The sequence below is a fragment of the Cornus florida genome, unplaced genomic scaffold (genome assembly GCF_030987335.1).
Source record: "Cornus florida cultivar Cherokee Brave unplaced genomic scaffold, ASM3098733v1 CherokeeBrave_3.0.0_Hap2_Chr04, whole genome shotgun sequence".
Lineage (NCBI taxonomy): Eukaryota > Viridiplantae > Streptophyta > Magnoliopsida > Cornales > Cornaceae > Cornus > Cornus florida.
The window spans coordinates 14,047,812-14,100,311 of NW_026775574.1; the positions used below are offsets into that span (position 1 = coordinate 14,047,812).

The following is a 52,500-nucleotide window of genomic DNA, read 5'->3' on the forward strand; positions in this document are numbered from 1 at the left end:
ATTTAATCTATAAACTAATTAAATTCCCTAGGTTTCAAATCTCAATCAAATGGCCTCCTAATCAATGCATATTATACAATATAGCATAGTATATACATATATTCACTAAAATCTCAATTAGGCCAATGGCACAATAAGGTAGAATTTAATTATATCATAATAATTAAACTTCTAAATTTTAAAGTAATTTCAAATGGTCCCAATTTAATATATACTAGTACACAAGTCCTAGTCATCATGATTATCAAGTAAAAAATTTAATTGGGGTAAGGGAACCATTAAATAGATTTTAATTAATCATTTAATTTAAAATCTCTAGATTTTCATACTTGTTCAAATACTCTCAAATTAAAGTATGTTAATAAACATGCTAAAACTTAATTTAAAAGCATACTACAAGTTCATTTCATGAAAAGTATGGCCATGGGATTTAATCTTTCACTAAAGATAAATATTAAATAAAAAGTGCAATTCTTATTCAATTAATCCCAATTTAATATATGTTAACAAATATATTAAAACATGATTTTCTAGCATGCCACAATTGCATTCTAAGTTATACACATCCTTATGAATTAAATTTCATACAAAGAAATAATTAATACAAATTTTCTAGAATTGATACAAGACATGAAATTAAGTTCTATAATCATGTTAAACGCTCAATACAACACACACAAAGGCCTAAAACATTCCCTACCTCAATTTGAGATGAAAATCTTAAAAACCATCAAAATGGAACGGCTCCGAATCCGACGAAACTACTAGGTTTTGTCGGGGACAACGCCGTGAACATAACCCCCATGAAAGCCCCATCAAAATAATAACTTGACCTCAAAACCAAACTCAAGAAATGGTCAAAACTGAATTCTAGTAAGGGGGAAAGGTAGAGCACGGCGAGGGGAACAACAAACGTTAAGGCCGAAAACTTTCCATCAAGGAAAAGTGAACCAAAAGAGGAGAGAGAAGATGGCAGCACCCCTTAGGCTGCCATGGGAGCTCCAAGTCATGCATGAAGAGGGGAGAAGATGAAAAATGAAATATCTCACCCCCCTTTTATAGAAATCTCAAAAAGTGCCCTGAACGGGCCCCGCCGGGTCTGAAAAAGTAAAATTTGAGCAGACGTGCTCAAATGGCAAAACTTTGTGAACAAAAAAGATTTAAAATGATAAAATATGAACAATGGAAGAAACGGTGTCGAAAATCGAGTCCCGAGCAGAAAGTTATGCCTAAAACAAGTTTGGCCCAAACCAAGGCCAGAAACCCTGAAACTGGAAAATATCGACCACGAGGAAATTCCAAGAGTACAAAACTCGACGAAATGTGAAAATGAATCCCGTACGAGGATCCAGACTCAAAACAAGACATTTTGCAATAACTTTCATTAATTGCACAATGGCCCCTCCAAAAAGTGAAAACTGTACTTTATGGCCCATAATGAAAATATCTTCCAAAAATATTTTCTTAAAAATCCCTGAAATAAAATATCTTCAAAAGATATTTACGAAAAACACCCCAAGAAAAGAAAATAATTTCAAAGAACTTTGCATCTATGCCCCTATGGACACCGGGAGCAACAAGAGTACTTTCTTGCAAAAGTAAAGATACGTATTTCGTGGAAACTACTCAAGATGGAGATACATGAAGTCAAAAACCAACTCCGAACACAAGAAGTGTGGTTACGCCAACAAAGTGTCAAACGGGGAAAAGACAAAATAGGGAAAAGGCCAAAATAGGGAAAATGATGAAAAGTGAATAGTGTCGAAAAACGAAAAATGTGAAAACGACTCAGTTCTCAAAGGAAGTTGTTAATCCACAAAAAAGAGTCTCGGAAATCACTCCAGAGCACTCGAGACGACATTAAGCGAAGAGGAACTGAACTCAAAAAGGAAAGATAACGGAAAAAAATATCCGTGAAAATCCGGGTCATTACAGACAAGTTGGAGCAGCTGCCCCACTGAACTTTTAATTTATTTAATTTTATATGAAAATATTTTTATATTTGTATAATTGCCCCCACTAAAATTTGACATTGTACATATATATAACCAAATGACCATTCATGGTATTACACTAAAAAAAAAAGAAAAAAAAAAGAATATAATCTTTCTAAAAAATATGATAAAATTTGACATTGCACACACACACACACACACACACATAACCAATTGACCATTCATGGTATTACCAAAAAAAAAAAAAAAAAAAAAAAAAAAAAGGAGGAAGAAGAAGGAATATAATCTTTCCAAAAAATATGATATTTTTTTTCCACTTTATCAAAATATTATATTCTTTTTCACTTTTTCCAAAAATACAAGATATTCTTTAACACTTTTGACTTTATCACAAATAAATGCTTTGTTTCCATCACATTTTCAGTTTTCAACATTTCTTTTTCGGCGAGTTTTTAACATTTCAAAAATTCACAAAATTCAAACAAATACTGCAGTGCAGATACAGGTAATCTGATATATATATTTTTATCATCTAAATTTACGATTACTATGCCGTGAATATTTTGAAAACTCGATTGCGCAATCGAATGGAAGACCAATGGATGAATGATTTGATGGTTGTGTATATTGAGAGAGACATTTTTAATATTATTGACAATTATGTTATTATTCAATGTTTTCAGAATATGAAAAATATTCTAAAATATTTAGTACTGTTTAATTTTTAAATATATTATTTTGGTTCAAATTATATATATATATATAAATATATATACACACACACACATATATATTATTGTTGTTAAAAATTACCCTCACTGAAGGAAATTCTTGACTATGCCATTGTAAGTGTCAACGAATTTAAATCTCCGATATTTTAGAATTGAATTCTAAAATGCTTCCAAAATATTTCTAAGACATTTCCATACAGTACTAGATTACTTTAGAGAGTTCTAACTTATACCGTACAAATCTATTCTAACACTTTCACAAAACAAAACGTGACATATATAGAATACTTCGTCTTAAACTTAGGTTAGAAGCAGTGCTGAACTGGCCGAAGTCCAAACCCATTCTACGACTACCATTACTACCCATTCCCAGCCGCCAAATGAATTTGGTATTTTTTTCAATTGTTTTTGTAGTTAAAAAATAATAATAATAATAATAATAATAATAATAATAAATTTGAAAATTCAAATGTTCACCAAAACAAAACAAGTTAGTGTTTCCATTATTATTATTTTTTTTAATGATGAAAAAAAAATCAATTTATTTATAAGAATATATATCTATATATATAGTGCATGAATGTCTGACTTATGAGTATAGTTCACTCTATCATTTGGTTCATAATTTTTTTTCAAGGGTCCGATATCGTTACATTTCTCCATGAATCGTTTGATTCGGTCGATTTATATCAATATTCATCCAAATCCGTTACACTACAATCGCAACCGATACTGCGACTCCAAACCATGAGATTCCATTCCTTTCACAAATTTGCATAAAATGTCCTCACCTTTCTGTTGAGCAGTTCATTTGACCCCCACAACTTTGATTCAATGATAACTCAACAAACGTTATTTTTTTAAAAAAATAAATAAATAAATAAAAATTAATGGATTGATTACCCTGCATTTACCTTCTTAAAATAACAATAATAATTTATCAACTTCGTGTGCATATGATATGATGCTCATTTGTACCAGAAAAAATATAATCAAGGTACCACAACACTTAAAAATGCTTAGCAGTTATTAAGGGAAACTATTTTCTTAGAATAAACCCATCATCATTATTATTAATTACTAATTTCATACAATACAATACCTTGCTTTTCTGCCATTTTCCCAAACACGCCCTTAAAAAATGTGTCCAGTTGTCCACTCATGGCCCAGAACACTCTCTTCGGATTTTAAGCCGAGCTGGAACAAGGACTTCAAATTATATGTCGTATCTAGGCCCATCATATAATAATACTTTTCTATTGGGCCTAGCTTGAAAAAATGAAAATATGGCCCGGTCACAATTGAAGTCCACTTCCTAGTATTGTGAGGGTTTACATGTTAGAAACATGCTGCATCTACTTCTGCAGACGTAAAATATTTTTTAGAAAATATTTTTTTTTTTATTTTTGGTGTTTGATTGTCGTAAAATATTTACGAACAAAAAAAATATTAAAATTTAACAAAAATAATTTATCCATAAATTTTCGGTAAGTTAATTTACATACCCCCGGATGGATTCGACCTCAACTTTGACGTAGACGTTTACCAAACTCTGACAAAGTAAAAACAGAAAAAGAAAAATAAATTTTTAAAAAGAATATTTTACATCTAAACAAACGGAGTAATCAAGTTTTTTTTGCCCTTTAAAATTACTTTAATAATGGTATCCATTTTGTTGCAAAGATGTTGATAAGATTTTTAATAGGTTGCAAAGTTTATATCAATTTTTATTTAGTTGATTGAATCTGATTGGTAATTCAGGATTTTGATTTTGACTTTTTAATTTCTTACAACTTGTGGAAGGATAGAAAAGGAAGGAAAAAAATTGGAAGGAAAGAAAAGGAAAATGGATTCAAGACTTTTCCTTTGTTTTGGTAGATTGAATATAGTGAGGCAAAGTAGGGAGAAAAAACACGCTTTTCCTCCTAGCTCAATATCTCTTCTTTTGAGTACAATAAGAAAACATACTGGATCTTACCATACAAATTGTTATTTCTGTTTCAATAAAACACATTTGCATATCTTCACATAAATTAGCACATCTATATACAAATTTAGTGTAAATAAATTTTGTATATGAGCATAATTTAGTGTGTGAATTTTTTATTTACCGTAAATAATTTGGGAAGAACCAAAACCAGATGATTTATTGAGGTTGGATTACAAAATTTAAAAGACATATTTTTTTTTATTTATTGAAGTTGGATTCCAAAATTAAGAAACAAATATATCACTACGTATTATTTTGATTACAATTAATTCATGTAAACATAAATTTCTAAATTTTATGGAAGAATCGACGGGTGAAAATTTTGGTTGATTTAATGCGGCTCAGAACAGGTATACATTCTATGTATCTAGGGACTGAACTTGGATATTATACGAGGAATAGAACAATTATTACAATTGTTTTAAGTATTATAATTCTTGATGATATATTTGATGAGAACTAAGAAGCACAACTGAAGTTTGAGGTTACAGATTTTTTCAATGCATGATTATGATAACAATTCGAGTATTCTAGTATTGGATTCTAAAATTCTCCAAAAATATTTTTAAGATATATTTATACAGTACTAAATTATTTTAGATAATTTAAGTTACACTGTACATATCTATACAACTCTTTAACTTTGTAACGAAGTTTAGAATATTCTGACCGCCCATGTCATAAAACGTGACATGTAGAATATTTTGTCTTAAACTAGGTTAGAAGTAGTGTTCTATAGGCCTTGGGTCACTGGCTTGTGGATTGGTAACAATTGGCCTTGGGTCACTGGCTTGTGGATTGGTAACAATTATGTTACCTTGCGACGTACTAATTAGAAAAAATTTAGTTAAAATTTTAAAATAAATTTCATCTAATTTCAAATCTAAGCAATTCAATAATGCCAAAAATAGAAACTATTCACATTTCACATTTCACATTTCTCTCATTGAATCAAGCTGCTCTTAATCTGGCTCAATGGACGGCTAAAATTAGATTTTCTGGTTCTTTTTCAACCGGTAAAATCCTGCCTCTTTCAGTGACGAAGCATTGGAGCTAGTGTCACCAGGATTGCTGCTTTGTAAACACACAAAAGTTTACATGGTCCAGGATTGTATGGTCCGGTCAATGGTCCGATCAATCACAACCCGACATGCAAACAAAGTGTGTCTCCATAATTACTGCTTTGTCAATTGTCCGTGCCATCAAACTACCTGTAAATTTCAAGGGAAGGACTAAGTGGTCTAAAATAAATTTCGGCTTCTATAGTTATTTCAAGAATTTCACCAAGGTCATTTCTGGATGCGTGGGTGACCTGAATAGATAAAAATTGGTTTTAGGGTTTATATATGCTAAAACAAATATAAAATGAAGTTCTTTCGGCAATAAGACAATGTAGCAGAACATACATCTCAATAGAAGTTGCTTTGTTGCTCAAGATTGGGGGTTATTCACGAGCTACACAACTTCAAAGTTCAAACAACTTTTCAATGATCTGACTAGACCAATCCTAGCAACACTAATCTAAGAAAGCAGAGATGTATAAGCTTCATGAGGTTGCACTATCTTCATCATCACCTTCAGAGTCCTTTGATTAGTCAGTGTTGTCTGACTTCTCGTATGTCAAATAGCGTCCAGTCATAGGATCTATTGGACGGGTGTCTCTTGGCCCTCCTTTGCGTCCCATTGCCAGCATCGGTGGCGGGGGTAGCAACCCTGCTCTGAAAAGTAGGCGTTGGACAGGGTCAGAAGGCTGGGCACCAACTGATAACCAGTATCTGCAGAAAAAGGGAAAACATCATACCGGAATTATGTACATAGGGATCTTTTGACCATTTAATTTAGTACACAATTCGAGGAAATCTATTCAGAAAGACTAATATAAGCACAAAGAATAAGTATATCAAATATAATATATACCACACCCCCAAAAAAAAATAAAGTTCGCATTTTTCCATTTGTTTGACTGATGTATTGTGATACTTGTAATCAGACATGTATAAGAAAACCTTTATATTCAACACAAGTACATAAAGAACATAGAATACATAATTAAGTTCATAATGAACATAGAACATATGATCATTTCCTATGAGAGTCGATTAGGCTACCTTATATTTCCACCAATTAGTTATGATTTTAATAGCTACCTCACCCTAAAAAGGGAAAACAACTTTTGAAGTAATCAAAGTTTTGCTTGAAGTTAAATACAACTGAGATCTAGGTATTAGTCTCCATTGGTATCGTGAATGAATTTGTTACAAAGTACAAGTACAAAAACGGTGGAACGTTTTCAAGAGCTAGGTTTATTCTCTAAGAGTGATAAGTTGATTCTGTAATGCCTTGTGCATGTTTCACAACATGGTGGGGAATCTAATATGATACCCAAATATATATATTTATAATAAAAACAATAATAAAAACAAAATTGACAGCATAGGATGTTTATATAGTTTCTGTTTGATTTAGTCATCCAAGTAAATATTAGGCTGAACTTTTGGACCACATAATTTCCTGTACGAGAAAGACTTGGGAGAGATGCAAGAAATGGAAACAAGACATGAGTCCATCCATTTCTACTCTATAGTATCTATGCCAACAAAATTCGGGGTGTTTCCTATCAGCTCCACCGTAAATGGCAGACTGAACCAATCGGTGAACACTACATGCATGTTTCCCTCAAAATACTTATCCTCTCTGCAGAAGGGGTTTCCTGGTCATCGTTATGCACCCCTTTCACAAAATCCTTTATAAAAAATGCAAGACAGTGCAAATGAAGCACAAATTGAGAAACAAAGCTTTAGTTTCCAAGCAAATCTCTGAATTTAAGGTGTGCCTTGAAGGGCCAAAAAGCCTTAAGGAGAGAAGTAATATCTGGAGTAACAAATTTTAAAATGTGAGAACAGAAGAAAATAAAATTACAGAAGAAGAAACCATGAGGCTAAGACTTCATCCTTCAGAATCCATGAAAAAAGAAAAGTAGACATCATTGAGAATTCTAAGAAGCAGAAGGAACTCGTGAAGTGATTGCAATTGAGAAAGATAAAGATTTCAAAAACAGGCTGCTTATGGAAAGAACAATTAATTCAGCAGTGGTGGCAGAACTAACACTTGAAAATCCAAAAAATTACTTGAATTGGGAATTAGATTAAACAGGTAGAGGACTGAAACACGATGTTTCTACTTCTACTTCTGGGAGAGGTGCATTTCCTAACCTTTTCAATCGTGGGATTTGGAAAACCAACAGCTCAAAGATTTCACCAATTACAGACCAACTATCAAGTGGACAACAACCAATCTCAAAAATCAAACAGGGGCATTCAACCCTTCAAACAATTTATATTGCGACCAACCTAAATTGCACTATAATTGATAATTTCATGAGAAATCCTCAATGTTCATTCCCACATCTTCATAAACATACTGGATATAAGGTTCTTCTTTCTCTTAATCGATAATATCTGGGGAAAATAAAAAAATAAAAAACTCTTTTATTATACATTACTGTTATTCTGATTTATCAAAATGAAGAAAGTGTTCCTCTTTCTCTTACCACTTGTCCTTCTTTACTTTAGATTAACTAAAGCTTGCCGGTTAAAGACAACAATAAGAACATCCAATCCAATATTTCACTAATAATTTGGAAAATAAATGAAGTTGGAAAGAAAATAACATCAAAATCACTTACTTCACTCTGTCAAATTTAAGACCCATTCGTTTACCACCATCTTGACCTGTATAAACCAAACACATTCAAGACAATTTTAGTAAAAATCAATAACCCTCTGTAGATTTTCTGATAAAACTGATCGCATGATAACAACATATTGGGACTTTTACAATTTATGCAGTTTAATTTGAAAAAATAGTTATCCCCTCAACTAATCCACTGATTAATATTAGAACTTTTTTCTCCAAACAATAATAACTTAACATTTGAAACATTTCGTTCTCTTTTTTTTTTTTTTTGTTTTTTTCTTTTCAACATTTTCTCAGCAACCAAGCAAATCATAGAAGGGGAAAAAAAGACCGTGATAGAACCTAAGAAAATGGATTGTAACACCCCAAAACTCGTAGCGAAAATTTAATTTTCTTTTCTTTTCTAAGCAACCAAACAGACGGAGAGAGAAAAACCGAGAGTACCCGGTAATGGGTTGTAGTAACCCAAAACTTCCAAGTGCTTGCCGTCTCTGGGAGATCTGCTATCGGCGGCCATAACTCGATAAAACGGCCTGTTTCTGCATCCGAACCTCGCTAATCTGATTCTCACCGCCATTTTTTTCTCTGGTTTTTCGCGCTTCGAGAATGAAACTAGACGCCGCAAACTCACACTGCTCTGGGTGAATACAGATCGTTTTTTTGGAGAGACGATGGCAAAGTGGTAATTACCAGAGAAGCCTAATGAATGTCAAACTGTAAAATTCCCTTTTTCTTATTTTGATTTTTTATTTATTTATTTATTTTTTGAAATAAACCTATTCCAAAAAGTAAACAGGTAGAGTTCAAATTTATTTTAGAATTTGATTTGTGATTTTATTGTGAATTAGGTGTTTGTTTATTTGACTATTTTGTATATTTTAAAAATAATTTTTTGATATAGAAAATATCATAAAAATTATTTTATGATAGTAAAATTTATAATTATAGAATTCAAATTGTAAAATTTGAACTCTACCTGTTTACCTTTATAAAAAATAGTAAAATTTATAATTATAGAATTCAAATTGTATAACTTAATAGCTTGAATTCAATTTTACTAAGTATATATTTTCGTTTGGGACATTTCTATTGTCAAATAATTTAAATTAGAAGTTAGAATTTTTAACCATGAAAAAATGACTTCTTTCTCTTGAATAAGATTCTTAATTTACATAATTCATTTAAAACTTTTTATAATTGTATTTTGATTTTTTTTATTAAGTTTAAATTTGAAAGAGATAACCAAAACATATAGAGTAGTTGAAAAATCCTCTCATTAAGAAGTATATTGAGTGCAGAAGAATATATATATATATATATATATATATATATATATATAATAAAAATATATTAGTAGATAAAAGCATATTAGAGATAGAGAGTGAAATCTAGTGTAAATGTTTATTTTTTTCTTTTCCTTAAATTGACAATTTGTTTAATTTACTAAAATAGGAAACACAAATGCATAAAAGAATAAAATAATATATATTAAAATAGAGAACATTAATGTCTTTTTAGTAATAGTCTGGTCAAATATTAAAATCTCTAATTTTAATTCAATTTTCATACTTATTTAGGTTCATTTGTTTCACGTAAAATATTTTTTTGATTTTTACTTTTTTAATATTGGACAAAAATCTAAGTCGCGTCTATAAAATATATATATATATATATATATATATATATATATATATATTTTTTTTTTACATCCAAACAATTATTTGTTCACATTAATGGAACGAGATCGTTTGTTAAGTAAACGAGCCAAGATTGTTAAGTTTGTAACCGGACTCAATTACATTATGAAAAAAAAAAAAAAATTGAAGTCTATTTAACTAAATGATCTAAGGCCCCAAGTCATAATTCAATCCCAGCCATTGGATTAGTCATATACATATTAAAGGTTAGATAAGAAAATCCTAACAGCCGCCACAAGAAGACCAATGTTATTTAACTTAATAACTCAGAATTCAATTTCACTAAGAATGTATTTTCGTTTGGACCCTTTCTATCGTCAATTAATTTAAATTAGAAGTTATAATTTTAATTTTAATTAAAAGTTATAATTTTTTATCAAGAGAGAATAACTTCTTTCTCATAAATAAGAATGTTAATTTACATAATTCACTTAAAATCTTTTACAATTGTATTTCGATTTATTTTTTTTATTAAGTTTAAATTTAAAAGAGATAAAGTAGTTAAAAAAATACTTTCTTGAAAAATATATAGAGTGTAGAAGAGAATATATATATATATATATATATATATATATATATATATATATATATATAAAATATTAGTAGAGAAAAACAAATTAAAGATAGAGAGTGAAATCTAGTGCAATTGTTTCTTTTTTTTTTTTTTTTTTTTTTTTCCTTCAATCGACGATAAGAAATACAAACATATATTAAAATAGAGAATATTCGTATCTTTTTAGTTATTCACAGATCAAATGTGTAACAATGCTCATTTATTATCATGCTTATTTCAGATAAAATAATTTTTTCAATTTTATTTTTTTTTTGCATTCGGCAAAAGTCTAAGTGAGTCTGTGAGGTAAATATTTTACAACCAAATACCAAAAAATAATAAAATATATTTTTACATACAAACAAACGAGCCTTAATAAACAAGCTAAGCCAAACTCCCCGAGGTTATTTGTCAAGTACATTAGTCGAGCCAACCCCAATTCATGATTTAATCTAGGGAGATTTACATATAAGTGGTAGTAGCAAAGGTATATTACCCGTAGTTTGCATATTTACAAATACATGAACCAACACCCTTTATTAAGCTAGAATTATATTTTCGCCCCTAAAGTTTGTTTTATGCACAATCTACCCAAAGAAACCCTTGTACAAGTTCTAGAATTTTGTCAAATATCACTTAGGAATTGTTACATCACACAAGATTTAGGAGATACAACTCGTAACCTACAACAAAGAATAGAAGAACTTAGATCTAGAATTATTCGAATACAGAATATTTTAGAAGTTAGACGGCAACTATTTTAGTTTATGAATAGAGTAGACTTTCATAGCTTAGATAATTCTATAAAAAGATTAGGAGAAAATCTTGATTATATTAAAGAACAAGTAGTACAGAATTCTAGTCCAAATAATTTAAATAATAAAATAATATTAGTCGCCATTAAAGATATAAACAGCGATATTAAAAGTATTTCTGAAAATCAAAAAATAATTATAGACTATTTAAAATCGCTTAAAATCAATATTCAAAAGCTATTACAATAGTTTTATGAGCACTAATAATCCTGATTATCTAACAACTTTAGCCGAACTTTATAAAATTGATAAGGAACCTATAGGATTTATAAGTTTTAAAATAGACGTACAATCAACTAATATACATATTAGACAAAATAACTTTTTAATCCAGTTATTACTCTAGTTGTCTGAAAAAGTTAATAAACTTGAAGAAAAATTAGAAGTAATATAAGAAAGTATTCCCAGAGAATCTTCCAGAGAATTATCCGAATTATCAAATAAAATAAAAAATATGAAGTTATCAACTACTAATCAGTTCTCGCCTGTGACCACCAAGTGTGTAAACTTATTGTAGCCTTATAAACAAATACCAAAATGGCCATTATCCTTAGAAAAGACAAAGAAATAATGAGAGTAGAAGATTTATATGACAATGAACATGATGCTAAAAACTATATCGAACAATAAATGAAGAAGGTAAAAAATAAAATTAACCTTTATTTCAATAATTTACTAGACTTCCAGAGCAAAATATATAATCATTTTAGCCAGGGGAAAGTAAGTGTAGTTAACAATCAAGTTATTTTAGACCTTCTAACACCTGAAACATGTCAAGAATTAAATGATAATAATTTAGAACTCATGCATTTAGGTGTCATAATGATAGGATTAGTAGGATTAAATATAGCCAAAATAGGAACTAGAGCACTTGTTTATATTTATAATGATCGATGGAATAACCATCAACAAGCACAAATAGCCAGCGCTAAAATAGATTTAGCAGACAACGTAACAATCGTAGGATGTATCCCCAATTATACTATGACTACTAGAGAATTCAGTAAACATATAAAGATAACTATATCTACTAAAGAATATAACATGACAGGACAGTTTGAAAACTTATTAGTCAATACTTTATTTATGTGAAAAGCAGTTAATCAATATAATCTACAATTTAAAGCTCAATTTAGTGAAATCGTTAAACCCTTCAATAGCAAATATGTCCAGATAATAGAAGTTAGAAAAGTAAGCAGTATTACCCATGAAGGAACAGAATGGCACTTACCTAACCTTACTACTATAACTAAAAAGATTCCAGAAAGTAATATGATATATACAAAAAATAGCGGAGAAGCTAGTGTAAGGTTTAGTAATTACAAAAGACAAGATAATTTAGTAGATGATACCCAAGAAGACTTTTTAACTACACTAATAGAAATAAAATCCCCCGAAGAAATAAATGTACTTTATGATCGATTAGAAGTGAAATTTTGGATAAAATAATGTATGATTTTGATAATCTTGAATTTGAGGATTTGAAAGAAAAATATCCTGACCCAAATTATCAACTCATAGAAAGTATTTATTTAGGAGAAGGAAATAACGAAGATATTAAGAGAAATATATTAAAAGTAGGGTTTGAATCATTTTACACAAAATAAGAATTAAATGTCGTAGTCGTAGAACAGGTAGAACATAGAGAAAGAAAAGAACCAAAAGGATTTACCTCCCAACCTACAGGATCTGTAGATCAAGAAATGCATAATGCAACTAGTAGCACTAATAAAACAAATGATGAGTATCTTGCAGGCCAAAGATTACAACCTACACAAGAAACATATGTTGAAAATAGAAATATACTAGACATGTACACGTGGACACCACATCGTAGACGATACAATAATATCCCAGCACACGATGCCGATGCCGAAACTATATTAGATATATCACGACACGATCCCTAAGATTAGTCAAGAGTAATCGATGATTGGGAACAAGACTGTATTAGAACAGCTATATTAACTCGGTTCGATAATAGAATACAAGCATTAACTTATTGTGAAACTCTATTAAGAGGGACAATTCAAAATTGGTGGCAATCTTATAAAGTTACTTATGTTAAGGATTACAACATCTTAAAAGATAATTTTACAATCCAATAGTTTACCAGCCTAATCAAAAGGGTATTACTAGGTGAAGACAGATTATTAGAAGAAACTCAAATCAAGCAAAATGAAGCCTTACGTAATCTAGAGTTATTACAAATTTGTGATTTTAGATATATAAGAGATTATACAAATAAGTTTTTTGAATATTTTGCCGCCACAGGAAAAATCGGAGACCTAACCTTATTAGATAGATATCTTCAAAAATAACCAGAAAGCGTAGGAACTAAAATTTGGGAAAAATGGTTAGAGAACCCTCGAAGAGATAAATTAACTATAGGTGATAGAGTTAACCATGTCTATGACATGTTAAAAAAGGAATGCAGACAACGTAGAGAGTCTAAACAAATTAAGAAACAATTTTACGATGTATGTAAACAATTAGACTTTCCACCACAATATGGTTGCATGCCTCAGAAAACCTATAAAACAAATAAACCAAGAAAATATAAATTAAGAAAAAGTAAAACTTATAAAAATTATAATAACAAAAAAACCATATTTTAAAAATTTTAAAAGCAACCCCAGACCATTTAGAAAGCGTCCTTGGTAAAAAATGAAAAATAACTAAAGATAAAAAGGATAATAAAGATAATAAAGACAGTAAAGTTGATACACTACCCACAAAGGAACGAAATTGCAAATGCTTCATCTGTGGAGATCCAAGTCATATAAGACCAAATTGCCCTTATAGATATAAACAAATCTTATTAAGCAAATACAAGAGAAAATCAACATACTTGAAGATATTGAAGAACAAATAGAAGAATTATATGAGTTAGAAAGCGTGTAATGACCCGGTCATTTCCTTCCTTTCCTTTTTCCTTAGAATTTTACAGATGAATTTTTTTTTTTGGTTGAAATTTCTTTTCTGAGTTTGGTTTCTTGTCACTTAATGTCATCTCAAGTGTTTGGAAATGGTTTATGAGATTCTTTCCTCTGGATTGACAACTTCCTTTAAGGACCGAGTTATTTCCACATTTTTCGTTTTTCGACACTATTCACTTTTTGTTATTTTTCCTATTTTGTCTTTTCCCTGTTTGTCACTTTGTTGGCATAGCCTCATTCTTTGTGCTCGGATTTGATTCCGGCTTTGTATGCATCCATGATATTTTACTTCCATGATATTTATGTTTTTACTTTTGTAGAAAAGCATACTAAATGTTTACTTTTCTTGTAAAGGGTATGAATGCATAGTTTCTTTGGAAATATTCTTAACTTGTGGGGTTTTAGTGTAATTAAATAAAATAATTATTTTTCATCTTAGGGACCATTTTGTAATTTAATTTAGAAGATATTTTGGAAAAATGACCTTTTTATAATTTTTGAAAAGTGTGACAAACGTCACACTCCTATGGAACCACTTGTTGACATTTTGGTGAAACCACTTGGAAGCTTAATCTCTTGACACATGGAGGGTGGAGATTCACCCATTTATTAGCCTAGGATTGGACCACTTGTTGGTTTGGATGGTTGACAAGTGTAGGCTATGGATTTAGTGTAGGCTATAGATTTAGTATAATGACAAGTGTAAGGTTCATTTTAGGTCTTGCACTATGTGTGTGTGAAGACCATGGTGTAGACTCATATAGTGAGTGGAGGAATGCTAAATCCTCCACTCACCACATTTTAATTAATTTTCCTCACCACTTTATTCTCAAACCTTAACCTAGCCTCCATGGAAGGAAAAGCTTGACTCAAGGCTTTGACTTTATTTTTGGCCTCCTTCCACTCACCTTAGACCATAAAGCTTGAAATACTTTTTGTTCCCCTCATCCTCCTCTACATAACCCTTGAAGGGTTTGCCATTTTGTGCTGATTTGCCTTGGATTCAAGAGGAAGAATCCTCTTGTGAGGTAGGGGGTGTCTTAAGTTTATATTAATGTTATATTGATTGTTTTATAAGTATATACAACTTGTGAGCATGCCTTTGTTCAAGATTTAGAATTTAATTTAATTATTTTCTATGTTTAAGATTTAATTCTCATGATGGTAGGCACCTTGGAATTAAATTATGGTATGCTAGTAAATTAGGCCTTTGGTATGTTTATCAACACATATTAAATTGGGAGCATTTGAATAAGAATTGCAAATTTTATTTAATATTTATCTTTTATGAAAGTTTAATTCACATAGTTGTATCAAACATGAAATCAACTTATAATGTGATTTTAAAGTTGGCCTTGGTGAGTTCTTTAACATATATTAAATTGAGGATATTTGGAGTTGTTTAAAAATCTAAAGATTTTTAATTGATTAGCTTAATTAATTTTATTTTAAGTGTTGTAGTCACTTAAATTGATTTTGGGTAGAATATATGTGAATACCATGTTCTATTCTTTTACATATATTAATTTGAGCCTAATTAGGATTTATTTGAAATTTTCTTGTTAAGGTGATAATCTCATGAAATGTAGTGCAATAATTTACCTTGTGAGTATATTACTAATTAGACGTAGAATTAGTACTCGGGGTATCTTATAATGGTAATTGGACTTAGCATGATATGTGATATCATTGTCTTGAATAACTTATTTAAATATATCTTGTGTAGGTATATAGCTTGTTAGAATATTACAATTGTTTACCTTGAAAGCTTGTTGCTAAATTGAAACTTATTTAGTACTTGTGGCTCAGAAGGGTAATGTGGTTCAATTGTTGTAAAATATTCTTACTTTGTGTATAAATTGCATATTGAAGACATGACATGCCATATGCTATTTAGACTTTGATTCTAGGACATGGTTTGTGTGGACTCAACCTTATTTGTGCATGTGGTAACTTGCATTTGATTTTGTATAAGTTTTGAACTTATTGATTTTGGAAAGCTTGTGAGGACATAAATTAAGTGATAGCTAGGGTTTGGCTCTAATACGGAGACAAGAGTCTTCTAAGTCATAAGTGCGCACTAGGTGGTACCTTGTGGGTCGTAATTACCCGAAAATACTTGTTTGATTTCGCATTTAATTTCAAGTTGTTAATCATGGATTACTTGTAGTTTGAGAATTGATGCTTACTTTGGGTTTTTGAATCCTATTTAATATACTTAAACTTGTATATTTGCTCCGTGAGTTTAATTGCATTTAGTATACTTGTGTCATGTATACTTGTCTTATGCGTATTTTGTTTAGCTTAGTATACTTGTATTTGTATACTTGATTTATGAGTACTTTTTATATATCGAATACTTGTGCATGTATGTTTAATATTGCTTATCTTGTTAAATATGATTTAGGGTACTTGAACATGTATGCTTGTATATCGTATATCATGTTTTAATATTGACTTGCATACTTGAGCATGTATACTTGTATGCCGTGGTTCAATTCAATTGCATAAGTAGCTTAAGATGATCCTTGAGTCTCACTTATGACATAGACGTTAAGTAGCATGATCCTTTGAATTACTTCATGTCAAAGTAATAACCTTATAAAAAGTTAGGTCGATGCATGCTCATTCTCTACGAGTAAGCTTGTTTACTCACTCTGAAGTTACCGGGTTATTTTCAGGTACGGATACGTTGGTTCAAGGTGCGCATCATTCCTTGGATGACTTGTTGCTTTTAAGTTTACATTTCATGCAAATGTTAGCATGAAATGTCATTTTACAGTTTTATATATCAAAACTTATATCATTGATTCCAAATATGTAACGTGTACCTAAGTACACTTTTTGGATGCTTATTTTGTATATATGACATGAGGCTAAAGGCCATTAATCTAAAGTTTACAAATATGTTTTTAAAACTTGAGATTTTAGCTCTTGGTACTATTCATCGACTTTTTTTTTGAAAAATGTGTCGACCGATCCGAAACTTTCGGGGGTCTTGTGAGTGTATTTTAAGATTGTATTTTCAATTTAGGCAACTTAAAAACCTCCCAAAGCCTCATTTCCTTTCCTTGGGCAGCAGTTCGGAAAGTTTTTAAACTTCTTGACCTGATTTTCTTGGGGGTATTCTGGGCATTTTATAATGCATTTTCCTTGTTTTCATCCGCGTTATCAGGTATAAAACTTGATTTGGGGAGGGGGGGTTTCTTCTTTGTATTTTTTCAGAAAAATTCGTTTGATGGCTCGTTTTTTCTCTCAGTTGCGGACAGATCCTGTAGCATCTTTTTGACCCTCATGACCTCTTCTGATTTAGGGGCATTTTAGGTGTTTCACAGTGAGTTTTTCTCATTTCCTTTTATATGGTCGGGTACAAAACTCAATTTTAGGGGGGGTTTCTTTTTCGTGTTTTTCCAGAAAAAGTTGTTTCGGACCTCGTTTCGGCTCTCAGTTCTGGCTGGAACTTTTTTTCCCCAACCATGTCATGGTGCTCGTGGGGTGCTCGTCTCGACGTCGTAACGTCGACTTTTGTTTTCACTCGTTCTCCTTCGTTCGAACTCCAAATGGAGTGAAATTTTTTTTGAACTTGACTAATTTTTCGCTATGTTTCCAACGGTGTGCTTGGTTGTAGCCGAATTTTCCTGAATAATTACCAGTTTACCCTTTTAGCCTTAAGTGCTCATTTTTCTTCGTCATGCCATTTCTCCTTCGTTTAAACTCCAAATGATGCGATTCTTGAGTCCATCTTGATTAGTTTTTTGTTTTCTTTCCAGCGGTATGCTCGGTGGCACCTGAATCCATAGTTTCAAAAATGACTATTTTGCCCTTGGGGCTATTTTTGCTCATTTTTTCTTGTTTTCCACTTCCGTTATTTTTTTTTATAGTTCCGTGACTTCATGGGAAGTCATGGATATGTTTCGGGAATGATATACATTCTAGGGACGTCATTTCCATGTAAAATGACTATTAGCCCCTGGGGGCTTAATTGTTATTTTTTCAATCTTTTACTTTCGCGTCAGTTCTCATTGAATTCCACGATCTCATGGAAGGTCATCAAAGTGTTTTAGAGGTGTGTTGTGCCTTGGGAGACTATTGTCTTTTTCTTGCTTCTGCATTCTGGATTCGTTATCGAATCTACGTTCAGTTCATCATAGGACGCGCTGGCCTAAAAACCAGGGTCGTCACAAAGCGTTTATGATTAGAATGATGATAATGAAAGCATATATAATATAGAAAGCATTGATAATGATCTCGATTATAATGAAGATTTGAACAAGGACTTCATTCTATAAAAGATTTTATTTGTACAATAAGCAATCCCTCATGTCATTATGATTTCGTTAATTTTCATTTCATAACCTATAACTGTAAACAATGTAACTATTCTATTAAGGAAGGATATTATTGTAAAGATCATTGTAAAAATCTATTATGTCACGAATGTTATAATAAATACGAAAATAAGATAGAAAATACTTTAGTCGAATCCATAAATTCAATATATAAACCATCTAATCTAATCCAATTTCAGGTAACATTGGAATTTAAAGAAAAAGTAGTCCAAACTTTAGCTATGTTAGATACTGGAGCATCTAAAAGCATAATTCAAAAACATTTAGTACCAGAAGAAGCATTAATAAAATTAAATTATAATGTTAATATGAATTAATATAATAATGAAAAACTACCAATAACTCATTGTGTTCAAAATATGCTTATATTAATTAATAATGAAAATTTGTTTTACCACAAACCTATGTAGTTAATAATATCCCCAGTACTTATGATTCTATTTTAGGATTAAATTTTATAAATTCACTTATTGGAGGATTCATGAATACTCCTACGGGGTTACAGTTTTTTAAAAAAGGAACATTTATTCTATCTAATCCTCCTTGTATTCTTCAAAAAGACAAAGGAGCCATTACTTATGTTAATACTTTACCTATGACTGAAGAAACTACAGAAAATCTATTTGATGTAACTGAATTTATAGAGGATGTTTCTGAAGCGTTAATGTTTCTTAGTCATTTAGATGAACCAAAGATTTTCCTTAACAATAAAGTAATATTAAAAAACTCCAAATTAAACATTGATAATCTTATACGATTAGCTGAAACTACTGAGATTCTAGGAGAAGATCCCCAGAAGCACTGGTATAAAAATAAAATTGAAACAAAATTAAATATAATAAATCATTTTATAACTATAAAAACACAAGATAATTCTCATACCCTAGACGATCAAGAAGAATTTCAAAAACAAATCAAAAAACTTTTAGTACTAAAAGTAATTAAAAAAAAAAGTAATAGTAGACATAGGAGTCCAGCTTTTATGGTTAGACATCATGCTGAAATAAAGAGAGAAAAGGCTCGTATGGTTATAAATTTAAAAAGATTAAATGATAATACTTAAGATGATAGTTATAAAATTCCTAATAAAGATGTTTTAATAAATCGAATACAAGATAGAAAATGGTTTTCTAAATTTGACTGTAAATCAAGATTTTGGCAAATCCATATAGCTGATGAATCCATCGAATGGACTGCCTTTATATGCCCTGAAGGACATTATGAATGGTTTGTTATGCCTTTTGGATTAAAAAATGCACCATTGGAGTTCTAACGTAAAATGGATACCATATTCAATAAACATTCAAAATTCTGTTGTGTTTACATAGATGATATTTTAGTTTTCAGTCAAACTAAAGAAGAACATAGAAAACATCTTGAATTTATATTCAATGAATTTATAACACAAGGACTCATTATAAGTAGTAAAAAGATGATATTAGAAAAACAAGACATTAAATTTTTAGGCTTATACATAAATATGGAAAAATTGAATTACAATCACATATTGTTTAGAAGATTTTAGATTTTCCTGATAAATTAGAATAAACCAAGTTACTACAAGCATTTTTAGGATTATTAAATTATGGTCGCAATTTTATTCCTAAATTAGAACAATTAGTAGGACTCTTGTATTCAAAATTAGGAAAATATGGTCAAAAATATTTTAATCTTCAAGATATCGAATTAGTTAAGAAAATTAAAGCTTTAGTCACTCAGTTAGAACCTTTACAACTCCCACTTGAAAATAGTTACAAAATAATTCGAACAGATGCATCAGCTCAAGGATGGGCATGTTTACTTCTTCAAAGGCCTATAAAATAATCTTCTTGAGACGAATAACAAATTTGTCGCCATACTAGTGGAACTTTTAATAAAGCACAATCTACTTTACCCTCAATAGATCTAGAAATTTAAGGAGTAACCAATTCTATTGAAAAATTTCAGGTATTTCTTGATAAAGAATTTCTTATAAGAACAGATTGTGATAACATAGTTAAATTTGCAAACAAAACAAAGCAATAGAGGATGTCTACAAAAAGATGGATTTCTTTATTGACTGCATTACTAGAAGAGGTTTTAAACCTATATTTGAACATGTCAAAGGAAAAGAAAATTATTTAGCAGATATTCTATCTCGTTTACTAATTGATTGCTAAATTTTGTGGGAATGGAAACAAAGAGTAACAACAGCTATAGCCTTATTCAAGGCACCTCTAATCCTCTTTTGATTATTCAAAATCCAGCTCAACAGTTCCACGCTAGACATAATCTTTTTTCGATTAAAAACTTATTTTAGATAATATTTGATTTTGTCGAAACAACCCCGATAGAACCCTCGTCAGAAATCTAAATACTTTAAGTGAATATTTTGTAGCATCTAATAAAGCTTATAAGACTCTGCAACAGGAACATGAGACACTTATATCTCATTTTAAAAAGTTGAATTTAGCTTATCAAAAATTTACAACAAACCCCACAGAGCTAACCATTTCTGAGCAAAGGACTAATGAAGATGAAAATCTTCAGAAGGTTCAATTTCTGCAGGTACAAACCAAATATACCAGGTTATTAACCCTTTGTTCTCCAATATATTGAGAAATCCTAAGACAACAAGTCGAGCTCTTTCCTGAAGACATCAAAGAACTTATCCTTGAAGAAATTAAGTCAGATTAGTTCAAAGAATGGGTTGATATCCAAAATTACCTCAGAAACAATAGGCCACCCACAGGAACCCGATATCATTTTTTTTTTTTTTTAAGATTTATACAAACAGGCAATCTCGTACCTATGGGAATTATCTTATTAGAAGTAGACATTATCTTTTTCTACCCTTTTTAAATAACCAGAAAAACCCTTTTTTTTACAAGAACTACCACTTGTTACCTAAGTAAACTATTAAAATTAGGAATGATCTATAGTGTCACCATACCAAAAGATATGCCATTAGAATATCTTGATTCTTTAGGTAATTTTTCTAACCATTTAAACCTAGCCATTGCCTTTGAACAAAAACTAACCTAAAATTTCATGCCTGAAAGTCCAATTCTCCTTCAAATTCATAGTACTCCTCTAGAATGGGTCAAAGATGGAGCTATAATTCTTGGACAACATCGAATTTACATTCATTCTGATCCAACCGAAGTCAAGGTTCTGACAAGGCATGTCGGTTTTGTAAATAACTTTTGCAATGATATGGAACCAACTACCTTTAACCATTTGATGTACTATAAAGCTTATCACTAGGTTAACCCAAGCTACAACCCTGGTTTCAGACTCTATGACCATAATATAAACATGAAAATTTTCATCAAAGATAGAATTCCCTATGTCATTAGATCTCCCCCAGAAATTGAGATATCTCTAGAAGTTGAAGAAATTATAAATGAGGAAAAGATGTTACTTGAACAGTTTAAACTCGACTACAGAATTGAAGGAACCAGCTTACCAGATAGTACTGATGAATATTTGGCCCACAAGCATGAAAGAGAAAGAAATGACAGCCTAGATAGCACTACCGACAGAAATTTGTCTAATATGCTAGAATTCTAAAAATCTCCAAGAAAAAGCCGATTCTCCACAGTATAAAGATAAAGGCTGCTTCAGCATCCAAGAAAAATTAGATTCTCAACAGTGCATAGATAAAGCAGATCCACCGAAAGTAGATTCCCAACAGTAAAAGTTGATAAGACTCTCCAAAAGTAGACATCAATAGTTCAGCAATAATTCATGCCATCTTATCTCTAAAGCATCTTGCATCTCAATCGTCTATGTAGCATCTTCAATCTCAGCCGAAGATTCATCTCCCTTATTTCCTATAAAATGAGCCTCTCTGCTTAAGCAAAGATCATCGAGTTTTTAGAGCAACCAAGCTAAAAGTCATGTAGCATCCTAGCCCTCTGCCATAGTTTTCCAGTGTGTTTTTGTGATTTATTTCAGTACATATCCCTTTGTACAATAGTGTGTGATTTCTTTCAGATCTCTTTCTGTAAAATATTATGTGAGAGTGTATCCATGTATAAATAGTGTGTATCTATGTATATATTTATTATGAAATAAATCATCCAGTTTGCTCTTATTCAAAATTTCCTTATCCCTATTTAGTATTTCAAGTACTTTCGGGCAAAAGATTTCGGTCGACAAAAAGATCAAATATATAGATTTTATTTAGTCAGATAGTGTAAATCCTAGAATTTTCTTGAATCCAACCAGTACAAGCAGCCTTAGTTTTAATTTAACAATTTCTTCTGTGAGTTGACTCAAACTGTTGGCTTGTTGGCCCGTTCTTGCCGGTGTTCAAGAGTTTTAATAGGCGTTATCAGAGTGTTATCAGGTTCGACAGTCATTTCTGTGATTTAATTGTTAATTTTATCTCTATGTTATTTGCATGGTTTTATCGTTTGGATCCAACTCAATTTTTGGTATCAGAGCTTATACCGTTTCGTTAAATTTAATTTATATATAAGATCTTTTGTCTAAAGAAGTCTCTAAGTCCATATTAATCTACTGTGAACTTTTAGTTTATTGTTAACTAGTTGTTCAAGTATCTTTTGCAAATTTTTTTCAAACTCTAAGGTTATTACAACATAATAGCATTGTTGTGGGTCTTTACTAATAATATAGTTTGTTGTGTGGTATAAAGCATAAATCGAAGTTCATTTTAGAGAAATATTTTGGTGGCCCATCCAATTATTGAAACTTTAAGACTTTGTCCCATTATATTGTAGTATTTGGGCCTTAAGCCCATGTATTGGTAGTTTACCCTTTAATCTAAACCATTAGATTAGTCATACATATTTTATAAGTTAGATAAGAAAACCCTAACCTCCAATAAATTTCATTGTATAATTTTTTATCAAAGAACCTCCCTCAACTATCTAGGGGCAAAAGAGTTGATATTTGGACCAAAATGCCCTTTTATTTAAATCTTAATTTTCCTAAACTTCAAAAATTTATCGCATAAACCGTACATTTAAAAATTATAAATAATATATACACGAAAAGTTTATAAAATAAAGATTCCAGAAATATAAGATTTGTACAACAAACCTTCATAACCAGAGAGAAATAAACAATCTAAAAATCTACTCCTAACAATCTTATTTTATTTTTAAAAACTCTGAGATATGCCAAAAAAAAAAAAAAAAAATCAGAATTATTCATTTACATATGGATCTGAATATATAAAAAATTTAACCTCAATAGAGGTCGATTTCTTGAGATATCATATTTTGCGTTAAAGTATTTTAATTCTTTTATAGACTCGCTATTTAAAAAAAAAAAATTGAATATTCAGTCTCTATTTGGGCTAATTTTTTTATATGTTATGCTCCATATGAAAAATGAATAATTCTGAAAATTTTCATACAAATAACCCGAGTATTTTATAAAAAATAAAATAAAATAAGATTGTGGTAGCATATTTTTAGATTGTCTATTTTTCTCTGGTTATGAAGTTTTATTAAACAAATATTATATTTTTGGAATCCTTATTTTATAAGCTTTTCGTGCATATCTTATTTGCAATATTTGGATGTACGGTTTGTAAGATATGAATTTTTAAAGTTCAGAAAAATTAAAATTTAAATAAAAGGGCATTTTGGTCCAAATATCAACTCTTTTACCCATTAGATAGTTAAGGGGCTTCTTTGGTTAAAAAATTAGACAAGAGAGATTTATTAGAAAGAGTTACAAGTCGAAGAGTTTTTTGGTAAAAAATTAGACGAGGGGTTTACCGGAAAAGATTACAAATCGAGGGGGGTGTTTCTGTACTTTGTCCTTATTTTATATATACACATAAAACCTTATTTGGAACCAAATTTTATTAGAAATTGGAATTAGAATTGGAAAAAGAATCGAATCCTAATATAGATCCTTCCTTACTTACCGAGGGTAAAAATAATAACAATAATCATTTAGATCCTTAATTACATAACAAAAATGTTGTTGCCATTTCAATAATTTTGAAAAGAGGTTTTGATTCATTTAATTATCATTTGAGACTTGAGATGTATTATTATTGAACAAGAATGTTCACCAACGCATTACTCAACTACACGGGATGACACCATTGTCCTGCTACTTCGCTTCTTTGATGTCTACATTGATACATATTAGCCATTACAGTATTATTTATCAGCCATAGTTCAGAGTGGTAGAATAAAAGAATTGAGAAAATAATAAAACTACATTTTACAGCCACACACACACATATATTAAGTAAACCTACTGCATGCCTAGACAACCAAATGGGGCACCGGCAGGTAATATATGTAAGTACTCCGAGTATATTGTATACTTTTTCTCTAAAGAAAGCCTTACCAAGTGCCCGCGTGGCATAAAAAGTATATAACTAGTAAATTTATATAGGTGAAGATTTTCTTAACTCAATGCGCTAAAAGCTCAGTTCAAGATCAACTTAATCCTAAATTCAACAAATTATGATATCTCATAAAGTAGCAGAAGCAGAAGCAAAGGCAAGGTCCACAAAAATATAATAAATTAATTAAAAAAGGCTGAAAGGAACATAAAGTGTTAAATATCTTGGCAAACTGGGAGGAAATTCAATCTCTTCCCCATTCTTCTTCTCGTTGCAGACATTCATGTTGAGTAGAGAGAGTTCAGCTGCCAAAATTAAAATGAGATTTAAAATAATAACAAAATATTTGTCTATGGGATGAGGGACTAACACTAAGATGAACCACTGATTTCACATGTCAACCTAACTAATATGAACCAACAGGTGTCTTCTCCGACTGGAACGACACACCTTGCAACTGGACCGGCGTAAAATGTGTGACTGGCTCTGTCACATCGGTGGATCAGTCCAACGCCGACCTAGCTGGTCCGTTTCCGGACTTTCTTTGCGGCCTTCCTTCTCTCTCTCCAACAACTCCATCAACTCCTCCCTCCCTTCAACGATTTCGGCCTGTAAGAACTTGATCCATCTCAACTTGGCCTTCAATCTCCTGGTGGGTCAGCTTCCCCACATGTTGGCTGACATACTAGAGCTCAGATACCTCGGTCTCGAGATGAACAATTTCTCCGGTGATATTCCGGCAAGTTTCAGACTTTTCCGGCTACTTGAAACTCTCATTCTTACACATATTAGAGCATCTCCAATGCTAAATGCCATTTTGGGCTGCCAAATCTATATTTTGAGAGGAGTTACAGTATCAAAATACTATATTTTAACAATTTGGCTTCAATTGTGCATTTCATCCAAAATGTTATATTTTAGTAATTTTTACTCTCTATTGAACGAAGTCCAACCCACTTCTAGCTTTCTAATCCTACTTTAACTCTGACAGTTGATTTCGAAATTACCTTCCCATCTTAACCGTTCATTGCATTATGTCCCACATAATATTTTTAGGGCAAATCATTTCAGCCTCCCCAATCGCCTCCATCTTTATTCTCGTTCTTGACTCTGAACTTGCCATCTCTCTCTCTCTGTCTCTTTCTCTCTCTCTGCAACTGCAAACTACAAAATCTACAAGAATCAGAAGTTTAAAACCTATATATTTCAGTTTATCTATCTGAATCAAAAGTTCAAAACCCATATCGGCATATCATTTCAGATTGTTCAAAAAATCAAAACCCACATCCGCATATCATTTCAAATTGTTCAAAAAATCAAAACCCATATCCTTCAGTTTTGGAAATGGCAACAAAATGATAGATATATGAATATAAATATATACCCATATATTGAAATTACCTATGTGTTGGTATCAGCGACCGGAGTGAAGAAGACGTCGATCTCTCGAACAACCTGATCTTCAGCGTCGTCTTCCGCAATTGGCTCTGCCTTTGGTTCTTCGCCATCGACGTCCATTTCCGCGGCGGTGGTGGTGGTGGTGGAGGGACGAGAAGGTTCATCTTCCTTGGCGGTGGCGGAATCAATAAATAGTGCTGATAGTGAATCTGATTCTTCGTTTTTCTTCACTATAACGACCCAGATTTCTTAACCCGGTGCGTTAGTGATGAACCGGAAGTTGACCCGATAACGGACCCGAAATGCAGAAGAGAAAGAAGCCAAATGACCTCAAGAGATGTACGTCATCCCTAAGGCCCCAAAATGACTCTCCATAAAGTCACGGAACTCAAATGAAGCAAGAATGCCTAACCCGAAAAGAGATGAACTAAGGGCAAAATGGTCATTTCTCACTGAAAAGGGTGCCACCGTGCACACCATTGGAAGGACAACTGTAATGACCCGGATTTCTCAACCCGGTGTGTTAGTGATGAACCAGAAGTTGACCCGATAGCGGACCCGAAATGTAGAAGCGAAAGAAGCCAAATGACCTCAAGAGATGTACGTCATCCCTAAGGCCCCAAAATGACTCCCATGAAGTCACGGAACTCAAATGAGCCAAGTAAATGAAGCAAAAATGCCTAACCCGAAAAGAGATAAACTAAGGGCAAAATGGTCATTTCTCACTGAAAAGGGTGCCCCGTGCACACCATTGGAAGGACAACGAAAAATGAACAAAATTAGACCAAAGAATCATCTGATTCTGAGTCCGGGCAGAAAAGATATGAAATTTCAACACCCGATGCGAAAGTTATGAAGCAATGACTTAACATTTTCTAATATTTTCATAATAAACTTTGAAAACAAAAGTGCATAGAAAATGAGATACATGTCATTGGCCTCCGGCCTCATCTCATACATGTTAAATACATTGAAAAGAGTGCATTTATGTACACTTTACATATACGAATCAACGAATACAAGTTTAAACAAATAGGGCTACAAAGAGGCATCTTATGCTAACACTTGCATAAAATAGAAACTTAGAAACTATAAGCAATCCAAGGAGCAATGGCATCTTCAAATCTTGAGTCATGTACCTGAAATATGCCCCGGTATCGTAGGGGTGAGTAACATAAAGCTACTCGTAGGAGATGAGCATGCATCGACCTAGCATTTGACAATTTTATCACCTTATGGTGAAACATGTTAAAGGGGCTCATGCCACCTAACGTCTATGTCAAGATGAGACCTAGGGAGCATCCTAAGCTACCTAGATCATTTATATCATAATCACATTGTTCATGCAATTCAAACAACATGAAAACATGTTATACAAGGCAACAAGATATGGATTCTCAAAGTCTTCAACTTGAAATCCAAAATATGAAAACAACAAGTGTGGGTCATGCCACCTAACGTCTATGTTCAAAATGAATCTATAAGGTCATTTCAAAACTACATTTGAACATCAAAACACAAATTATGATATCGATGCAATTTAACCAACAATGGAACTTCCATTACAACGCATGAAGCATGCTTTCACAAAGCTACATCTTAAGCTCAAAATAGGAAATCAAATAAGGAACAACAAGTTACGATATCATCTAGTTATCAACTTGAAATGAAATATGAAATCAAACAAAGTGGATACTCGGATGTCACGCCGGATCAGACTGACAACATAGTTACTTTAGGGTTACTAGCCCATGGGTAACCTCCTATGTGCGTACTAGACTATATAGAGGGACAATCCCCCGTACTAGAACCAAGTCCTGGCCGTAGCCGAACAACGACATCCCCAAGTTTCCAAAATCAACAAATTGTGCAACAACGTATATATATCAATATGTATATACAAGATATCTATTATTTACCAAGCACAATCCAAAATTTGGAAACTTATATAATACATGCTCAAAATTCACAACTACTATGGCATGTAAGATGTCAAATACAAAGTGCTCAATTCCTTACACATAGCAACAATATATTCAATAAGGAAAAACATATTCTCATGAATATAAAAGTAACAACTATGTTATCTAATGGTCAAAAGTAATTAAGTGAACATACATGAAATCCAAATCCATGATTTAAATATAGAAACAACTTCCAAAATGCGATTAAATCCATGCAGTAATAAAGTAGAATTTAATTGAACATAAATAGTTAAATTCTCTAAATTCTAAGTTAATCCAAATAACCTCAATTTAATATATATTGAAATACATGTCATGGTCATCATATATATAACATCAAATGACAAGTTAAGTGATTAAAACACTTAAAATAAAATTAATCAAGCTAATTAATTAATTTCTTCTAGATTTTTAAACAATTCCAAATGCCCTCAATTTAATCTATGTTAGAGAACATGCCAAGGCCTATTTAAATACCACATTACAATTTGATTTAATGCTTGATACCACCATGTGAATTAAACTTTCACTAAAGATAAATATTAAATAAAAGTTATAATTCTTAATCAAATGATCTAAATTTAATATATGTTAACCAACATATCTAAGCATAATTTCCTAATATGTTACAATTCAAATCAAAGTTATACATCATCATAAATTTTAAATCTTATACAAAGAAATAAAAATTACTAACTTTCTAAATTTGATACAAGGCATACATATATGTTGTATAATCATGGCAAACACACAATACAACTCACAAATAATCCTAAAACATTCCCTACCTCAATTGGAATGAAAATCCCAATTACCACCGAAATGAAATCGCCCCAAATTTTCGGTCCGCAAAACAGATTTTTCAGTTTGCTACCTTTAACTTGTAAAATTCATAAAAAAATTCAATTCTAAACCAAATTGAATGAATCTAAAGCCCAATGAAAGCTTAAACACTTTAATTTGATAATATCAATTTAGTTTAGCAAAATATTTTCCCAATTAAAACAATTTTGACCCACAACTTTGAAACAAATTCTACCCAGAAAACACATTTTCAGCCTGTAGCTTCCAACTTTGAAAATCCATGAAAAATTCATTTGACATCCAAATTGGGCAAACCTAATTTCTTTTGGAAGTAAACATATGAGAGTGTAAATTAGAAATTTAAGCCATGATCCAATGTCAAAAGGTTAGTGAAATAAATCATCTAAAAATATGTTTTCCAGCTGCAATAAAAACATGGACAGCAGATAGTTTCGGATTTTTAAAAAACTTTAGAAATGCTCTAAAATCATGAAAAAATTCTGAATAGTGTAAAACCCATGGGGTAAGTTCCAGTAAAAATTTTAATGCAATTGAAGCAACACAACTCCATATAAAAATTCATTTCCGGACCGAAAAGGAAAAGCTTCAAATTTCCAGCAACTAGCTTGCAACTTCAAAAATTCATAACTAATTCATTTTAAATCCAAATTACATGAAACCAAAACTAAATGAAAGCTAATTGAGTATATTTTCATATTCTATATTTAATTTGACAAGATTAATTTCAACTTAAAACAGTTTAAGGGCAAAATACAAGTCATTCTCTTCCATGCATGTAAAACACTCAATAATGACATAAAAATACTTCAAAATAATAGATCAATACCTCACTAGAGAATTGAATCTCTAGATACCAAAGCAAAACTAGGAGTTAGGCTAGATCCTTCAAGGGTTTTAAAGAGGAGGATGAGGGGAACAAATAGTATTCCAAACTTTATAGTCTAAAGTAAGTAGAAGGGCTTCAAAGATCAAGGTCAATGTCTAAGGCTTCAAGCTCCATCCATAGAGGTTAGGGTTTTCTTGTAAGGAAGAGAATGGAATAATATGGTTAAGCGTGAGTAGAGGAAATAGAAATCCTCCACTTACTATGTGCTCTTACACCATGGTCAACACACACATCTATAGTCAATTGCACAAAAACCCTCCTTTAAAACCATAATCCTAAAGTGGCCCAAAGATATTTGCAAGACTAAATTGTGGACCTACACTTGTCACCAATCCATAACTCCTTCCTAGGCTTAATCCCACACTTACACTTGTTAACCATCCAAGCCAACAAGTGCACCAATCCTAGGCCAACAAGTGGGTGAATCCTCACCCTCCAAATGTCATCATCCAATACATTAAAGTGTTTCCACACAAATATCAACAAGTGGACCAATGAGAGTGGGACATTTGTCACACTTTTCAAAAATTGCAAAAAGGTCATTTCTGAAAATATCTTCCAAATTTAATTACAAAATGGTCCCCAAGATGAAAAATAATTACTTTATTTAATTTCACTAAAACCCCACAAGTTAAGAATAATTACACTAAAGTATGCATTAATGCCCCTTTATGAAAGAAGTAAGCAATCAACATACTTTTCTAGAAAAGTAAAAATACCACTATCATGGAAATCAAATATCATGAATGTATGCAAAACCGGAATCAAATCAGAGCACAAAAAGTGAGGTTGTGCAAGGAAAAAGGATAAACGAGAAAAAAAACAAAATGTGAATAGTGTTCGGAAAAAATAAAATATGAAAATGATACAATCCCCAAAAGAAGTTGTCAATCCAAGGAAAAGAGTCTCGGAAATCATTCCAGAGCACTCGAGACGACATCAAGTGATGAAAAATTGAACCCAAAAAGGAAAAGACAACGGAAAAAAAAAAATCCGTTAAAATCTGAGAAAAAGAAAAGGAAGAAAAATTACCGGGTCATTACAACCTTCCCACCTTAAAGGGATTTCATCCCCAAAATCTAGCCCCAACAAAACAAAAAGGCGAAACCAGGATAACTACAGAGTACATCTTTGAGTATCCCTTACAACATGCTACGAAAGCAATCCCAAAACTGAAGACAACGTACAACCCCATGTCATTCGCACCCACGTGCTCACGACAGGACAACTCCTCAAAAGAAAAGTGATCACATGGCCACACCACAAGTTGAAACTAACACAAAGAACTTAAGGCCAGACGAGGGAACAGAAGACAATAATTGAAAGCACCCCTCCTGACAAACCATCATAAGGAACCAAAAACAACCACCAACAGAACTCCAAGATATCCATGAATCAAATCAAAGTGCTAAACAAAGACGACATGGCAATACGAATAGCGACCAGAACCCGCCCATAACGTACTCAAATGTGTGGTAGCAATGACAATTCCTAGTGTTCGCCCACACTTACTCGTCAGTAAGGTAGTATCGACGGCAACTAGTACCCGCCCACAACACACAACTTGTACGGTAGTATAACAGTATAAGGCACCAATTCATAACCTGCCCCCACTAGGTCTACCCATGAAACCTCTCGATACAAATGACTTCAATGTCAAAAATGATCATTACCAAAAGCACTACGGAAACCAACATTTTGTGAGAGTTGAGATATGGTCCAAAGACGTCCGGCCGGACCATCCTGACCAATCCCAAAACTCTGACAACAATGCCATAGGTACCGCTACGCTTAAGGCCTTAAATCCTCAATACAAAAAGACCAACAATTTTAACATCTAAAAACACTACTATCAACAACATCAATTACGAATCCAAAGTCTGACAAGCAAAACAGCATCTCCAAAATCCCAGATATCATCCTAAAATAGATCAACTATAAGACTACTCACCGTAATCAAACATCGGATCAAAATCCCTATCACAGATAACTAGATCCTCGAAATACGAGTCCATGAAGTGGCACACACATCAAAATCTTGACAACCAAGGTCATAAAAATGAGTCTCTCAAAATCGTACTTGACAACACTAAGCTAAATCAAAATTCCTCAATTTCGATCCATCTATAAACAACCATTGGAACTACGATTCCTCAAGGCCATGCCTAGTCATAACTAGGACGAGAAAACTCTACAAGCAAGCCATATCCAACAACGATCCTCCAAAACTCCTCCTAAGAGTCAACCACATCCAGGCCTCCAAAACTGGAACAAGTCTCTAAAAGACATTCTCAAAAGAGCATCGAGCTCACCTCACGAATCAAACAATCCTCAAAGATATGGACATAAGTCTCCGTAAAATGATCTCACACCAATCAACTCACTTGAGCACCACAACCGTCAACAACCACGGCAGGAACTCCCCAAGGGAAGACACGAAAGAAAGGGGACCACCAGTCCTAAAAAGGACAACACCACGACTCCATCTTTGAAATGAAAGACAACAAAGTCAACGACTTCACCCCCTACATGGAAGTGAGTCGACCAAAATCTATCAAATCCTCACCAAGGACTCAAGACAATAACGATGATCCTCATGGACCAACCAACCCCAAAACAGTGCATAACGCAACGGAGGGAAGAGACTCACTCCTTGTGAAGTCCCTAACACGAACCAGCACAAAACCATTGTGGAAACCCGCATACAGACTACGTGCGACGAAGGGAAACGAATGGGAAAACCAAACCTGAAAGTCATGCATATGACAAGGAATGCAACTACCAGAAAGAAAATCTACTTACATAGATGAAAATCAAAAGCACATACTGCACGTCTCCACATAAACTCAAAAGCATGTCATTAAAGTGCAGTAACAACATGGTATCTCGAAGCATAAAAGAAAGGCATGCTATTGCCACACAACAAGAAGGCAAACGTGGATAGACCTCCACCTACTTATGCATCACAATATCATAAATCATATTACTAACGTGGTAGTAAATGAAACTATAGAAAACAAAAGTGATGCAATCATGAACCCTATGGACATCGTGTCCTAGAGTGCCTAGGTAAAAAGGAAGGACCAGTCCTAGCCATACACTGACTCCAAAAACCAATGCAACAATAACCTATCTCAAAACAAACGTAAGCCCTTACCACAATGGTAAGACTCTTACAATCCATCTCTAAATCTAAGGGTGACACTACAAGTGATACTAACAATGCAATGCTCTCTCTACCCGAAGTATCTATCAATCGACTTGCCCCAAAAGCGTCATCGCGCAAAGAGAACTCAAAGAAAATGGCAACTCTAGCCATACAATCAGACAACCAAATCGATTACTACGACTGATCCCCAAAACAACCATCATCATTATCAATCAAAAGGATTACACCTGTCGGAACAAAACCTAACGCTGATTCCATCCGAACTGCACTCGTAGCTTGCTAGTACGGTAGCATGACAGTGCCATGTACCCGCCCACAACGTACCTGCCCACGAAAATTGCAATCTCAGAGGAACCTTCCGAAATAACCAAGGATCCCAAAAGGTCCAAAACCTAACCATGGCCTAAAATTAACAAATCTAGTACTACGGTTGTGCCTAATGGCTCACCCAACGAGAACCTAAACAAAAGGTGTCTCTCCACCTACTTCAAAACTAACTCTAGGTCAACAACAACCTAAACTACAATACAACCGTGACTACAATCACCATCAATCTCAATCGAGCCTCAATGACCAATCTCGTGTCATGCCAAATATGCAACACAGTTATGTATATACAAATCTGATCTAGAATACATCATATGTCATGCTCTTTACATAATAATTAAAACATGCTAAACAAACGGCATACCACATGTAGCACGTAAGCACATAAACATGTTATCATAAAGCATATAAACATATAGAGCATGGCAGCGTAAGCATGATATGCATCCAAAACCCGTCATCCAAGGTATTCAAACCTAGGAGCTCTGATACCACCTGTAACGACCCGGATTTCTCAACCCGGTGCGTCAGTGATGAACCGAAAGTTGACCCGATAACGGACCCGAAATGCAGAAGCAAAAGAAGCCAAATGACATCAAGAGATGTACGTCATCCCTAAGGCCCTAAAATGACTCTCCATAAAGCCACGAAACTCAAATGAGCCAAGCAAATGAAGCAAGAATGCCTAACCCGAAAAGAGATGAACTAAGGGCAAAATGGTCATTTCTCACTGAAAAGGGTGCCACCGTGCATACCATTGGAAGGACAACTGTAACGACCCAGATTTCTCAACCCGGTGCGTTAGTGATGAACCAGAAGTTGACCGGATAACGGACCCGAAATGCAGAAACGAAAGAAGCCAAATGACCTCAAGAGATGTACGTCATCCCTAAGGCCCCAAAATGACTCTCCATGAAGCCACGGAACTCAAATGAGCCAAGCAAATAAAGCAAGAATGCCTAACCCGAAAAGAGATAAACAAAGGGCAAAATGGTCATTTCTCACTGAAAAAGGTGCCACCGTGCACACCATTGGAAGAACAACGAAAAATGAACAAAATTAGACTCAAGAATCGTCTGATTCTGAGTCCGGGCAGAAAAGATATGAAATTCCAACACCCGATGCGAAAGTTATGAAGCAATGACTTAACATTTTCTAATATTTTCATAATAAACTTTGAAAACAAAAGTGCATAGAAAACGAGATACATGTCTTTAGCCTCCGGCCTCATCTCATACATGTTAAATACATTGAAAAGAGTACACTTACGTACACTTTACATATACGAATCAACGAATACAAGTTTAAACAAATAGGGCTACAAAGAGGCATCTTATGCTAACACTTGCATAAAATAGAAACTTAGAAACTGTAAGCCATCCAAGGAGCAACGGAATCTTCAAATCCTAAGTCCTGTACCTGAAATATGCCCCAGTATCGTAGGGGTGAGTAACACAAAGCTACTCGTAGGAGATGAGCATGCATCGACCTAACATTTGACAATTTTATCACCTTATGGTGAAACATGTTAAAGGGGCTCATGCCACCTAACGTCTATGTTAAGATAAGACCTAGGGAGCATCCTAAGCTACCTAAATCATTTATATCATAATCATATTATTCATGCAATTTAAACAACATGAAACATGTTATACAAGACAACAAGATATAGATTCTCAAAGTCTTTAACTTGAAATCCAAAATACGAAAACAACAAGTGTGGGTCATGCCACCTAACGTCTATGTTCAAAATGAATCTATAAGGTTATTTCTAAACTACATTTGAACATCAAAACACAAATTATGATATCGATGCAATTTAACCAACAATGGAATTTCCATTACAACGCATGAAGCATGCTTTCACAAAGCTACATCTTAAGCTCAAAATAGGAAATCAAATAAGGAACAACAAGTTACGATATCATCTAGTTATCAACTTGAAATGAAATACGAAATCAAACAAAGTGGATACTCGGACGTCATGCCGGATCAGACCGACAACATAGTTACTTTAGGGTTACTAGTCCATGGGTAACCTCCCTATGTGCGCACTAGACTATATAGAGGGACAATCCCCCGTACTAGAACCAAGTCCTAGCCATAACCAAACAACGACATCCCCAAGTTTCCAAAATCAACAAATTGTGCAATAACATATATATATCAACATGTATATCCAAGATATCAACTATTTACCAAGCACAATCCAAATTTTGGAAACTTATACAATACATGCTAAAAATTCACAACTACTATAGCATGTAAGATGTCAAATACAAAGTGTGTAATTCCTTACACATAGCAACAATATATTCAATAAGGAAAAATATATTCTCATGAATATAAAAGTAACAACTATGTTATCCAATGGTCAAAAGTAATCAAGTGAACATACATCAAATCTAAATCCATGATTTAAATATAGAAATAACTTTCAAAATGCAATTAAATCCATGGAGTAATAAAGTAGAATTTAATTAAACATAAATAGTTAAATTCTCTAAATTCTAAGTTAATCCAAATAATCTCAATTTAATATATATATTGACAGACATGTTATGGTCATCATATATATAACATCAAATGACAAGTTAAGTGATTAAAATACTTAAAACAAAATTAATCAAGCTAATTAATTAATTTTTTCTAGATTTTTAAACAATTCCAAATGCCCTCAATTTAATCTATGTTAGAGAACATGCCAAGGCCTATTTAAATACCACATTGCAACTTGATTTAATGCTTGATACAACCATGTGAATTAAACTCACTAAAGATAAATATTAAATAAAAGTTGTAGTTCTTAATCAAATGATCCAAATTTAATATATTAACCAAAATATCTAAGCATAATTTCCTAACATGTTATAATTGAAATCAAAGTTATACTTCATCATAAATTTTAAATCTTATACAAAGAAATAAAAATTACTAACTTTCTAGATTTGATACATGGTATACATATATGTTGTAGAATCATGGCAAACACAAAATACAACACACAAATAATCCTAAAACATTCCCTAGCTCTATTAGAATGAAAATCCCAATTACCAAATAAATGAAATCGCCCCAAATTTTCAGTCTGCAATATAGATTTTTCAGCTTGTTACCTTCAACTTGTAAAATTCATAAAAAATTCAATTCTAAACCAAATTGAATGAATCCAAAGCCCAATGAAAGCTTAAACACTGTAATTTGATAATATCAATTTAGTTTAACAAAATATTTTCCCAATTGAAATAGTTTTGACCCACAACTTTGAAACAAATTCTGCCCAGAAAACACATTTTCAGCCTGAAGCTTCCAACTTTGAAAATTCATGAAAAATTCATTTGACATCCAAATTGGGCAAACCTAATTTATGTTAGAAGTAAACATATGAGAGTGTAAAACTGAAAATTTATGCCATGATCCAATGTCAAAAAGTTAGTGAAATAAATCATCTAAAAATATGTTTTCAGCTGCAATAAAAACATGGACAGCGGATAGTTTCGGATTTAAAAAAAAACTTAGAAAAGCTCTAAAATCGTGAAAATATTCTGAGTAATGTAAAAACCATGGGGGAAGTTCCAGTAAAAATTTTAAGGCAATTGAAGTACCACAGCTTCATATAAAAATTCATTTCTGGACCGAAAAGGAAAAGCTTCAAATTTCCAACAATTAGCTTGCAATTTCAAAAATTCATAACTAATTCATTTTAAATCTAAATTATATGAAACCAAAACTAAATGAAAGCTAATTGAGTATATTTTCATATTCTATATTTAATTTGACAAGATTAATTTCAAATTAAAACAGTTTAAGGGCAAAATACAAGTCCTTCTCTTCCATGCATATAAAACACTCAATAATGACATAAAAATACTTCAAAATAATATATCAATACCTCACTAGAGAATTGAATCTCTAGATACCAAAGCAAAACTAGGCGTTAGGCTAGATCCTTCAAGGGTTTTAAAGAGAAGGATGAAGGGAACAAAAAGTATTCCAAACTTTTTGGTCTAAAGTAAGTGGAAGGGCCTCAAAGATCAAGGTCAATGCCTAAAGCTTCAAGCTCCATCCATGGAGGCTAGGGTTTTCTTGTAAGGAAGAAAATGAAATAATATAGTTAAGTGTGAGTGGAGGAAATAGAAATCTTCCACTCAATATGTGCTCTTACACCATGGTCAACACACCCATCTATGGTCAATTACACAAAAACCCTCCTTTAAAGCCATAATCCCAAAGTGGCCCAAAGATATTTGTAAGACTAAATTGTGAACTTACACTTGTCACCAATCCATGGCTCCTTCCTAGGCTTAATCCCACACCTACACTTGTCAACCATCCAAGCCAACAAGTGCACCAATCCTAGGCCAACAAGTGGGTGAATCCTCACCCTCCAAATGTCATCATCCAATGCATTAAAATGTTTCCACACAAATGTCAATAAGTGGACCAATGAGAATGGGACACTTGTCACACTTTTCAAAAATTGCAAAAAGGTCATTTTTGAAAATATCTTCCAAATTTAATTGTAAAATGGTCCCCAAGATGAAAAATAATTACTTTATTTAATTATACTAAAACCCCACAAGTTAAGAATAATTACATTAAAGTATGCATTAATGCCCTTTTATGAAAGAAGAAAGCAATCAACATGCTTTTCTATAAAAGTAAAAATACCACCATCATGGAAATCAAATATCATGAATGCATGCAAAACCGGAATCAAATTCGAGTACAAAAAGTGAGGTTGTGCAAGGAAAAAGGATAAACGAAAAAAAAAAAAATGTGAATAGTGTTTGGAAAAAATAAAATATGGAAATGACACAATCCCCAAAGGAAGTTATCAATCCAAGGAAAAGAGTCTCGGAAATCATTCCAGAGTACTCGAGACGACATCAAGTGATGAAAAACCGAACCCAAAAAGGAAAAGACAACAAAAAAAAAAAAATATCCGTTAAAATCTAAGAAAAAGAAAAGGAAGAAAAATGACCGGGTCATTACATTCACAGGAATGGAATCTGATTCTTGGGGTTGTGATGGTAATGGCTCGGATGTTGATGAGGGTTCTTGTTTGGGTATTGGTTTTGGTTTGAATTTGGAGTTTTTGGGGGGCGAATCTGTTGGCTCGCGACGGAACGAGTTTCAGACCGTCCAGGTCGTCGTCCAGGTCCATGTCCATTTCCACCGTAGTTTCTCTCTAGATTTGGTGTGCTCTCCTGTGATGAGCAGCGGCGTAGCGTTTTCGTATATTGTTGGGCTTGACAGAGAAGCTGTTCCAAACGGCGTCGTAGAGAGAGAGAGAAGGCCTGCCAAAAAAATTGGCAGCTCCTATATTTGAGAAAAAATTTGGCATTCTCAAAATTTGAGAGCTCAAATGAAAGCCCATTGGAGAGCCTAGTTTTTATACCTCTCTCAAATTTTAAGTTTAGCAGCCCAAATGAAAGGTGCATTGGAGATGCTCTTAGGGAAGGGAATTTGAAAAGAAATAAATTTTGTCTTTTTAGGCTAACTAAATTGCTTAAAAACATTTTATTTTTATTTTTTATTTTTTCATGCAAAACAAACTAATCATTTGGGTCCGTTTGGTAAGACCAAAATTTTTTATGGAAAGTGAAAGTGAAAGAAGTAAAGGGAAGAAAAAGAAAATCAAATTTTTTCAAGAAAGTTGTAAGAAAATATTATTTTGTGAGTTTAAAAAGCGTGAAAGTGATGATAATCACTAAAACTATCATTTTAATTATAAGATTATAATATAAAAACACTATAAACAAAATTAAAATTTCAATTCAAGGATGAAATAATGAACACTATAATATTTGTCTTATGAAATTTAATAATTGGATATATGTGATTACAGATACAAAATTAATTAATAAAAAATTTTGCTTGAAAAAATTTAGAGAATAAAAGGTTGAAGTTAATATATATACTATTATGTCTAAACAAAACGAAGTACTTAGAACTAAATTAGTTTGGTACATTTAATATACGTTAGAGTGAAAAAAAATATATGTATGAATTAAATTTTAATTTCAAAACTTGTATACCACGTAGAGAAGAAATCAACTAACACTCATTCTAGTTTTTCACCAAATACTCTGCTCCTAAATACTGATATTTATATATAAGCATATAAGCATGTATATATCACTCTCAATCATTATTAATTATGAAAGGAAAAGAATACAATAAAAAAATAATTTTGTATGCTCATATAAAATTATATTAGTATTACAATATCATATAAATTTACAAAAGAAGGAAACTCATCTATTAGTGAAGTTTTTTGAAGAAAGTGAAGAAGGTGACATAGGCCTAATAAGAAACTAAGATATGAATCACCAAAAAGTAAAATTTTCCCCTCTTATTTTATGCGAGAAATATTTTGAAGAAAATTAAGTAGTTGTAAGAAATTTACTTTCCTGAAAATTTTCAGTTTTCTCTTTCACGCTAGCCCATTAGGATGCCTCATTCATCATTCCCCTCTCCCTTCCATCCATTTTAATTTCTCTCTCCAACAATACAAGCTAAACCGAGTTCAGTTGGGACTTGTTTGTTAAGTAAAGAGTCCAACTCAAATTTATTTGTTAAGTAAATGAGCCGAACTTAAGCCGATTTTCAAGCTCTACTAAACGAGCTTGTTAAGTAAATAAGCTCGTTACATTAATTACTCCTATACGAGTTTGACCTAAATATATATATACATACACTTTAAATTGGCACAATTGATAAATCCATCTAAAAAATGAAGCCTATTTAACTAAATAATCCAATGGCTCATCTAAACCATTAAATGAGTCATATACATATTAAAGTTTGGCTCGGGGTTGTTTGTTAAGTAACGAGCCGAACTCAAATTTATTTGTTAAATAACTGAGACGGGATCAAGCTCATTTTTCAAGTTCGTTTAGTAAATGAGTTTAGTAAATGAGTTTGTTGAGTAAATAAGCCGAGATCAAGCCTATTTTTCAGGCTTGTTTAGTAAATGGACTCCTCGTTTACATTAATTACTCCTAGACTCCTTGATGGAGTTTAACCCAAATATATTATATATACATCCACTTTTAATTGGCACAATTGATAAATCCATCGAAAAAATGAAGTCTATTTAACTAAATAATCCAATGGCCCCAAGTCATGGTTTAATCTAAACCATTAGCTTAGTGTGTGTGTGTGTGTATATATATATATATATATATATTAAAGTTTAGACAAGAAAACCCTAATAGCCCGCAAGAAGACCAACGCGCTTGTGCAACTCCTCCACCGATGACCAATGGTTTCTTTGCTCTCAAAACGATCGTCAAATTCCTTCCTTCACTTTACAACCCAATTCTCCCAAAAAGATCCACAACATTTTGAAGTTCAACAATGTCGTCCTCCGGTGAGTCATTGCACCGAACACCAAGCGATAGTTGTGTGTCGAAGGATTGGTTCAAGCTTTCCAATGAATGTTGCAGATCGAAGCGGGCGAGAACGGGCTCTAGCCACGATAAATCGAGGCGGATGCGCTTGAACTGCGTGATGTTGTGGCGAGCAATCTGAATGTTTTGAGGAGACAATTGTCGTAATTTCCATGTATTCAACAAACAAGAAAGAAAACGCACCAGTAGCTCTAGGGGCGGTGCTTCGAGGCCGAGTGGAGATGGAGTAAAGCTGGAGAAGGTGTCTGGACGAAGACTCCAAATTTTTTCCAGAACAGAAACAATCCTTAACTTGCACATAAATCCACGCCACTGAACCAGGTCATCTGGGCCAGGGCAAAAGGGAATCGAATTGGAATAAGTCATTTGGGCTAGGGTTTATGTGAGTGGCGGGGGAATTGGAGATTTGGAGGCGAATGAAAGGAAGATGAACCAGGAAATATATATATATATATACACGCGCGCTAGGGGTGGCAAATGGACGGGTTGGGTCAGGTTTGAGTTGGGTTCAAAATGGGCGGGTCAATATAGGTCAAGACTCATATTCAACTCATTAAGAATGGGTTTAAAATAGGCGAGTTGAAAATGGATAGGGTAACCCGTTATGACCCGTAGACCCATTAATTACTATTTTTAATTTTTTATATTTTTATATTTTAAAATTTTTTTTTTTATTTAAACTTGATGGAAACATTTCTGGTGTCTCTGCCGGTGTTGCGGAACTAGTTGGAATCGGAGCATGTCCGATGCTCCTTTTCTTTTAAAATCCCACCGACCTGCTCTCTGCAATATTTACTTATTTACTTCTCATAATTAAATTTTTGAAAACTAAATTCAATGTAATCAGATGAATGATAATGATTGTGGAGAGAAATTTTCCACACACGCACTCACACAAAAATTTACAATTTGTGAAGTTTTTTATTTGGAAGATATAGTAAGGGATTTTTAATTTTTACTTTTTTAAATTTTTAATTAATTTTTAATTTTTAATTTTTTTTATAAGGTTTTAATTTTCTTTTTAATTTGGAATTGCCACGTCAGATTCTGCAGCCTTGCCCGTCACCATCTCATAGCCGTCACCGCCGCTGCACCAAACAACGTCCATCACAGCCGATAACATCCGAGCACTGCCGCCGTCAGAGGCCGAAATCGCCGGTGCCACCACGGATCTCTGCCACCGTCATCATCGATCTCATCTGCCTAGCCGAAGCCGATCTCTGACATCACCGCCGCTGCTCTAGCCGCCGCCGCAGATCTCGACTCCTTGCCGCCGCCGATCTTCTCAACCGAGTTGAGCAAACAATAGAGATAAAATCTATGCCGTTGCGACTCCGTGTCGAAGCTGATCTTTGCCACCATCGATCTGATCTGCAGCCTCAGTTTACCTCAACCAAATCCCATCCTCTCCCTGCAAATCCCAACCTCTCTCCTCCTTCCTTCACCTCATCTTCTTCACCGGATCTGTCTTGGCCGAACTCAGATCACAGAGGACCAGCAATACCCACCGCCGGCCGCAGTTCCTATCCACATCCGAAGCCGCAGGATTCGGCTTCAGCCTTCAACTCTTCCCGCCGTTCACTGTTCTTTTAATTTTAATTTTAATTTTAAATTTTTAATTTATTTAATTATTTATTTTTTTTAGAAGAAATTTCTAGAGAGAGGGGATTGATGAGAGACAAATTTACAGAGAGAAAATTGTAAGTGGGAAAATTTTAGATAGAGAAATAAGTTGAGTACAATAAAAAAAATGATGTGTGTTGTGTGTTTATTATGTGATGGGTGAATATGGGTTGAATATGGTTCATCTTAACTCTCAAATTAAGTGGTTAAAAATTACCTAACTAATTTTGACCCTCAATTAAATATGGTTCACCTATAACTATTAAAAAGCGGGTTGATGGTTCCTAACCCATATTGCTACCCCTAATATATACACACACACATTATATACAAACACGCATTCCTTTTTTGGAACCAAATTCTATTGGGATTTAAAATTAGAATCGGAAAAGGAAGGTTTGGAATAAGCTCTAATTTGGAAATAAATTTTGAACACTAGGAAACTTTGTAAAAGGGTATTTTAGTAATTTAAGTAAGGGTTAAATACAAATTGTAAGAAACCCCCCTGAACTACAAAAAAACCCCTAAGCTATTGTTTTGTTGCAAATTACCCCAGTAGCTTACCGGAAAAACCAAAAGACCATTTAACCTTTGCTATAAAATGACGAAGTTTCAATCTTTAGCTTCTTAAACAGCTGACATGAAAGATGTAATCTCACTAACCAATAAGAGCTTGACAAGTCACCCAACACAGACCCACTTTATCTATACCATCACGTGCATACATACATAATACATACATATATATATATATATATATATATATATATAAGGTATATATCTGAAATTTATTGGGGAAAGTCGTGTATGGAGGTGATGGTGGTGTTGTGGCGAAAGCGGGGGGGGGTTGTGGTAGGAGGAGGAGATGGATCTAGTGGAGGCGGGGGTGGTGTTGTGGCGGAGACGACGGGGGATGAGGTCAGAGAAGAAGACGGATCACCATGGACGGGGACGATTCTCAGCCGACCACTACAAATTCCTGATCGTTGCTGCTGACGATGACTTTATCGTCGAACACACCTCATTCCCCTCGACACCACCAATAATAATAATCTTCACTCGCCGGAACCCTTTGGTTTCGGTTCGTCCCCAAATCTTGAGTGCACTGAATGTTTTTGATTTTTATCATTTTCTGGATTTTTTTGATTTTTTTGGATATTTCTTACCTCGTTTTGCATGTCGGACACCGTAGGGTGTGCCAGGTGTGTCAGAATGTTGTTTCAGACATTTCCTTGGGTTCAGGACTCTTGGAACTACACCGATTGCCATTTCAGCATTTTTTCATTTTTCGAACTGAAAGGTCCTGGGTGGGACCCGTTACCGGAATTGTTATGCACGAGGGTTGTGTCACGGGTCCATTGCATATCATGTATAATTATTTTGTGCATAATTTATTTGGTTAAATGTAATTGTGGTGGTAAGTGTTTGGTGTGTGTTTATATATGTATATAAAAAAAATAAAAAGGTTGGTTTATTTTTTTTTAGTGGTGGGTCCCACCACTAGATTTTTTTTTTTTTGGTAGCCTCATTCTCTTCCTCTCTCCCCGGCAGTTTATCTCTTCCTCCTCACCTTTTTTTTTTTTTTTTCACAAATTCAAGGCTTGATTAAACCAAGCCCTTTGGGAATTTGATAGTACTCCCTTAAGCAAAGTTGGAGAACTTGTCGAAGCCGTCGTTTTGATTAGAGCCAATCACCATTTGGCCACCCTTAAGGATTTCAAAATTAGGGCTTGGATTTGGGGATTTTGGGGCTTTTCTTCAATTAAGAGGTAGGGGTTCCTAATATACATATTCTTTAATTTTATTGAATAAATTTCTCTAAATTTGTTCTTAGCATGCCTAAATTGAATAAATTGTTATGGTTATGAGGGTTTTGTGTATTTAGTGTGATAATTGTTCATTATATGAAGATTGAATAAAATGTTTATGTGTTATAAATGTGAGGTTTACTACTTGAAATTTAAATGTGTAAATTTTCTTTCAAAACATGCCTTATATGTTCAAATTGCCAAAAATGATAAATTGTTGTATGTGGAATTATTGTATCAATTACCTCAAAGCATACAAAATGTAATTAGGGTTGTATGTATGAAAATTGTAAATTAAGTTGGCATTGAAAGGCATGAAGCATTCATGCATGGCATTGGGCAAAAAATGGGTATAATGATTTGAAAGAAAATGGAAACTTGTTTTTAGGAAAAGTTTTTTTTGAAAAGTGTTTGTAAAAACCGGATGCCTAAGAGGTGCCTAGTGGTCCGTGGTGTTAATGTGGTCTAGAAGGGACTAGGGAGAGACCCTAGCGTGATTGAGCTAACTAGGCCAAATATGACGCCTTGGAGGTGCCTTGTGGTCGTGGATGGTTAGCCAATCCTCTTTTCGTGACGTCTTGAAGGTGCCTTGAGTCGGATTGCACTAACGGTTTGGAAGTTGAAACGGAAATGTTTCAGAAATGGGGAGCGACATTAGCATGTCATTGCATTACATTAACATGCATTGTATACATATGGTTGGATGACATGTTTTATAGTTTTGATGATATTGTTGTCGTCGTTTTTTTTTTTTTTTTTCTTTTTTCCCCCAATTGATATGATCCCGTTCTCTTGTATTCTATTCATCATATGGATTCACGGGGTCATAAGAAGTGTGTTTTAGGTGCTTCCTACTGAGCTTTATGCTCACCCCATCATTTTAACATTTTTCAAATTCAGGAAAAGAAATGGCGGACAACGACGTTCCACCACAAGCCTAGTTTGGATTTCATGGTCATTTTAGTATTTTGTATCTAAGTGACATGAGTTATAGAACCTCAGCTTGTAGTATTTGGTAATAAGACTTGTGGATTCTAGGAATTGTATTTTTGCTTCATTGATCATATTTAAGATGTAAGAATGATGTTTAGACACTGGACTTGATGGCATTGACGTAGGTAACCTCGGGTTCGGGTAAGGACCTGGTTAGCGGTTCGGACTTACGGGTTCGGGTCATTACAAATTTGGTATCAGAGCTTTAGGTTCGAAAACCTAAGGACTACGGGTAAGGTTGACCTAAGTGGGACTTGAGTTGATTTAGAAATGTTGCATGTTAAAGTGTTTATTGTTTTGAGAAGCATGTTTACTTGTTACTTGCTTATGTGTTACGTTTTGAAAGACATAGTTTCTTGATAAATGTTCACATGTTTACGTGTTTAAATGCTAAAATTTGTGTCACATGGTCATGCATGTGAAGTAGTTATATAATCCAACTATGTAAATGAAATGGGAAAGTATTTGAAAGCATGTTATATATGATAAGGTGGAAAGTATGTGATATATGATGGTGGGAAGTAGTAGGCACGGTTGGTGCAATTTTCTTTTATGATATTGTGACAAGTAATGAGCATGGTATATGCAAAGCATGTTTCGTATGGTATTTTAGGTTTCATTCATTTTGTATATGTATATATCTATATACTTATGTGCGTATATGCGGTCGAGCATGGGATAGTTGCTAATATGGTAACGTACTTGTGATGTAATAGATGGTTGTGTAAGTTTTGACTTGAATAGGCAAGGAGCTCGGTTGCTCCAGGGTTATTTGGGTGCCGGTTCTTATCAAACAAATGGCTTGGACTTCTGACTCGTGGATTGAGCTATTCAGTGTATAGTCATCCTAATTTTTTGTTGTGTTTTGTGCGGTTCTTAGAGCACGACTATAGAACAGGTTCATATTTCATTGTATGGTATCCTTGTTATGTGTGAGTTTCACGCATTGGTGGATGGGTTCTGTGACCGTGGAGGTCAAGTGTGTGAGAAGGTTTCAAGAGAAAAATGTATGACCTTAGGAGGTTAGTGTTTGTGACTTAGGTCACGGTTTGGTGCGGAGGTTCTTTTCGAACCAGTCATGGTAGGTGTGACAGAGGTTGTTTGAGTCACGAATGTAGTCTATGGGTTGTTGATGTGTAGTGCGGGTGTTCTGGTACGGTTTAAGGAAGTGTGTTGGTTACGAATGATTGAGAGGTGATTCCCATTTTGAGAAAACTATAGGAGTGTGTTACAAGTAACCGACTCTCGGTGAGTTGATTGCATGGCTCAGTCGATGAGCGGGGTTTTGGGTTGGTACGGCTATCTAGAGAGTCTCGAGGTGACGTATAGTGGTCAGTTTTAGAAATGTAGTGATGTATAGTGGTCAGTTTTAGCTATGTAGTGTAGGATTGCACAATAAGGCAGGTATTATGTAGTTATCGGTATGTTTGGTTGTACAGATGAAGTGATAGATGGTAGGTCCTGTGTTACCAAATGGACTATCTATTGGAAGTTAAAAGTTGTGGGCTGAAGTTGTAATTCAAGTTGTGGGCTGAAGTTGTAATTCAAGTTATGTTTGAAGTATCAGGAGATAATGCTTGGTGTTTGAGGATACGAAAAGATAGACTGGTGATTAGAATGATTGGGACGAGAGTGATCGCATGGGTTTAGTTGGTAGCCTCATTTGACTTTTGTCGGGGCCAAGGGTGTTCTGAGGAACGGTACGAAGGAGAGATAATGACATTGAACTTAGAGTATAAAGTTTTCTTGTTTAGGCATGTAGATTGTCTTAGGAGGAGTGGTTTGAGTGGCGGTTAAGCGTTGGTGATTGATTGCATTGTAGATGGTTTTAAGGAGACAATTGGGTGTTGAGCATTCTGGGTTTTATGCTTATTTATGTTTTGAGGATTTGTCGGCATAGCATTGCCGTATAGAGGTCCTTTTCTAGTGGTAAATAGTGGCCGTTGTGGGGGAATATCAAAAGTGATGCTTATTCTCTTGTTATGATGGTGTTATCTTAAGGATGTTGGAAGAAGAATTACTTGGTAATGGCTTGATGGTTCGGTGGGATGATAGGTTTAAACTGTTGTTTAGAATAAGTGGCAGTAAATGTGTTATGGTGTGATGATTAATGCTGATGAGCGGAGCAACTTGAGGTATGATCCGAATGTGGTTTGGGGATTATGGGTTGTTTGTTGTGTGTTGTCAATTATATGATGGGATTGTATGCCAGTTGAGGTAATTGTGGACAGCTTATTCTTTAGAGCCAGTGAGAGCGATATTGCCATATAAGCATCTTTTTCTTTTGAAGAGTTAGTGGGTTATTGTGACTGAGGTCACTGGTCTTGTGTGCACAGTGATCGAGGTAGTGTCGCTTGGGAAGGTAGAGATGGAATGGGTAGTAATGTGTTATTTTATGGCTTAAAGGTTGTCATTTGGGAGTGACGATTTTCAGATGGAACGGGATGCGGTGTCCTGTGGGTTGTGATTGTTTCTAGTGTTAGTGTGTCATGAGCGTTGGTGCTCTCATCTGATTGGTTTTGGGTTAGCATGGGTGTTGCAGAGTATCACATGTGAGGTTTCTTTGTTGATAGTGTATGATGGTCCGTTAGAAGCGAGTTCACCTAGAATTGAGCTCGTAGTTCCGTATGGGTATCCAGTTGGTTATTCTCCTTATGTGTAAGGAGTTTAGTTCATCTCAGGTGAGATTGGGTATCCGTAGTTGGATAATTGGTGAGCAAAGTATGATAGGGTGTCAGGTACATTCGGGTAGGAGTTGTCAGTCTTTGGTGAGTGCATGGTTCATTACCTTTTCGTTTGTTCTAGTCCTGGCAAAGACATCGATTATCGCAAGTTTTGTTCTCCATTTAAGAGTTGTGCGCGTCCGTGGGTGGACGAACCTGTGTGTGGTTTGTTATGTTATTAGAGTTTATCAGTAAAGGTTTGGTTGATTTAGTCAACTCACTCCCACAGAGGGATATAAAGTCATTGGTTTTAGGTGGTTCTTATTTTGAAAGTGGTTTTGACGGCACTAGTTGTCGAATAGGGGTTGTATTTTCGGTGTTTGGTACTATTAGTGATGGCTAAGGTTGTGTCATGAATTATAAGCTTGAGGATGGTTAGGTGATATGATGTGAGTTATGTACTCGGATGTTTTTATTGATGTTTGATTTGAGCAATGTCTTGAGGACAAGTGTTGATATTGTTGAGTGTTAAACAGTTAGAGAGTGATTATGGGACTCCGTTGAAGAATAATGGGGATGATTGACTTTGGTTTTGAGGTTTTAGGCATGAGATGGTCGTATTGTGTGTTTTGAAGAGGTGAGAATTGAATCGAGTAATGTCATGGAGTTGTTTACCTGGTATGGATGTTATGAGGAGATTAGAGATCTTTTATGCAGGTTGATGATTATTATGTTCGGTGTCGTGTTGTTCTTAACTTGTTACGGGTTGTATGATTGAGGTATGATTTGGACTTTTAAAGTAGGTATATGACTGTATAGTTGTTAAGGATTTCGTAGAGCGATGGATTGATAGTGAGTAGATCTCATGGTTATTTTGTGGACTGTGTGAGATTGTATTTAAGGTTTAGACCTAAGGACAGGAATGACGTCTGTGCTGAGACCGGATCCAGGATGAGAATGGCCTGGCGAACCATTTCTCTTGAATCAGTCCCTCTTTGGCATGATGTCGGATCAAAGGTCAATGATTGTTTCGACTTGTTAGTAACAGTTTTACGCGTTGTGTCAGTGTGGCAGTGTGGATTCGGGTGGCTTGTCTCAAGTGGCGAGGTGCATTAGGTAATACCAAGTGTCTGATAAGGGTTTGCAGTACAATCATTGATTATTGAAGATCTTGTTTTGAGGATTTGGGTTCTAGGTACAGGATAATATATTTTGTTGTTCTGGTGACTCATATTTATGTAGTCGTTGGGAGAATTGTTGTTTGGTTATCTTGAGGATGATAAGTTTAGTGATTGTCGATTGGTGTGATTGGTTGTCGGTTGTATAGTTATGAAATGGTGTAGTAAGTGTTAGATAGTGAGTGTTTGGTCTGACAGGGATGTGTAGATTAGAGTTGAACTTGATTATGAGATGGACGGGGTTCTTTGTCTGAAGTTTAGTGTGTCCATTGAATGATGAGTTAGTTTTGGACGTTGTCATGTTTGGTGGTCTGATGACTGTTCATTTTCATGCTTTGGAGCCTTTCGTGGCAGTGTAGAATGGACCAATGTTCGTTTTGAGTTGAGTATAGTGTAGAGTGTACTAGCTTGTTTTGCACTATTATGTTTAAGTGATGAGTACCCTCATTGAGTGGTGAGCATTGGGGTTTTGTGGCAGTAGTGTCTGGTTGCCTGGTGACATCTAGTGTCAAAGGCAATAATGTTGGTACGTTTATAGTCTTATGGTTTTGTGGGGTGTTTCTCGAAAAGGTGTGTACTGGGGGTCTCCTTCTTTAAGGAAGGTAGATTTTGAGGATGAAATCTTTTAAGAAGGGTAGATTGTAATGTTTCTGATTTTTATCATTTTTCATTTTCTGAAATTTTTCTGATTTTTTAGGGTATTTCTTACCTCATTTTGCGTGTCGGACACCGTAGGGTATGCTGGGTGTGTCAGAATGTTGTTTGGGACATTTCCTTGGATTCAGGACTCTTAGAAATGCACCGGTTACCATTTCAGCATTTTTTCATTTTTCAAACCGAAAGGCCCCGGGTGGGACCCATTACCGAAATTGTTATGCACGGAAGTTGTGTCATGAGTCCATTGCATACCATGTATAATTATTTTGCGCAAAATTTATTTAGTTAAATGTAATTGTGGTGGTGAGTGTTTGGTGTGTGTTTATATATATATAATAAATAAATAAATAAAAAGGTTGGTTTAATTTTTTTTAGTGATGGGACCCACCACTAGATTTCTTTTAGTGGCCATGAAGCCACAAATGGCCTCATTCGCTTCCTCCCCACCTTTCTTTTTCTTTTTCTTTTTTTTTCTTCACAAATTCAAGGCTTGATTAAGCCAAGCCCTTTGGGAATTTGATAGTACTCCCTTAAACAAAGTTGGAGAGCTCGTTGAGGCCGTCGTTTTGATTGGAGCCAATCACCATTTGGCCACCCTTAAGGATTTCGAAATTAGGGCTTAGATTTGGGAATTTTGGTGTTTTCTTCAATTAAGAGGTAAGAGTTTCTAATATACACATTCTTTAATTTTGGTGAATAAATTTCTCTAAATTTGGTCTTAGCATGCCTAAATTGAATAAATTGTTATGGTTATGAGGGTTTTGTGTATTTAGTGTGATAATTGTTCATTATGTGAAGATTGAATAAAATGTTTATGTGTTATAAATGTGAGGCTGACTACTTGGAATTTAAATGTGTAATTTTTCTTTCAAAGCATACCTTATATGTTCAAATTGCCAAAAATGATAAATTGTTGTATGTGAAATTATTGTATCAATTATCTCAAAGCATGAACATGTAATTAGTGTTGTATGTATGGAAATTGTAAATTAAGTTGGCATTGAAAGGCATAAAGCATTCGTGCATGGCATTGGGCAAGAAATGGGTATAATGATTTGAAAGAAAGTGGAAACTTGTTTTTGGGAAAAGTTTTTTTTTCAAAAGTGTTTGTAAAAACCGGATGCCTAGGAGGTGCCTAGTGGTCCGTGGTGTTAGTGTGGCCTAGAAGGGATTAGGGAGAGACCCTAGCGTAGTTGAGCTAACTAGGCTAGATACGACGCCTTGGAAGTGCCTTATGGTCGTGGATGGTTAGCCAATCCTCCTTTCGTGATGCCTTGGAGGTGCCTTGGGTCGGATTGCACTAACGGTTTGGAAGTTGAAATAGAAATGTTTCAGAAATAGGGAGCGACATTAGCATGTCATTGCATTACAGTGGCATGCATTGTATACTTATGGTTGGATGACCTGTTTTATAGTTTTGATGATATTGTTGTCGTTTTTTTTTTTTTTTTCTCGATTGATATGATCCCATTCTCTTGTATCATCGTATAGATTCACGGGGTCATAAGAAGTGTGTCTTAGGCGCTTCCTACTAAGCTTTATGTTCACCCCATCATTTTAACATTTTTCAGGTTCGAGAAAAGAAGTGGCGGACAACAACGTTCCACCACAAGCCTAGTTTAGATTCCATGGTCATTTTAGTATTTTGTATCTATGTTACATGAGTTATAGAACCTCAACTTGTAGTATTTGGTAATAAGACTTGTGGATTCTAGTAATTGTATTTTCACTTCATTAATCATATTTAAGATGTAAGAATGATCTATAGACACTGGACTTGATGGCATTGACGTAGGTAACCTCGGGTTCGGATAAGAACCCGGTTAGCGGTTCGGACCTACGGGTTCGGGTCGTTACATGCACTCTGTCGCCGTTCGAGTCCTTTATTCCGAAATCAAACTGCTATTCGAAGCCCTACAATCTTAGAGCTGATATGGATTACATCTTCGTTGGTTTTTCTTCGCATCATCGGAACCATGGTTAGTCCTCACCGGATAGTGTGCTCATCGTCGCCGTCGTCCGGTCCGCTTCTCTTCTCCATCGCTAGAATTGGAAGTGGAAGGTCACAGATTGTAACAACCCACTCCACCACATGGTATGATATTGTCCATTTTGGGCCTGAGCCCGCACGGTTTTGCTCTTAGGCTTCACCCCAAAAGGCCTCATACCAATTGGAGATGACACACTTACATATAAGCACTTCATCTTTCCTCTACCCAGGCAATGTGGGACTGTGCACCCGTAGCTCACCAGCGTGGTAGCCTGTCAGTATCTCTCGCACCCGCCCACGGCACACCCGCCCACAGGGTCCTCACAATCCACCCCCTTGGAGGCCCGACGTCCCCGTCGGCACACTTCCGGTTGGGTCAGGCTCTGATACCATTTGTAACGACCCGCTCCACCACATGGTATGATATTGTCCGCTTTGGGCCTGAGCCCACACGGTTTTGCTCTTAGGCTTCACCCCAAAAGGCCTCATACAATTGGAGATGACACACTTACATATAAGCACTTCACCTTTCCTCTACCCAGGCGATGTGGGACTGT

At 34.0% G+C, this 52,500-nt stretch overlaps 1 protein-coding gene across 1 annotated transcript; it reads right to left on the bottom strand.

The window, feature by feature from the left end:
* Window positions 1-5,993: 5,993 nt before the first annotated feature.
* On the bottom strand, window positions 5,994-9,058 carry LOC132302773 (small ribosomal subunit protein bS16m/bS16c). Its single transcript, XM_059799709.1, has 3 exons — window positions 8,817-9,058; window positions 8,362-8,407; window positions 5,994-6,451 (listed from the first exon to the last, which is right to left on the bottom strand). The coding sequence occupies exons 1-3, from the start codon at window positions 8,947-8,949 to the stop codon at window positions 6,268-6,270; spliced, it is 363 nt and encodes a 120-aa protein (XP_059655692.1). The 5' UTR covers window positions 8,950-9,058; the 3' UTR covers window positions 5,994-6,267.
* Window positions 9,059-52,500: the final 43,442 nt, after the last annotated feature.

Excerpts from the sequence above, each read along its gene's own strand:
- LOC132302773 (XM_059799709.1), bottom strand. The coding sequence starts at position 8,949 with ATGGCGGTGAGAATCAGATTAGCGAGGTTCGGATGCAGAAACAGGCCG. Across the intron at positions 8,408-8,816 it reads TTACTACAACCCATTACCGG|GTCAAGATGGTGGTAAACGA; the intron begins GTACTCTCGGTT and ends TGGTTTATACAG. Across the intron at positions 6,452-8,361 it reads CTTAAATTTGACAGAGTGAA|ATACTGGTTATCAGTTGGTG; the intron begins GTAAGTGATTTT and ends CTTTTTCTGCAG.